Source organism: Grammomys surdaster, unplaced genomic scaffold (assembly GCF_004785775.1).
Source record: "Grammomys surdaster isolate TR1022 unplaced genomic scaffold, NIH_TR_1.0 126278, whole genome shotgun sequence".
Classification (NCBI taxonomy): domain Eukaryota; kingdom Metazoa; phylum Chordata; class Mammalia; order Rodentia; family Muridae; genus Grammomys; species Grammomys surdaster.
The window spans coordinates 8,708,527-8,777,846 of NW_021621078.1; the positions used below are offsets into that span (position 1 = coordinate 8,708,527).

Genomic DNA, 69,320 nt, shown 5'->3' on the forward strand with positions numbered 1-69,320 from the left:
TGGTTCAGTGTTTGAGAGATCTCGGGGTTCAGGTTAATTGAGACTGCTGGTCCTCCTACAGGGTCGCCCTCCTCCTCATCTTCTTTCAGCTTTTATCTAATTCAGCCACTGGGGTCAGCAGCTTCTGTCCATTGGTTGGGTGCAAATATCTGCATCTGACTCATTCAGCTGCTTTTTGAATCTTCTGAAGGACAGTCATGATAGGTCCCATTTTGTGAGCACTCCATAGCCTCAGTAATAGTGTCTGGCCTTGGGTCCTCTCCTTTAGCTGGATCCTACTTTGGGCCTGTTGCTGGACCTTCTTTTTCTCAGGCTCCTCTCCATTTTTATCCCTGTAGTTCTTTTAGACAGGGATAAATATGGGTCAGAGTTTTGACTGTGGGGCAACTGTCTACCTCACTTGATGCCCTGTCTTCCTGCTGTAGGTAGGCTCTATAAGTTCCCTCTCCCTACTGTTGGGCATTTCATCTAAGGTCCCTCCCTTTGAGTCCTGAAAGTCTCTCACGTCCCAGGTCTCTGATGCATTCTGAAGGATCCCCTCAACCTTCTGCCTCCTGAGGTTGCCTGTTTTCATTCATTCTGCTGGCTGCTTTTTTTCTTTAGGGGTTATGAGACTGTTTAGATAGTTTATCTAGTCCTGATTTAACTTTATATTTTCTTTGACTGTTGTGTCAATATTTTCTATGGTATCTTCTATGAATGAGACTCTCTCTATCTCTTATGCTGGTGATACTTGCATCTGTAACTCCTGATCTCTTTCCTAGGTTTTCCAGCTCCAGGGTTGCATCCCTTTGTGATTTCTTTATTGTTTCTATTTCCATTTTTAGACCTTAAATGATTTTGTTCAACTCCTTTACCTGTGTGATTGTGTTTTCCTGTATTTCTTTAAGGGATTTATGTGTTTCCTCTTTAAAGGCTTCTGCCTATTTACCTGTGTTCTCCTGTATTTCTTTGAGGGTGTCATTTATGTCCACCTTAAGGTCCTCTATCATCTTCATGAGATGAGATTTTAGGTCAGAGTCTTTGTTTTCATTTGTGTTAGAGTATTCAGGACTTGCTGTGGTAGAAAAGCTGGGTTCTGATGGTGCCATATAGCATTTGTGTCTGTTTCATATGTTCTTACAATTGCTTCTTGCTATCTGGTTGTCTTGGGTGGTAACTGACCTGGCTGTCTCTGACTGGATCCTGATCCTCCTGTGAGCCCGTGAGTCTGGCTGTGTCAGATTACCTGGGAGTCAAGCTGTCTCTGGGTGTGAGAGGGAGTCTGGAGTGTCAGCTTGCCCTGGGCTGAGTTGTGGGCCAGAAGGAAGATGCCCACGCCCTTTCTTTTTATTTCATTAGAAAACCAACTGGCATCTAAAAATTATATAAAATGAAATGAAATAAAAATTAGAATAGGACAAATCAAGGGAAAAAGTGCTAAGGAAAAGCACAAAAACCACATATGGACTCAGATACACATTTCCACACAGAGAAACCTCATACAACCACAAAATTGGAAACCATTATATACAAGCAAGGGACTTGTGAGGTAGAAGAAAACAAATGAAACACCTCTAAATATCCCCTTTCAGTTTGTTTTTTGCTGGTCATTTACTACTGGGACTGCAACCTGTCCTTAAGCCACATAGATATTTTAGATGTATATTTACCAAAGTGTACCTTCTGTGCTTGGACAGAAATATGATGGCATCTGGAAACACTAGAATAAGGAAGCAAATTTGAGACAAACAGCACAATGCAAAGGTAGTATTTTTAAGTATCAAAGATAGTGAAATCTGATTCGCTGGTGCTGGAGAGAAGAGAAAGAGGATAATTTACTCCTAAGCCAAATTTCTAGTGGCTCAGAAATAGAGACATAGAAACTAAGACTGCCAAATGTGAAAGTGATACTATTCAAAATTTTAATAGAAAAATCCTTTTCAAGAACTACTAGAAAAAAATGAAACAGGAAACTTTTTCTACCCCAAATTTAAAATGTTTAGCAAAGTAAAAGTAGACAAATAACCAGTGAAGGGAAATGGCACAAATCAGGTCAAGTGGCAGCATCTCTTACAGGAAAACAAAAAGAAAGCAACTTAAGACAAAGATGTTGCCCAATAGCACACGAAAGGAAAATTGGTTGACAAATATAAAAGTTGACATCACTCATACACACAGTAGTTTAGCTTAAAAACAGTAAAATCTCACATTTTAGCCATGAGGACAATAAATATTTGAGAGCAGAATTTCCAACACTGGGGACTAAAAAAAGCAGTTATATCCCATTTTCTTTGGGGTGCTTAGAGTAGAAGAAGAATGTCTTTAGTAATGTGGCAGTTTCTACCCAATGATAAAATGTTTGTATTCTCTGAGCCAATGTACTTATTTTTGAGAATGTTTTCATAAGAGAATAGGACAGTGTTATAAATTATTGGGATTAAGACATAAAATTGAGGCAGTATTCTTTAAATTAAGGATAAACTGAACACAAAAGTCCACCAAAAGTAAGTTGCTGAAATACATTATTCTAAAAGAGTCACAATTCCTGTCAGATTTGGTTTCAGTACACACAGGCACTAAAAAAAGGCCAAGGAACAAGGATCACTGTAAATTCAAGGCCAGCATGAGCAACATAGAGAGACCTTGCATCAAAACAAAACAGAAAACAAAAAAAAAGCATTACAAGTCCTTATATGAAATGCCAAGTTAACAGTACATTTTAAGTAAAAGAAATTAAACAAGTCTTCAGCTCTACTTATTTATTGTATATATAATTCTAGGCTGTGTATAGACAATATATAGAACAGCAACTTTTAACTGCTTTGACAAAGAAGGAGACAGGACCGTGGGAGGCCTTCACATGCTGCTACCTAGATACCTTCAAGCAGGTATGGACTAGTTTAGTTGTCAATGCATTTTTGAAAACGTAAATAGTATCAACATAAGCATTCCTAGGAAGATTTCCTTTCAAAGGTAGTCTTTAAGCCATATTTTAGAAAATATAAAAATCCACTCAAGAAATCATCTAGAATAAATATATAAAGTGATAAACAAGATTTTGTTCATTTTAGGAGTTAGTAATCCCACATCTTCAAGAGGTTTATACTTTTTTGAGGAAGTAAAGAGAACATCACATTATTTTAACATATAAGGGAGGAAAAACTTACTTAGGAATAACAAACAGATTCTAGACCTATCACTATTTACATTTCCTTAGACTATACCATGGGCCACTGCTTTACTATCTGTAAATTAAGTGACATGTAATGGGTCTGTATAACTTGTTCCAGATTATACAACTTTAATTCAAAAAATTGACATCCAATATGTAGATATAATCAGGAATTTACCATTAGCAGACAAACTATTGGTGCTATGAATTCCAAAAGAAATGATAGTTTTAGTATATGATCATTAAATAAGCTTTTAATCAATACATGAAAAGAATCTATGATATAATTTGATATAATTTGAAACAAGAAAAATGACTCCACAGAACGATTGCATTATTGAGGGCATGTATACATTAAGGTAGAAGTAGTCCTCATAGAATAATTATGTTTGTCAGAAGCAAAGTGCCAAAGTGACTAAGGAGTTGAAGTTACTTTCCAGGAACTGGAAAGATCTTTATATTCTATGAACACTAAACGCCAACATTAGTGTTTATTCAGACTTAGATGATAATCAAGGAACATCTAAGAGAGGTCATGTCTTAAGTTATGCCACACCTGAAGTATAGTGCAAAATTTAAGAGTCATGAGAAATTCTAACTACTGAAAGTTGAAGAAAGCTCCTGCATACCATTTGAAATTAGACCTACTATTTGAAAACATTTTAATCTTTAGAGTCACTGTCTCAGAGAAAGGTTAGCCATCTGCTTTGAAAACACTCGTTTGAAAGCTTCCTTTATATCCTGATTCCTGAAGCTGTAGATAAAGGGGTTAAGCATAGGGGTCACCACTGTGTACATCACAGCCATGACAGTCTCCTTAATGGTTGAGTTATTAGATGATGGACATAAGTAGAGACCAATGATTGTCCCATAGAAGAGCGATACCACAGAGAGGGGGGAACCACAAGTGGAGAAGGCTTTATGGATGCTTCTGGAAGAGGGGACCTTGAGGATGGAGGACACTATTCATGCATAGGATGAAAATATCAGCAGGAATGGGACAATAATGACGAGTCCTCCCAAGATAAATATCATCAACTTATTGATCTGAATGTCAGACCAGGCTAACTTCAGAAGAGCTGACATATCACAGAAAAAGTGAGGGATCACGTGGTTAGCACAGAAAGAGAGCCGAGCCATGAGCAGAGTGTGTGACAAAGAGATGACTGTGGTCAGTAGCCAAGATAGTGCCACCAGGCAGAGGCACAACTTAGGGCTCATGATGCTAGTATAGTGCAAGGGGAAGCAGATGGCCACATAGCGGTCATAGGCCATGGCCACAAGGAGGGAGCTCTCAAGATCTGCAAAAGCAGGAAAAAGTACATTTGTGCCAGGAAGCCTGCATAGGGGATGGATGGAACTTAGCTCTGCATGTTCTGCAGCAATTTGGGAATAGTCACAGAGGAAAAGCAGAAGTCAGAGAAGGACAAGTTGCTAAGAAACAAGTACATGGGTGTGTGGAGATGAGAGTCCAGGTGAATGAGTATGATGATGACGAGGTTCCCCAGGGTGGTGGTGAGGTACATGGCCAGGAACAAGACATAGAACAAGTTTTGCTGGTGTGGTTCAATAGGCAAGCCCAGGAGGAGGAACTTTGAAACAACAGTTTGATTTCCTCTTTCCATGTTGATTTCTTAACTTTTTCAAACTTAAGAATGATTTGTATGAATGTACAAACATACACAATGCCAATGCTTTAGGAAGACATTTTTAAAATCTAAATCTAACACTTGTGAGTAATAAATATTACTTCATTATTTTGTATTTTTCTAAGCATGTAATAAATAGTCACATAAAACATGGTACAAGGGCATAGATTAAACTCAGAAATACTGAATTTTTAAAGAACGTTCTTCTGAAAGTACACTTGTTATCTCAAGTGGAAAGCTGAAGCTGGAGGATCTGAAGTCCAAGGGTTGCCTGGGCCATGTAGCAAGCTTGAGGCCAGCCTGGCAATTTAATGAGACCCACCTCAATCTAAAATTAAAAAGGACTCAGGCTTAGAATTTCTAGTGCTGTGATAAAACATCATGACCAAAAGCGACTTGGTGAGAAAAGGATTTGTTTTGTTTACACTTCCACATCACAGTTCATCAATAGGGGAAGTCAGTCCAGAAATTTAAGAAGGCAGGAACTAATGCAGATGCCATGGAGGAATGTTGCATACTAGGTTTCTCCATCTGCTTTCTTGTAGTAGCTAGGACCATCACCCACAGTGAGCTGTTATCTTCTGCATCAATAATTACCTTAAAAACAAATTCCATGGGTTTGCCTAGAAACCAGTTTGGTGGAGGAATCTTCTTAATTGGGCTTTCTTCTTTCCAAAGGATTCTAGCTGGTATGAAGTTGTCATAAAAGCACAAGCTGTTGGTGTAGAATACTTGGTTGGATAGCATGTACAATACGCTATGTTTAATCTTCAGCCCTGGATTAAAAAAAGTTTTATAAGTGTGCCATGAGTGGAATTGGATGAACAAAAAGCTACAAATAACACAGAAATCACCACTCTTATCACTCTGGAATGGTGTCACAGTGAAAGTGGTGGTAAAAACGCTGACAGTGGTATTGCTACTAAGTCAACAGCAACAATTACCTGAGCTTGCTCTTTCCCTATACCAGGATATATACATGAAATGTATGGCCTTCTTTGCCTTTCATAACAACCTTATGAGATGGGTACTATACTTTTATTTTAAAGAGAAATAACCAAACATTTATATTCATCTAGTAATTCATCCAAGATCTCACACCTATTAAACAACAGTCTTGGGTGTTAAATCTAGATAGTCTCACTTCAGAGCCTTGTTTTCAGCTAGGAGAATGTCTGGAAATGATTATACATGCAGGTTGGGGTATGCTATCTGGAGAAAATCATACCAATGAAAATGGAGACAAAATGAATTGTTTTTTAATGATGTCTAACAGCTATGGGGGAAGCTTCAGGAGGACTATCCAGCAACACAACCAATCCAACTTGTTCAGGAAACACAGTGAGTGCAAACAATGTACTGGTTTGGTAGAAGAGCACAAAACAACTAGAAATCATGGAGTAGACAATACAAGTAATCCAATTTAGGGATCAAGGAACTGATCATAGTCCCTGAATTGACTGAATGCATTAACATATGGAGAATAAACATGAGATACGAACTCCTGATGGTGAGTCTTTCCTCTCTCCCTATCATTTCTCCCTTTTGAGTCATCACTGTGCTCATCATTTCAGGATGCAGACAGGGCAGAAAAACAGAAATCATAGTTTTCTTAGTTTTTGTTTTCCAAACCCTGAAACCCAGAGTAAGTAAAAAAAAAATACTGGCAGATCAAAACAGTAATGACAAAACAAAACAATAATCAACAACAACAACCTCCTGGCAAAAGTAAGAGGAGAAAAGAAGCATCTTCAGAGAAACCAAGAATGATTCCTTGACATGAGAGGCAGAGTAGGGATGGGTCAATGGTCTGTGTGTGGGTTCCCCTTAAAGGGGGAGATGGCAATGCCATTAGCAGACATGAGGACAAGACACAACTTGAATAGGAGGCTAATAAAGTCTTTCAAAACTACCAACTTAATAAGGTCGCAAATATGACACATGTAATGAATTGACTTTCATGAAGAGAAATAAGCATGATACTAATGTGTATTGAAGAAACCAGAAGGCAATCAACATTGTATGTATGTCTCCCATTGTGTCATGCCCTAAGTAGTCAACGGGAACCACTCACTTTCCTTTCCAAATAATTAGAAATAAGCTGAAGAGAAAATTATCTCTAATAAAAGTTCTTACGTTACCAGGCATAGTGGTGCATGCACTTTAATCTCAGAGGCAGACAGATCTCTGTGGGGTTCAGGGCCAGCCTAGTCTACAGAGCAAATTTTAGGACAGTCAGGACTGTTTCACAGAGAAACTTTGTCTCAAACAAAACAAAACAAAACAAAACAAAACAAAACAAAACAGAAAAAGTTCTAAGATCAACAGTAAGTGTGTGTAAATACTGTCAACATTATTATTCATCAGGGAAATGCAAATTGAAATCACTGGAAGATAGTACTTATCTCACCATGGAAGCAGAAACAAAGGTTAAAAATTGTAAATGTTAGCAAGGATGTAAAGCAAGACTTTTTATACCAGTAACATTTTATTTATATGTAGCTGGAGAGATGGCTCAGTGGTTAAGATTCATCACTGGCTACTCTTCTAGGGGAGCTGCGTTCAATTCCCAGCACCCACATTGGTGGCTCACAACCATCTGTAATTCCACTTCCAGGGGATCTTGGTTTCTGGCTTTTGTGGCCACTGTATAAATATGATATATATTTATAGATTCACATGGAGGCAAAATACCCACACACATAAGGATGAATTAAAAATTTAAATGTTCATTGCCTTATAGTTACATTATATATTATATAGTATATATTTAAATATATATTATTTACAGTGAGAAACTGAGATAGGAAATACATAAAAATTAATTAAAAATTTAAATATATTGCCTTATAATTATAAATACACATTCTATTTATTATATCATTTGTAGTGAAAATGAAAAATAGTAAAGGTACTTTGTTACTTGCAGTTCTTAAAATCCAGCATCCAACCACCTCTGCCTTTGCCTGATTGAGAACACTAATGAGATAAGCTGACAACTGAGCACTGTGTGTTAAACCAGAGGGGATTTGAACAAGGGACTTGCAGTCACAAGTTCTCTAACTCATAAATATAGAAATCATTTCTTAGAGGAGGCTCAGAGACAGTGGTGCTCTGGTAAATTCCAATCAGTTCTGGCTAATTTAGTAAGAAACAGGTTCCTTACATTGGGTATCTTGGCATCACTCACAGCAATTTATGAGACTTTTCCAAACACTTGATAGAAAAACCTATCCTATAAATAGTCAATATCATGTGCTTTAGTGAACTTTTTGTCATTCATTCATTCATTCATTCATTCATTCATTCATTCATTCATTTATTTTTTACACTCCAGATTTTATTCCCCCTTCCTAGTCCACTCTCTGACTGTTTCACATTAGTGAATTTTTTAAACTATCAAAACGGGGATGGAGCATAGTACAATGGCAGACCTTGTCCAGGATGTGAGACTTGAACTTGATGGTGTGTATGAGTTGAAGAGATTTTGGAAGATTTCAGTTAGGAGGAATGAGCTGGAGAAATCTATTATACAAAATAGTGACTATAGATACCAATATATCTTCTTTAAAATATTTTTAATGGATATAAAAATGTTCTCATTACAAAAATCGTAACTATGTGAACCAAAGTATATTGCTAATTAGCTAGAGTTGGCCATTCTGCAGTGCATATAGCCTTCAATGAATCTTATTGTCCATGATAAGCACATACAGTTATAATAATTATTTTTTAGCAGTGATATACATGCACCAAAAAAGTTGGAAATGATCACATTGGGAAGCACCAATTAAACAAGGGTGAAACTGGCCATTAGTAATATGAGAAGGCTACAAGTATGAACCATATACATAATTTCAATTTATTTTTAGATACAAACATATTTTTTCTGGACTTCATAATTATTTTTGTGAAGTTCATCCATTTTGGACACACTTTCTGTCCCTCAATGATATGTTATTTTAATGTATACTCCATAATATATTCATCTATCATACTAACTTGTATTTTATTTTAATAAGCATATTTAAATGGAAAAAACCCAATTACATTAACATTTTATTTAAGCCTGAATACCAAACCATCCATTTCATCCTGGAATCAATAATAGCATGTTTCTCCATCCTTTTCAAAATCCCGTATGCACTGTACACTTATAGGACAACTTGTCTTGAATTAGTCTCTTTTAAGTGTCAATGATAATATGTAGCTTATGGTTACCTAATTAAAATATAATCTGAGGTATAGCTTCATTATGGAAAATTTTATATATAATTAACATGATATATAAAACTTTCTTAGGGATAGCAGTTCAGAGCATTAAAAATTTGCCTTTGGCATGGTACATGCTTGAGAAACATTTGAACTCTACAGAACTCTTGAGGAGAAGTCAAGTCATAAGTCCATACAACACACAATGAAGAAGAGATCCATGATGAAAACAACTGTCCTGTTTCCCCTAAAATCACTAAAAAACTCTCAGAAAACAAAAATTGAGTCAGGGTCTTTGGAAGGTAGAAGGGACATCAAACAACTGAGTTTGGGGGCTGCAGGAGAGTCCTAGATATGGAGACTTGGAACATTAAATCACAGTCTAGACATGGACTGGGCAAATTAGAAACTTGGCTGAGTCAGGCACTCAATGAAACCAATGTGGTCAGTCTAAAAACAAAACAAAACAAAACAAAACAAACAAACAAACAAACAAACAACAACAACAACAAAATCTTTGGCAAAGGCCAGGCTACCATGGACAAATTAAAATGAAGTTTATTGATACAACCTCGCCCATAACACTTTTCTCACTTTTTCGAAAGCTACAGTTTCTTCATGCCCTCTCTGAAGGCTGAGGTGATAGTGGACCATGGAGCAGTTAAAGGTAGGCATTTAAAGGACAACACAACCTTGGCCCCTTGACAGCTCTTCTGAGTTTCTTCTCTGTCAGCTTTACCCTGGAGCAGGTAGCATGCTACCACCAGCAGCCTTCTTGTTGGTATGTATCTATCTCTCCTACCTCAAAAAGAAGATCCAATTTGTCTATATGCCCTCACTCTCCTAATTCTTCATCCACATGCTGTAGAATCTGGGAGGAAAGAAATTACTAGTCTACCTCAGTCCAAGGGCCACTTAGTACACAGGAGCTGCTTATACTGTAGAAAGACACAAGGACTCATTTGGAAGCAATTTAGGTAGGAGAATCTCTCTTGCCATCTGTAGACACTAAACTTTCCTAGTCTTTGCATCCGATTCTCTATTAAGATAAGTTTGTTTTTATTTTATGTATGTAGATGCTTTGCCTGCATGTATGTCCATGACCAGATGCATGCTAGTGCCCATGGTGGCCAAAAGGGAGCATTAGTTTTCCTGGAACCGGAGTTACAGATGGCTATGAGCTACCATGATGGTGCTGGGAATCAAACCCAGGTTTAAGCAGTTTCTTCAACTATGGACGCATCCCATCAGCTCTGAATTGAATTATTGTCAATGAAACAATTAGACAGATGGCTACTCCACTTCTTTACCTCTTATGAAGGTGTCAACAGGAAGAGATGAGGAGATGGCTCACTGGGTAAAGTACTTGTCACACAGGTATGAGGACCTGAGTTTGAATCCCAACCACAGGCATTAAAAGCCATGCATGACTATGCATCTGTAATATCAGCTCATTGGGGTAGAGACCAGGGATACCAGGGATCTCTGAGCTCAGTGCCTAGCTAGCCTAGCTGAAACAGAGAGCTTTGGTTTTAGTGAAGAGACTAGATCTGAAAATAACATGAAGAACAACCAAGGAAGACATCTGATAGCAATCTCAAGCCCCTGCATGCATATACTCCCATAAATAGGCACACCTATGCATGAGCAGGCACATATCTGTATACCACACACAAATAAATACATAAACCAAACAAATACAAAATAATTTATGTCCAGGGAACACTAGAGGCATCAGAGTTGAAGGGAATAAAATGGAGAAAGGTAGCCTAAGATATCAAGGAGCATGTTGTGATATACACAGCATTTCAGTGGTGAGTTTTTTCAATTCACTCTGCTTCTACAAACATCATTATAATGAGAAAATACAAAAACTTACCTCTTACTGCAGTGTTCTCTAGAGAAACACTGTGTTGTAACATTTGTAACATTGAAGACTCAATGCCGCATGAATGCAATACTTTTCCAAATGTATTTTGATCCTTACCCTCTGAATGAGCCCCAAATCTTGGTATTAGAGAAAAGATATGAGAACCAAACAACAGGTTTTATCTTAAATGAGAAGTTGAGTTTATTTCTAAACATATTAAAATTATGAGCACTTGATGGACAAGGATGAAAAGTAGCTTCTTATAAGGGCCCCCCAGGATGGTCTCCCACACACTATCTTCCTAGACCTCAGTGTATTCAGAGGCCCTTAGGAGTTAGGATTCATTAGCTACTGATTATGATCTTGGCAAATTGAGAGCAATTGCTGGCCTTACACTTAAATATTAAGTGACTTTTACAGATCATATTTTGGAACTGTGTTTAGAATTATTGATTTGTAAAGTAAAAAGTACTGAAAATATATCATAGATTACTTTCTATTAAGAGCTTTGGTGATCCCCAATTACAAAGAAATGACTTAGTACTGGTGACGGTAGAGAATAAGTGTGGGGCAGTGGGCTATGAGAAAAGGCCAGAAAGCTTGGTAGAAAGCTCTGGAAGCCCCAGATCTTGGTCTGAAGAAGGCCATTAGAACGGAAGGCGCTTCGAGCATCCCAAAGTTATCTGGCTCTCTTAGCTTCAGCTCCCCACAGCCCCTCCCACTGAGAGGTCCATGGCCTGTGATCACGTAGGAGTAGCACCTTCATGCAGATGAGGCATTCCCAAGCTCTCAATAGGGGTTACCTGCTGCCGCCCCAAAACCTGTATATATTGGCCAAGCTCAAAAGTAAATGTGTGTGAGATCCTTCCCGCTGTTGGAGAGCTTTGTCGTGGTTCCTCCCCGTCGCTGGCCAGCCTGCGCACTTCAAAGAGCTGTAACACTTTTCCCCTCTCTGCTGCCTTGGAGGCGCTGAAATGCGTTTTTTGGGACAGTGTAGCGGCGAACTCTCCCTGCCTGCTCACCACCCATCCGGGGTTGCCCGCAGACAGCTGCTGTGGGGCCCATCTGGAGATGGTCCCGCAAATAAGGGTGATGGCTTCTAAATTATCCTGTAGAATTCTCCTTTAGAACTATCTGTGAAAGGATTTCAGAATGGCTACCTCTTCTGAATCCCATGCCAGCTTACCTAATTGGTCTGATTCTGGCTCCATTTAGACCCTGCTTCCTGTCTCCTGCTTCCACACTGCATTTCCAGATGGAGTCCCTATAACTGTCATCTCACCCCTTTCTTCTACAGGACACGGACTCCCAGGATCCCTGAGTCCCAGAGAAGCTCATTAGTAACACACCTAGCATGTTCCCCTGTACCTCACTGCCATGCTATTCTAAATCACGTATCTAGATAAATTATGTTAACAGCGAGAATTCTGGCTTCATTCCAATTCTGACAGTCTCAGGAATGCTTCACTTACCCTCCATGGTCTTTGTTCATAATTATTTTCATTGACTTCTGCAGTAGAGGGATACACAGAAATGGAAAGCAACGATGACTTCCAACTCTTATTGTATCACATTAAAACCCACTGAAATTGTGAGCTAGGTTAATTATTTGTCAATAAAGACTTTGTTTAAAAAAAAAAACCACAGTATTAGAACCAAACACACTGAACCACTTGATACATTGCTTGACTCTCTCTCAATACATTGCCTTGTGTTATTCAGTGACAATCTCTGTCTCTGTCTCTGTCTCTGTCTCTGTCTCTGTCTCTCTCTCTCTCTCTCTCTCTCTCTCTCTCTCTCTCTCTCTCTGTGTGTGTGTGTGTGTGTGTGTGAATTCTACCTGTTTTCTTTGGTAAACTTTAAGTTCTGTGATATGGAGAAATGTGTTGGTTGATCTACATAAGACCTTTTATTCATTTGTTTGTTATATCATTCTGTGAGATAGTTACTACTTAACTATCATGTGCAATGCAGTGAGTCACATGCTATGGTGGGAAACCGCAGCCAGGACAACCTGATTTCTGGCCTTAGAAGTCTCCAATCTAGCTGTTATAGAGGACTACTTACCTACTAATAAGTTTTAGCTTCTTACTAGTAACTTACTAGTAAAAGTAATGAAATATGTGGTGCAATATTATCAAGGGGACTTAATTTTATTCACTGATTGAGAGAAGATATCCTTGTTTTCCTTATTATTTTCTTCTATTATTGAAATTATATTGTATCATTTTTCTTGTTTCTTTTACTTCTTCCAAACCCTCCCATATAAACCACCTTGGTTTCTTTCAAATTTAATGCCTCCATTAAATTTTATTAATTGTTGATACATGAATATTTGGAACAAATTTACATTCGGAAAAGCCCAGAGGTTATCAAGAACTTAAAGAAAATTTACAAAGTAAGAAAAATTCATGGTAACTGAGGTGATAAACCTGGAGAGGCTGACACTACTTATTTACATTTGTGAAGACACATATTTATTTACATTTTTACACATTCCCTATGACTTTTTATGGTAAATAGATGGAAGACATTTGAGACCACAGGAAAGGAGCCTACTGGGAACAAACCAGGGTAAAGTTGATGGTGGTGGTGGCTTAAACTTCTATACTGGCAGTGAAGACAACCTACTGTTGATATTGATAGCATACTACCTGATCAGCCTTGGTTAGAGAGAGGACTGAAAGAGCTGAAGGGAGTTTGCGGTCCCATGGGGAGAGTGACAATACCAACTAACCATAGTTCCCAGGGTCTAAACCACGAGCCTGGGAACACACATAGAGGGACCCATGGCTCCAGCTGTATATGTAGTGGAGGATGGCCTTGTTGGGCATTGGTGGGAGAGGAGGCCTTTGGTCCTGTGAAGGCTGGATGCCCCATTGTAGGGGAATTCAATGGTGTGAAGGTGGGAGTGGATGGGTTGGTTGGTGGCAGAATATCCTCATAGAAGCAGGAGGAGGGGATGGGATGGGGGTCTCTGGGAGCCAGATGTTGAAAAGGGATAACATCTGAAATGTAAATAAATAAAATATCCAATAAAGAGATAGAGAGAGAGGAGAGAGAGAGAGAGAGAGAAATATTAGTTCATTAATTTAGATATTACTCTAAGCCGTGTTACCAGGATTAGGGCCAAAGTCAGACAGATTTTCTGCTAAAACACCATGCAGTTGGCCCCTAGACCAGTTGTTAATACTGTTCCCTTCTGAAATGTATTGAGCTGTTGCTCCATAGTTTTTATTGCTCTCAACATGATTGTCTTCCAGGGTCCTACAAGAATGGTATTTTAAGGTCTATTTACAGCATCCAATCACTTTCATAGTCTAAAGTTACAAACTCTTCTACATTCCTAAAAAACTAACAAAATCAACCAACCCATCAATCAATTAATCAGTCAATCAGTCAAGAACAACATGGTCCAGTTCTTCAAAGCAACACCTCACTCTCTGATACCAAGTTATGCATTAGTTACTTTTCTGTTGTTGTGTTAATGTGCCATGTCTGAGTCAAATTTCCATAAAAATTTTATCTATATACAGATGTGCTTGCTCAGGCAATTGGTTAGAAAGTGACATTATAATCAAGACATGAGTAATAAAAGACAAAGGTCAGACTTGGGAAGCACATAAAGAGTTCAAGGTTCTTTATATTGGATTTTATTGCCACATTTGGGGTTATCGTTTGGGAAATTAAGAACAACAGCAGGGAGTCCTAAATGAAGCTCTAGGATACTAATGGATATATAGGGGCTAACAAAAGGATATAAAGTGATGAAATGGGGTAGGTTGGTTGCCATAAGGAGAGGTATCAGAAGAAATAAATCCAACATAAATTAAAGTCTGATCCATGCCATCCTGATGCTAATATTTTAGAAAGAATAGTGGATCTATTCTTTCAATAGTGGGAGAAAATGAAGAGAAATTAATAATCACATAGTCTTGCCTCAAACATAGGCTCAAATCTTTAAACTGTATGATATGGGAGGCTGTTGAGCTCCAATTTCCAGGTGCTAAAAAAATCAGGTTACCATCTCTACTTGACTTTATATGAAGAATAAAAATACATATCTATAAAGTTTTTACATTCCAATTTTGAAAATACAAATGAACACAAGAATAGCATTGTTAAAAAATAAACTACCTCTAGCTCATTGCCTCATAAGTGGAGCAAATTTACAGACATTGGGAATAAGATAATTCCCAGGAAAATACAAAATTCAATGCTGTAGTGAGAGTTTTACAAAAGTTTGTTTAGGGCAAGGCCGTCTGGGGAAAGATTATATAGACATGAACACAAATTAGGATGAGGAGAACATTTAGATACAAACTTGAATGCAGTTTTCTATAGGATGTTATTATGAGACATTATTATGTATCCTGAATGATAAGATTTCTCTTTGTTGTGAATATCAAAATCAGGTCATGAAGATTATTTTAAAAATGAAATAACAGACAAAAAACGTTCAGAACACAGTGACAAGATCCCAGGACACATATTAATGATGTACAGAATAGAGATGTCATTTAGAAAAATATAGTGTAACAGTTCTTGTGGCCAGATTTTTGGCTATTTATGAGTTCATATTTATATATTCCATCTCTGCCCTTCTCACTTCTAACCAGACAACACTAGGCAAGAGAGAAAGAAGGCTAGAGGGAAAAGAGGTCATGAATTTCCTTAAACTACTTCTTGCTGATTAGGGGCATCAAGTTCCCTTGGAACAATTTTGTTCTCTTTCCCAGAATATGTCCAACCAGCAACCAGCAAGCAACAAGCAGCAAACAACAACAGCAGGAGTGGCAGCAGCAGCAGCACCACCACCACCAGTAGGATAAGCAGCAGCAACTGCATTTGTTCTTAGGAGTATAGCATTTTTATATTACTTGATTACTCTATAAAACCATCTGAAATGTAGTTACAGTCTGAAGATAGTTTTCTTTTGAAATACTCTTTTTAGGGCTGCCTTCATGTCTCTGTTCCTCAGGCTGTAGATGAAGGGGTTCAGCATGGGAGTCACCACTGTGTACATCATAGACATGACAGTGTCCTTCAGAGTAGAGTTATTAGCTGATGGACATAAATAGAGACCAATAATTGTCCCATAGAACAGTGACACCACAGACAGGTGAGAACCACAAGTGGAGAAGACCTTGTAGATGCCTCGAGTTGAAGGGACCTTGAGGATGGAGGACACAATGCGTGCATAAGACACTATGATGAGTAGAAATGGAAGTATAACAACAAGCCCTCCTATGATCAATATCACCAACTCATTAATGTGAATATCAGAGCAGGCCAGCTTCAGGAGAGCAGACAGATCACAGAAAAAATGAGGGATCACATTGTTTTCACAGAAAGACAACCTAGTTAAGAGCAAAGTGTGCAACATGGCATGGGATGTTGTCAGCACCCAGGACAGCAGCACCAGACTCACACAGAGCTTGGTACTCATGATACTGGTGTAATGAAGAGGGAAGCAGATGGCCACATAGCGGTCATAGGCCATGGCTACAAGGAGGAAACTCTCAAGATCTCCAAAAAACAAAAAGAAGTACATTTGTGCCAGGCAGCCTGCATAGGGGATGGATGTGTCCTGGCTCTGCATGTTCTGCAGCAACTTGGGCATTGTGACAGAGGAAAAGCAGAGATCAGAGAAGGACAAGTTGCTGAGAAACAAGTACATGGGTGTGTGGAGATGGGAGTCCAGTCGAATGAGGATGATGATGATGAGGTTCCCCAGGACGGTGGTGAGGTACATGGCCAGGAACAGGGCGTAGAACAGGTGCTGGTGCTCTGCGGGGATGGGCAGGCCCAGGAGGAGGAACTGAGAGATGACAGTCTGGTTGTTTCTAGGCATAATCTTTTTGTAATATCTGTAAGGGTAATAGTAGGCTACCTGTAAATATATAATAAAAGTGAACATATATGGAAGACAAATACTTTATCATAATTTTATATTTATCATATTATCTCTGACTGTATTTCCAATAGCTGGAATTTCTATAACAACAAATTCCTTGGTTTCTTATATGTGTTTCAATATTTCATCCTTTAAATTCTACTGTGTTCTGAGATACAAAATGTATTATCTTTTCTCTTATTTCTTAGTCTGTTATGTGGCCTCATTGATTATGATTTGTCAGTTTCTTGCATCTCAATGTTCCTTAGGCCTCAGTGAAGGTTGCCTTATTTTATAATTATAAGTCTAGCCGGGCAGTGGTGGTGCACGCCTTTAATCCCAGCACTTGGGAGGCAGAGGCAGGTGGATTTCTGTGTTCGAGGCCAACCTGGTTTACAGAGTGAGTTCCAGGACATCCAGGGCTATACAGAGAAACCCTGTATTGAAAAACCAAAAAAAAAAAAAAATATTCAGCAATGAGAACTTCATGTAGTTGATTGGTTTAGATTACAATTTAAGACTCAGGTTGGATTTTTATCTCCTCTCCTCTCCTCTCCTCTCCTCTCCTCTCCTCTCCTCTCCTCTCCTCTCCTCTCCTTTCCTCTTATATTGCTAAGATAAATCTCATATCTGCCTAGAGTAGGTGAGAACTACTAGCTTTTCCCCACTGTGTCTGGAACTCACCCTCCAGCACTCAACGCTTCAGTCAGCTTCTTATAACTGACTCCCAGCAGATTGTAAACTCCGTTCTGGAAAGGCATGTCTGCCTTTGACCTGCTGCAGGGACATTCTGCTTGTTGACTGCATTTACCCAATATATCATTAATGTTATTAGCTGCATTTTGCACTAGAAAATCCAGTTACATCTTTTTCAAAGATGTCAATGCTCTATGAAATTAGAATATCTACCACTGTTAATCCTTCCCTGACAAGAATTTCTCAGGTTAGTTCTTCACTCCTAATTTTGACATTCTGTCATAATTTGTGTACATATCATGAACACATATCATACGCTTGAAACTTACTCATGTTACCAAATCAAATGATTCTCTGCATATCTTTATAATTCAATCATGTGATGTCATTGATATCAGTATCCTAAGAAAAAAATATGGTGGCAGTTTTAGCAAGTGTGGAAATACTTCTATGCTAGTCTTGTATGTGCTCCTTCTCCAACATTCGTGCCCCATGTTCTCATTAATTTTACGTGTTATCTCTGCTTGGTCTTTCTATCAGTGTTGCACACACTGTGCAATTGGGTTAACATTTACCCCAGTGCACTGAGTGAGTCAATTACCTGGCATAATGTGATGTGTTCATATACACAACTGAAAGCATTGATGAATAATCTGCAGTCTCCCAAGGAAGAAAAGACTCTGGCTGTTAGAGTGCCTTTAGTTTCAAGACCATAGCTTCCAGGTCTGTCCTGGATATCAGTCCACATACAGTTTTCAGATTGGCCAGATCATAATCCAGAGATTTGATTTATTAAAAATTGACCTTAATTTATACTTTCTCTCTCTTACAATCATTTTCTACTGAGACAACCTGATTTCAACAAAACTCACTATAGATTAAATCTGACAAAAGAAACATAAAGACTTGCAGAAAGACAGACTGCTTATATCTTTCTCTTAAAATGATTAATTCATCTTCATTAACAAGTTTTATATTTCACAGTTCTCTGCTGACATTAAGGGAAAGAAAATGTCTACTGAAAACTCAGAGACAGTTTGTCAGAAGTTTGCTTCCCATCTATCTGACAAGATAACATTTCTGGTGTTGAGCATGACTAGGAATCACACATGAGAAAGTTAATGTGCAAACGCTGCGTGAAGTACGCAGCTTCATGTTTCCTAGAGCCATGGGAATCCCAGCTCCCTGGCTGCAGTTAACCCAAGAACTACATAAGATGGTGCCTGAAAATGTAATGTGAGTGAAAACTCACCAGGATATTTATTAAAATGTTGATTTACCTTCGATTAAAATATTTAATTTTAAATTCACATCCGAAGAAAGGGCATTGCTGTTTTAAATGGGCTTAGCTACATTTTAATTGACAGAGTATCAGTTTCTTTAGAAAAATTGAAGTTCCATTTCTAATATGAAACTATAGGTCATTAGTTTCTTCAGAAAAATTGAATGATAGGACATCAATCCATTATTTTTCAAATTTCTTCAGATAACTTTATAATAAAAAATTAAGAACTACTGCATAAAAGCTGTACAGATTACAGAGCTACAATTGTTACAATTGTTACAATGAAGTGACAGAGTCTGGTAAGAATGTAATGTGTAGTGATATAGGTGAATATTATCATCAAAACATATCTGGAAAACAGTAGTCAACATGCTTGTAGAAGGTAGGAAATCTTGAAAGTCAGAGAGTTATTGAATAGAGAAATATCAAATCTAAAATTCCACACTAAAGAATATCATACAATCTGGGAAAACTCGACCATCCTTCCCAACTCACCAGGATGTATTCAAGTGACTCGGAGACCCCAGCTTGAGATCCTATTCTTGTATTAATTGCAGAACTGTGAAGTAATGTTTCTATGTCCATAATCTGTGTATTATCCCTGCTTATGTCTTCCACAGTACCCAGCCCTGGGCCTGAGGGAACTTGCTCTCCGGGGTCCAGATCCTGGAATAACTCACTAAAGACACATTAATTAGCCAGATCCATTCTGGAACAATTAAGAGTATTACAACTGTGAGTGATCCAGCCCTGATGACATGTGGCTCCATTTATGGGAAGGTGGTAATGGAATGGAACTCATAGGTGGATGTGGAGTCATTGATATCATTGGTGGTTGATAGGTATCTTTCATTCCTAGAACATATTTTGTGGAATGTTAAAGCTGCATTTGGAAGATTCCTAAAGCATTTAAGCACAATAATCTGCATGATTTAAAATATATTAAAATATGATAATTGAACCTAGAATCCTTCAGATTTTGTGGCAGCATATTATGAGAATCACATGCTTTTGAAGAGATTCCCAGATTACCCATTCTCTATCCAACCTAACTTGCTGTAAATAGGCCCTAGGAGAGATACACATGCTACTAACAAATATCAGTAATACATGAGCCAGTTTTCTATATATGTCAATAAATAAGAAAAAAATAACTCCTTCAAATCATGTTCAATTAATTTTCAGGTAAATATACTTTAAAAGTCTGTGGCTTGTTACCTTTCCAGGTGAAACTTTACAGCCCTCTGTCCCATCATCATATTTCTAACATTGTTCATGGGTCTATAGAAAATATACTAACTTCTGCTCTCAGTGCCTATGGCACTTGGCTCTCATCATCTGGTTATGATGCTGAAGAGATGCTTTATATAATGTTATGTTGAAAAATTTCATTCCAGAGAAATCTACATATTTATTGGTCTTATAATCATTGGATTATAGGCTGCACTAACATTTGCATGAAAATAATGTCTGGTAACTCTAAATTATCCAGTATTATACGTCCAAATCTCTATTCTAGTTGTGCATAAAATTCAAGACTTCTATTGATGAGTATCATTTATCCCACACAGACTGACAACCGTGCTTTTTGTGTAATATTTTATAAAGTATTATGCATTGATTGTGATATGTTTCTTCAAACTCATGTGTAAGGTTTTGCTCCAAATGTAGTGCTCAGAGGACTTTGCAGGCATGATGGTATTTTTACAACCCTGACCCAGTCAATAGATCCATCCAGTGATGAATCACAATATGATATCATTATGGAGAAATTGGAGAAACTAAGATGAAGCACATGTTTGGAGTAGGTAGATCACAAACATATTTTTGAAGAGTGTACTTGTTTCTGTTGCTGCACTGTCATCCTCTCTGTCTCTGTCTCTCTGTCTCTCTGTCTCTCTCTCTGCCTCTCTCTCTCTGTCTCTCTATCTCTCTCTCTGTCTCTCTCTGTCTCTCTCTCTGTCTCTCTCTCTCTCTCTCTCTCTCTCTCTCTCTGTGTGTGTGTGTGTGTTTTTCCTGGTTATCATGAGTTGAACAGTTGTTTCTTCCCATATCCTTCTATTGATGTATAGCTTCAATGTGAAATCAGGAATGTTAAACCAAGTGGCCCAGGACAGAAACTTCTGAAACAATGATTAGAATAGCCCTTTCTTTTCTAAAGTAGCTTATTTTAGCTCTTTAGTCACAGAAGTGAAGAACTGACAAGTGGTGTACACATTCCCCAGCAGAAGCGCACACACTTGGGAACTATGCTCATGTTGTATACTACTGTCTGTCCTCTGTCTCTAAATTATTTTAGCCACAGCAGCAGGACCAGCTGTACACTTTAGTCAGGTGAACTTGACAGCATCTTTCTGAATACTTTCCATTTTTGCACTGAGACCTATCTGGATCACAGAGAAAGATGTCATAGGAAATTTTCCTAACACTTATGCAAGTTGTAAGTTCTGTTGTCCTTCTTGAGAGAACTAATTTAGAGAGTGAGAGAGGTGGACTAGGGTGCTATTTCTGTATATGGATATTTTTTCACAATAATAGGAATACTTTATGTCTGTAGGATCAATTTGTAAAGAGCTACTAACAGCTTTGCCAGTATCCTGGGTTGTTTGCAGGTTTCCATGGTGCCCCTTCGAACAATTCCTTGATTAGATGTAACATATTCAGGGCACTGGAAGTTTCTTTACAAATTGAAGGCAGTTTTCTATTGTTGAAAACAGCACCAAGATATCTCATGGAGAGACAAATTGGTGCCAAACAAGAGCCTTTACACCTACTGAATATTTTCCTGGTACTAGAAGGTATTCTGTACAGTACTGGAACAAAAAGGTAAACACTAACCCAGCTATAAACCCTTTGGTCTACAACAATGTCTACATGGTATGCTGGTTTAGAAGTGGCACAAAAGTTGTGTGAGTAACTTACCACTATTTGATTGTTTTTTATTTATTTGCTTGACTAAATCCAATATAATATGATAAAACAAAAACCTTCACATCAGTGCTAGAATAGGGAACCCAACAGAAGGTAAAGGGCCTCGAGTACAGGCACAAGAATCAAAGACCCAGAGACTCTGGAATCCCATACAAATACTAAGCTCAAGTTAAAACATATACATGGAGGACCTGGTGCAGATCTGTAATCTCCACATGCTTGTTGCTTCAATCTCTGCGAGTTCATATAAGCATTGCTTCTTTGATTCAAAGGGCCTTGTTCTTGTGTTCTCCATCCCCTTTAGCTCTTACTCTTTTTCTGCCTTTTTTTCTTTGGAGTTCCATCATCTCTGAGGAGAGGGATTAGGTGGAAGCATTCCATTTAGAGCTTTGTGTTTAAAGGACTTTCTCTTTATTGTCTGGATGTGGGTCTCTGCATCTAATCCTGTCTGCTACAGGAAAGACCTTCTCATCATCAGTGATGATGACTGAATATGACCAGTAATATTTAGTTTTACCCTATGTATTAGTCAGGGTTCTCAGAGTCACTGAACTTATGGAATGTCTCTCTATATTGAGGAAATTTATTGTGATGACTTACAGTCTGTAGTCCAACTAGCCCAACAATGGGCTGCTGTTGATGAGAAGTTTAAGAATCCAGTATTGCTCAGTCCCATGAAACTAGTTGTTTAAGCTGATCTTCTGTAGAAGTAGGTCCCAACAGACGTGCTGGCATGTGAGTGGAAGCAGTTGAAAAAGAGTGAATCTTCCTTCTTCCAATGTCTTTATGTAGGCCTCAAGCAGAAGGTGTGGCCCAGATTAAAGGCATGTACTACCACACCTGGATCTGGGACTTGCTTTTTCCCAGGCTGATCTTGACATTAGAGATATTATGTGCCTCAAAGTTGTTTATTTACTGGCCCGGGCCTAAGTTTTTCATGGCAACTATTCCTCAAGATCTCCATGCCAAAATCCAGGTCAGAAACTTGTGTTTTTCAGCCTCAAGATCTGGATCACAGATGTGCCCTCCAATTCTGGATTGTAGTTCATTTCATATATGGTCAAGTTGACAACTAGGAATAGTCATTACAATCCACCCCTTGTCAACTTGACACAAATAATATCTCATGTCTAAATGAAACAATACCCAGGTCATAAATGTGGCTAACATGATATAACTATTGCTTGTATAATCACAAACTCATTTGTAAATTTAGAATAAGTCAATGCCCCTTTGGAGCATTCTTTTAGTATATCAACTTAAATGCCAATTGGTATTAAAGAAATTGGAAGAAAGCACAAATATCTATACAAATGTGTTTTTAAAAATAAAACATAAGCATTCATACTACTTTATAATCTTCATTTCTATAACTGGTCATATGGCTTTAGATGATATTTATAATTACCTTCCTCTACTACCCATTCTGTATTTCCTCCACCCTCTGGAAGCACCTCATCAGATCTTGGCTCTTTTCATGGAGAAGTGACCCATGCCTTCATTCCTGATATGTCTGTGCTCTTTGTCATCCTGCTTGGATTAGGATGTTATAGTTTCCCATTGACTTTAATCACAGGGTATGATAGTACTAAGAGGCACCCTAACAGATCTCTTGTACTCCAGGCAGAATCCTTCTTACTTCCATTGTGGAGAGGCAATCCTATTTCCCCATGGTAATCTGGATCTATAACCCCCCTTACACCATTATTTCTGTCTTACCCTATTGGTTTAAGGGCATTAGAAGCCTAAATGACAGGGGATGTCTGAGGTTCCAGTTCAATGGAATATTTTATGTGGCTCTTTGTAGGAGCAAGTCCCTCTCTAGAACCAAAACTAGGCTAGCAGAACCTAGGGTTGTGGGGACATGAAGCACAAATTTTCCTAGAGGGTCACTAGGAGTGATACGGAGTGGAACTATTTATTCCCTTTTCCACCCCTTGATTCCTGGACCCATGGATCCTGGCTATGGGGGAAATTGTACAATATACTGGATGCGGATTCAAAGCATATACCGCCTTCTGAAGGACTCCACCCCAGTCTTCCAGGTTGCTGCCAACTAATTGGCATTGTAACTGTGTCTTCAAAAGGCCATTCTATCTTTCTATCAGACCAAGTGATTCAGGATGGTGGGGAACACGGTAAGACTAGTGGAGTCCATGATTGTGGGCCCACTGTCACACTTCTCTGGCTGTGAAATGAGTTCCTTGATCAGAAGCAATACTATGTGGAATACCATGATGATGTATAAGGCATTCTGTAAGTTTATGGATGGTGGTTTTGGCAGAAGCATTATGTGCAGGAAAGGAAATTCATAACCAGAATAAGAATCTACTTTGGTAAGAAAAAAATTTTGTCCTTTCCACGAGGAAGTGGTTCAATGTTGTCAACCTGCCATCAGGTTGCTGGCTGGTCACATCGAGGAATGGTGCCATATCTGGGGCTCAGTGTTGGTCTCTTCTGTTGACAGATATGGCATTTAGCAGCAGCTGTAGCCAGGTCAACCTTGGTGAGTGTAAGTCTGTGTTGTTGAGCCCAAGCATAACCCCCAGCTCAGCCACCATGGTCACTTTGCTCATGTGCCCATTGAGCAATGACAGGGATGGCTAGGGAAAGAGACTGATGATCCATAGAATGAGTCATCTTATCTACTTGATTATTGAACTCCTCTTCAGCTGAAGCCACCTTTTGGAGAGTATTTACATGGAACATGAATATCTTTACATCCCTTGCCCATTTGGAGAGATCTATCCACATACTTCTTCCTCAGATGTCTTTCTCACCAATTTTCCAATCGTGTGATCTTTCCAAGTCCCTGACCATCCAGCCAATCCATTGGCTACAGCCCATGAGTCAGTGAACAGTTGTGCATCTGACCATTTCTTCTTCCAAACAAACTGTAGTACCATGTGTACTGCCCACTGTGAAGATTTTCCTTCACCTGGATCTTTCAGGGTTGTCCTGGAAAGGGATTGGAATGCTGCAGCTGTCCACTTCTGGGTGGTGCTTGCATAAAGTGCAGAGCCATTAGTAAACCAGGTCCTAGTCTCCTCTTCTTCAGTCAGCTGATAATAGGAAACACCCCATGAGGCTATAGGTACATGTTTGGCAGCAGATGGCATTGTAACAGGAGGAGAAACCAAAGGCAGTTGAGCAACTTCACATAACTTGCTTGTGCCTTCAGGACATGCTTGGGCCCCATCACGTATATACCACTTACATGGGATAATAGAATGCTGCTGTGCATGTCCTACTTTATGACTTGGAGGGTCTGATAACACTCAGATCATGATGGGAGGTTCAGGTTCCATGGTATCTTGGTGTCCTATTGTCAAATGTACAGTTTCCACTAAGGCCCAATAGCAGCCCAAGAGCTGTTTTTCAAAGGGAGAATAGTCTGCAGATGATGGTAGAGCTTTGCTCCAAAATCCCAAAGGTCTCTTCTGTGATTCACCTACAGGGGCCTGTCATAGGCTCCAAACAGCATCTCTATCTGTCACTGATACTTCAAGTATCATCAGGTCTGCAGGATCCAAGTAGTAGAGCAGCCTGCACAGCAGCCTGGACCTGTTGAAGAGCCTTCTTCTGTTCCAGGCCCCACACAAAGCTAGCAGCTTTTTGAGTCACTTGGTGAATGGGCCTGAGTAACACACCCAAGTGAGGAATGTACTGTCTCTAGAATGCAAACAGACTCACTAAACATTGTACTCCTTTCTTGGTGGTGGGAGGTGCCAGGTGCATTAATTTATCTTTCACCTAAGAAGGAAAATCTCTGCATGTCCCACATCACTGGATTCCTAAGAATTTTACTAAGGTAGATGATCCTTGAAGTTTGGTTGGATTTATTTCCCATCCTCTGATATGCATATGTGTTACCAATGAATCCAAAGTGGTTGCTATTTCCTGCTCACTTGGACCAATAAGTATAATGTCATCAATATAGTGCACCAATGTGATATTTTGTGGAAGAGACAATCAAGATCCCTTCTAACTATGTTATGGCACAGGGAAGGAAAGTTAATATATCCTTGAGGTAAAACTGTAAAGGTATACTGTTGGTCCTGCTAATTGAAAACAAATTGCTTCTGGTGGTCCTTATGGACAGGTACTGAGAAGAAGGCATTTGCTAGATCAATAGCTGCATACCAGGTACCAGGAGATTTGTTAAAATTTGCTCAAGTATGTGGGACCATGAAAGGATAGCTTGGTTCCTGGTCGAGCACAAACCTTGAACCCTGGACCCTAATGGGACAACAGCAGGTGTTCGGCCTCACTCCCAGATCCCAGGCTCCTGACACGTGGCCAAGACCTCCATTTTACCTTTCAGTCACATAGGGCAATGCCCCTACCAACCCTTCCACAGGTATAGGGCATGATTATAGGCCTCAGGGCCTCAAGGGATTTACATACTAATGAGTTACCTGAAGGCCAGAGGGCATAGCCAATTAAGTATTCCTTCTCAGACCCTCCTCCCTCCTTCCTCCCTACTTAACTCAGGTCTGCCCTGAGTTTCGGGGGGAGGGGTGCAGCCAGATTCATCTACCATTCACCATGACAATAAATCCTTTAAAACCATGGACTTCCTCGTGTCTTTGGGGCCCTGCCATGGGGAACCATGGAGAAGACCTCTAACTAATGAGCTGTTATTGCCACCACTGCAGCGGCAGCTGCCTAATCTCTGGCCAAGGACCTCTCTACATTCCCAATGCAGAGGCCACCAATTTAAGCAAGCTAGCTGACCCATCGACCCAGCCAAGTGAGTGGTTAGTCAGCGATAACCCAGCCAAGTGAGTCCCAGTAACAAAGAGTCTCAGCCCATGGGGTGCTATCAGGGCTCCCCCCACCCCGTTTCTCTCAGCTGCAGGCCAGCCCTGTATGCCCCTGAGTCTCTGTTCTTCCACGCCTCCCAGTGGGGTATGGGAACCCAAGGACAGACCATCAGTCTCCTGGGTCAGGCTGCCTCCACCAAAGGTCCATATGAGTCAGGCTATTATAAATTTCACCTCTCCTGTGTTGACCATTACTGACTAGGTCATTATAAACACTGTTTTGTCTACAATGTCCATTATAATAACTATGATCACCTTGTCTCTGAGATTCAATGCTGCCAATTTGCCCTTGTACCTTGGGGCTCAATTAAACCCATTGCATTTAATTCATCCAATTGAGCAGCAGCATCTCCAAGCCTAAGATCCTGCACAAGGAAAAGGCAAGAACAAAACACTTCAAATGTGCTGGTGCCCCTCTTACCAGTTTACATCTTATAGGATTTGTGAAGGGCATATTCTCTGGACCTTCCCATCATGGAGGATTAGGTTATACACAACATATCCATTCTAGCATTGCAATTTCCCTCAGCCCTAAAATCCCTTCATCAACACTAAGCCAAGGGATATCAGGCATCTCCAACTCCTTTTCAGTAGGCCATTGTTTTAAATGCTTCAGCCAACTATTCAAACAAACTTCTGATGCCTTTTTATTTAACTGTGCAGGCTTCCATATTAAACCTAGAATCTCCACTAAAAGGGCCCATGTCAATAAACTCAACCTGATCTAGTTTTATATTCCTTCCACCGTTATCCCACACCCTTAAAATCCATTCCCACACATATTTCCCAGACTTCTGCTTGAATTAATTAGCAAACACATTAAGCTCCTTAGTATTGTAGCACATTTCCTCATGGACTATGCTTTCTACCTTCACTTTAGGGGCCTGCTTTGCTTCAAGTCTGGTTATAGGTATAGAAGAGACTATTGATGGGCCTTAAGGAACATCAGTAATGTCTTGCCTGGCATTTTCTCCAGAGAAAGTCACTTCTGGTTTATCAAACTCATGTGAAAGAGTCATTACTTTAAGGGGTTGGGGCTGAGGTTACTTACTTTGAGAATCCAAAGATTCACAGTTCTCAGCTTCAATAGGGTCCTCTCACACATCCCCATCCCAAGTTATAGGATCACATTCTTTGCCAATTAATGCCCTTACAATTAATGCTGACATCCTCTCAGGCTGAGACTTGAATTTTCGCTGTAATGATCACCTGTTCCTAACCTAGAAGCTACCTCCAATTGAAAACCTCTCACAAAGGAAAAATTAGTTTTCTCCAATGGAGTTCACTACATATATAAACTATAATAAGTACAGTCTCTATACCTATGTTGAGCAGTAGATGGCCAACTGAAAGAAAAACTAATAGTACTTTTTGGAGAAAATAAATGTTTTTGGTCTGGGTGTTTTTTTAAACCTCATTAGTATTTTCCTTATACCTTGTGTCTTCTGATTTTATGTTGTTGTATATCTATATGTACTACTTGTACTTTTTCTTTGGTTTTCCTTTTTTTAAAAAACTTGCCTATTTGCTATCTAATGAGCAAAAGAAGGCATGGAGTTGAATGTGTTGGGAGGATCTGAGAGGAGTTAGAGGGATATAATAACTCAAATATGTTGTATGAAAAATATTTTGCCCAGCTATTAGGACTCAATCATGTACTGGTCTAGAAATCAATCCAATATGGGAAATAACAGTTTACTTTTGGAAGACTGGATCTGGACTTTGTCAGAGACATATTTGGAAGCTAACTGTAGCTCCCTATGATGTTAGGATAGCAAGAGATAATGTTGGGACAGGATCTGGATTTCAAACAATGGTTAGTGCATGTTTTAAGGCTCTTTTAATTGTCAAGCTAAAATTGGTATGGTCTCTTCTACAGCATTTATTGTAAGTTGCATTGACTGTATAACTTCCTATTATGTTAGTGTGTTGAAACCTGGCATGTCTGTTACGTGGGTCTGTCAGCCAGCTTTTGTCTCACTGCCCTGAGTATTAGAAAACCTTGATTCTCTGAAAAAAGCTTGAAAGTGCTGGAAGAAGTGAGTTTGGCTTTAAGCAGAAGCAAGAGGGTAGCAGGCTTGATTATTGCTGGCATAACAGCTTTAATTTCATTAATTGCTAGTACCACTGCTTCTGCAATAGCATTGACACAAGAAGTTAAGACAACTATTTCTGTTAACCATCTAGCAAAAAAAAATGTTGCTAATGTATTGAGTATACAAAAGGATTTATATAGGTACCTGGAACAACGAATGATGCTCTATAACCTATTCAAATTATCTGAAGGAGGTTCAGGGTTCAAGAGTTAGGAGCAATCCCAAGTGTTATGACAAATATCATTGGAGTAGTGTTACTTTTGAAATTCACAATGACTGCCATTATAATTAGAAAAAAGTTTAAAGACACCTGTAGGATATTTGGTATAATCCTAACACCTCTCTGGGTGTTTTAACTTTGCGTAGTGAGATTATGAATTTAAAGAATGCTGCTCTGTTGATCTTTGATGTTGCAGATAATGCCAATAAAATTATACATGGCCTGAGATCAGTATTTCCACTGTGGACAAACCTCAGTAATGGCATATATTGCTTGATCAGGCTAGCCCTTTTTGTCCTGGGAATACTTTTATTCCTGCCCATTGTATTAAAGCTTATCTTTAACAACATCAACTTCTTGGCCACCAAAGTACAAGGCTTAAACCTGAAAATGGACAGAGTTATTAAATTAACAGGTTGACAAGTCAAGGATGGGTAAGATTCTGCACAGAGCCTTACCAACCTAAGATAAAAGTGTATTGCCTTTGATAATGCCTATTCCATGATGGGTAAGGAAAGCATTCTTGTCAGAACGACCTAAGACAGACTCAGTCTTGTTAATGAAATAAATGAATAATGAAATGATGAATTAAAAAAAGGTGGAGAGCCTTTGGGGCTGCTTGACAAGAAACTGACATTGGCCAAGGACAAGGAAGTAGGCTTCAAGTAGGAATCTGACCTTAGACTAGAGCTTCATGTATGATACTCATGTTATCAATTCAAATGATAACCTAACCATTTTCATACTTCATTCCATGTGATTTTATTTGGTATCAGTATGCTCAGTATAAGGTGGAAATTTTATAAAGTGTAGAAATATTTCTACCTTCTCATTTTGTAAGCGTCTTTTCCAATATGCATGTCCCAAGTGCTTTTTAATTTAATGTGTCAACTTGTCTTTGCCCTATATTAGTTTTCTACACAATTTTCAATTTGGTTAACGTTTACCTCAGTCCATTCTGAGTGACTCAAATTACTTGGTGGACTTTCATACAGACATTGAGGTATTAAGAGAAAAATCTACAGTCACCCAAAAAGAGAAGTGCCTGCTGCTGAGTACCTTCAGTTTCAAGCCTGTAGTTCCAGGACCACCTTGCATATTGGCTCAATTTCCTGATTTACAGAGCCTGTATTGCTCACTCTCTCTAGTCCAGAAAGCCAATTTATGAAAATGAACCTTAATTTACTCTTTGTCTGTCTCCCTCACTAATAATCCTTTCCTCTATGCACATTTATATGTTTATATGGTATGGTTTCTTTGGATTTATGGAATATTCCGATTTCAATAAGTATCACTATGCCTTAAATCTGACAAATGAAACAAAAGACTGGCAGAAATACCAACAGTTGAGGTATCCCACCTAAAATGTTTAATTCATCTTCATTAATAATTTTTATATTTTAAAGTTATCTGGTGATATTAAGGAAAGACATATCTACTGAAAACACACATACAGAGTTTTTCAGATGTTTTCTTCCCAAAAAACAGTGAAGGCCTCATCTCATGTATTGAGTGTGAGTAGGAATCACCATTGAGAAGTTCACATACAAATGCTGCACAAAGAAGACAACAACTTCCTTTCTCCCAGGTCCATGAAACTTCAAATTCACTGGATATAGTCAACCTAAGAGTCACCTAAGACTATGCTTCTAAAACTTAATGTGAATAAAGACTCACCAGGATGTTTTATTAAAATACTGATATTATCCTTCTATTAAAATATTACATTTTCATTCATATCTGGAAAAAGCAACCATAGTTGTTTTGGTAAATGCACTGAGTTACTTTTGAATTTATAGTTCATTATGTCCTTTAGAAGAATAGAAGTGCATTCTTTTTTTTTTTGAATATCATACATATATTTATTATAAACATATCAGAAACAAAGTCAATGTAAAAATATAAGCTTATACAGACTACATTTTCTGATTATGCTTCTTTTACTAATTTCAGTATAGAAGTGCATTCTTGATGGAAGTCCCATATAATACTTTTGAACTCTCTTTTGATGGTTTTAAAATAAAACAAAGTGTAAGAACTACTGCATGAAACCTGTATGAATTACAGAGCTTCTGCTGCACTGAAGTGATAGAATCTCTTAAGAATATATCATGCAGTGATATAAGCTAATATTATCAACAAACATATGTGGAAACCATTAGTGAAAATGCTTGTAGACATATAGGAAGACTGAAAGGCAAAGAGGCATAGAACAGACAAGTTATCACATTTAAAACTCAATGCTGCAGAACATCTCTTACCCTGGGAAAACTAGGCGTTTGTGTTAGGAGGACAATAATGGCAATTAATCACCACTATTCCAAACTAACCTAGGATTTCTTCAAGTGACATTATGAAGCCATCCTGATATCTTATTCCCTTTATTAATTATAGCCTTGTGAAATAAAACCTTTATGATCATACTCTATGTACATTCTCTGCTTATATCTGCTGGTCTGCTCATCCCTGGGCCTAAGGGAACCTGCTCCCAGAGGAGTCTATCTCCTTGAATAACACAGCAAATAATTAATAAAAGTAATTAGCAACTTTCTAGGACCAATTAAGTGTCCTGTAACAGTGACTGGTTACAACTCTGATTAGACCTGGCTACAGTTAGTGGGAAGATGGAGATGACATAAAACTCATGGATGTATGTGTAGTCTTTGGTTTCCTTGGGATTAGCACTAACTTGACATGCTAAGAATCTACTTTTTGGAGAGTGAACGTGTTATTGGAAGACTCATAAAGTACTTAAGCACCAACCTGTGCATGATAAAATATATTGGAAGTATAAAAATTCACACAAGAATCCATCAATTTTGTGGTAGCATGCTACCATGGTAAGCACATGATTTGGAAAGATTTCCAGGTGAATACTCTCAATGCAATACAACTTGGTATAAACAGACCCTAGAAGAGACATACACACTACTAACAAATATGTGTGTATGAATTAATTTTGTATATATGTCAATAAATTAATAAAACTTCCTCAGATAATGTTAAATTATTTGTTAGGAAAAATATCATTTAAGAGTCTAGATCTTCATTCCCATTGTTGCTTTTGGCTCCTTACCTCTCTAGGAAAACTTCAACAGCCTATCTCACCATCAATCCATATACCATTGTGCACAGAACCATAGACAACTTTTGTAACTTCTGCTTTCAGTGTCTGTTCCTTGCAGTTGGTTCTCATGAACTGATACTTCTCTGGATCACAGAGAAATGTGTCATAGATCTTCCTAACATACATACAAATGCTAAGCTCTGTTGTCCATCTTGATAGAATAATTTTAGACAGCAAGAGAGGTGGACTGGAGTTCTTTTATTGGATTTTTGCATTGTAATTGGAAGAATTTAAGTATGTAACACCCGTTCTAAGGAGCAACCAATAGCTTTGGCAATAGCCTGGGTTGTTTGTGGATTTTAGTGGTGCCACTTTAGTCAATTACTTGCATAGATATAGCATATTCAGGACACTGGTAGTTTCTCTATAAACATATGGTAATGTCCTATTGCCAAAAATACCCAAATATCTCATTAAATATGGGAATCAAGCTGGTAACTAAGTTGAACCTTTGCCCATTGAATATGATCATGCTACTGGAAGATACTCTGCATAATAATATAGGAAAAAGGTAAATACTAATCCAACTATATACTCCTTGATTTACAATGGTGACATGCCTATGTGATATTGTATTACACTAGTGACACAACACTTGTATCGGTAACAAGCCACTATCTTATTGGATTTAAGTTCCACTCAATGAAATGCAAACCAAACCTGACACTGCTCAGATGACTAAGAAACTAGGACCACATATGCCATGGACCTAGGAGAAAATAAAGTAGTATTGTTCTACTAAAGAAATGTGGCAGTATAATGACTTGAAAATACATTCTGCTATTCCCTTATATCAATGTTTTGCTCAGCCTTTGTCAGAGATGCTTCCTCATGCAGTATATGTAAACAAATGTGGAGACCCACAACTGTACAATGCACAGTGATTGATATTCCTTAGAACATTCAGTATTAAATGAGTGTCTCCATTAAAGTTCTGTTCTTAGAACTATACTAAAGAGTAGGCAGAAAGAATGTAGGAATAGGAGACACCAAGTGCCTTCTAGGCACAACAGGATGGATGCACATATGAACCCCCAAGATCTGGGATGGCATGACTAGAGCCAGCACATGTCCAATCAGATAGGAGATGTGATTTTCCATTCCTAACTCAGAAGCTATCTGTAATTGATTATCACTCTCACTGGAAAAATTCATTTTCTTCAATGGAATCTTACTGTTTATACAAACCACACTTAAGGGCAGACTCCATGCTCAGGAGTAGATAGCCAAGTATAAATATACTCAATGATATTTTGGAGTACCTAGGCACAGGGGAAAATTTCCTGAACAGAACACTAATGGCTTATGCTCTAAGATCAAGAATTGACAAATGGGACTTCATAAAATTGGAAAGTTTCTGTAAGGCAAAGGACACTATCAATAGGACAAAATAGCAACCAACAGATTGGGAAAAGATCTTTACCAATCCCACATCTGATAGAGGACTAATATCCAATATATACAAAGAACTCAAGAATTAGACTCCATACAACCAAATAACCTTATTAAAAAATGGGCTATAGAGCTAAACAAAGAATTCACAACCGAGGAAACTCGAATGGCAGAGAAACACCTAAGTTCAGCATCCTTAGTCATCAGGGAAACGAAAATCAAAACAACCTTGAAATTCCACCTCACACCAGTCACAATGGCTAAGATAAAAAACTCAGGTGATAGTAGATGCTGGCAAGGATGTGGAAAAAGAGGAACACTCCTCCATTGTTGGTGGGATTGCATGATGGTGCAACCACTCTGGAAAACAGTCTGGCGGTTCCTTAGAAAATTGGACATAGCATTACCTGAGGACCCAGCTATACCACTCCTGGGCATATACCCAGAAGATGCTTTAACATATAACAAGGACATATGCTCCACTATGTTCATAGCAGCTTTATTTATAATAGCCAGAAGCTGGAAAGAACCCATATATCCTTCAACAGAGGAATGGATACAAAAAATGTGGTACATTTACACATGGAATATTACTCAGCTATTAAAAACAATGAATTCGAGAAATTCTTAGGTAAATGGATGGAACTAGAAAATATCATCCAGAGTGAGGTAAACAAATCAGAAAAGAACACACATGGTATTAACTCACTGATTATTGAATTTTTGCCCAGAAGCATGAAATAAATAAGATTCAACTCACAGACCACATAAAGCTCATGAAGAATGAAGACCAAGTTGGGGGTGCTTCTGTCCTTCTTAGAAGGAGTAACAAAATACTCAAGGAAGCAAATATGGAGACAAAGTGTAGGACAGAAACTGAAGGAGGGGCCATCTGCAGACCATTCCACCTGGGTATCCATACCATGTGCAGTCACCAAAGGTAGATGCTGATGAGGATGTCAGGAAGTGCATGCTGACAGGAGCATGACATAGCTGTCTCCTTAGAGGTCTGCAAGAGCCTGACATATTCAGAGGCAGATGCTCACAGCTAACCATTGAACTGATCATGGGGTCCCCAATGGAAGATTTATAGTGAAGACTGAAGGAGTTGAAAGGGTTTGCGACCCATGAGGAGAGCAACCAGAGCCCTCAGGGTGTAAACCACCAGCCTGGCAGCGCTTAGGAAGGGACCCGTGGCTCCAACTATACATGCAAGGGAGGGTGGTCCTGTCAGATATAGGTGGGAGAGGAGATCCTTGGTCCCATGAAGGCTGGACACCGTATGTGGGGGAATTTGAGGGTGGGGAGTGGGAGTGGGGGGTGTAGGTGGGGACACATCCTCATAGAAGCAGGAGGAGGGGGATGGGATAGGGGTTTCCTGGGCATGAGGGGGGGGAAATGGGGTAAGGAGAGATCATCTGAAATGTAAATAAAATAACTAATAAAAATAAATTTAAAAAAGCAAAACAAAAAAATCTCATTATTGTCTGTTCATGTTTTACCTTATGTTCTTTTGCTTATAAATTACAGTTACTGATTTTGGGTCATTTTGTTGATTTTTTGTTATCTTAAGCCTCTTTTGGATTAATTATAATGAATTTTTAATGACTTTTGTCCACTTTGTTGAATTTCTCTTTCTCTTCAATTTGAAGTTATCCTTCTTGGAGAGCTGGCTTATTGGTCACAAAAATTAGTTATGCTGCTTTCATAAGGGAAATTTTATTTCTCTTTCAATTTTCATTGATAGTTTTGATGGATATAGTAATATGAGCTGAAAGTTATGCTCCCCAGAACTTGAAACACATTTTCCCAGGACCTTATGTCTTTAGGTGTCTCTCCAATAAACAGGTGTAATTCTTATGGGAGAATTTTCCCAGATGACTCGATCTTTTATTCTGTGTTTTTAATATTTTAACTTTTTACTATGTCAGGGCATGTTTCCTTTTTTTGGTCTCGTCTCTTTGGGGCTCTGCAGGCCTCTTGTGCATGGATGAGCATATATTTCTCCATGTTTGAGAATGTTTATTTTACGATTCATTCAAAGCATATTCTATGTATTTTGCATGGCATTCTTCCCATTTTTCTTTTCCTACAATTTAAAGGGTTGCTCTTTTCTGATGTCTTAGATTTCTTCATGTTTTACTCATTTAAAATTCTCAGATGCCCTTTATTAAGCAACTCACATCCTCTGCCTTGTGTTTCAGTCTCAACAATCCATTTTCCACATTACCTACTCTACTGGTAAGGCTTTTGCTGAGGATATTATTTGGCTTACTGATTGGTTCATTTTTAGTGTTATTTGTATTTGAATTTTCTTTTGTCATTCTATATATTGAATTTTATTTTGACATTTTGTATTTCCTTATTTTATTATTATATTTTGTGCTTGTGCTGCATATTCATGTTTTCTTAAATGGCATAAATAGCTTGATCATGCTAGCCCTTTTGGTTCTGCGAATACTTTTATTCCTGACCATTGTGTTAAAGCTTTTCTTAAACATCAACATGTTGGCAGCCAAAGTACATGGCTTGAATCTGAAAATGGACCCCCAGACAGAGTTATTACATTAACAGGCTGGCAAGTCAAGGATGAGTAATATTCTGCACAGCCTTACCAACCTAAGACAGAACTGCACTGCTTTTTTATTGCATATTCCATGATGAGAAAGTAAGGCATTCTTGTCATAACGACCTAAGACAGGTTCAGACTTGTTAATGAAACAAAAAACAGGGAGAGGTGGAGAGCCTTTGGGGCTGCTTGGCAAGAAGCTGACATGGGCCAAGGTCGAGGAAATGGGCTGCTTGACATTGGCCAAGGACAAGGAAGTAGGCTTCAGGCAGTAATCTGACAGTAGTCTAGAGCAAAGAAGTAATTTCAGGTAGGAATCTAAATCTTAGGCTATAACAAAAACGTAATCTCAGGCAGGAACCTAAATATTAGGCTAGAATAAATGTAGTTGTAATAATTATTTTACATTCTTGTCAAATCTTTAAAAATTATGTAAAAATTAGCAATTAACCATTTTCATAAAATAAAAATTATAAAATGATGCATCCTTTTCAATCTCTGTGTGTATATATATGTACGTGTGTCCAATTCTTTAGCATTATTTTAAATTAAATCAAAGTTTTTCTCATTGCTCTTTCATCCACTTTCAGACATAATTTAACAGTAGGATTAATTATTCTATGATACTTCAATTAGTTTTTTAGAACATGGAAAACAAATTATCCGAAGGGATGGGTTTGTTATGACATTTCTGGACATGAATTTATATTCACTTGGTTTCCGTTGTATGCCTTACTATACTTAACCTGAAGCTATGTAGTTCCACAAATTTTGATGCAAGTTACATGCATGTTTGTGTGTGTGTTAGATATACATATACAGATTAGACATAATGGGGTCGATACACATATATAGATATAAAGAGATAAAGTTAGTGATAAACATAGAGAAAGAGAGAGATGGTAAAGAAACGCAAAGTAAGATTGTATCATTTAGAAATATATAACACATACACTAGTATGTTCAATGTAACAAATATTCATATAGACATAGATATATTTATGTCACCTATAGCAATATCATCTATATAGATATAAATGACAATATAGGTACAGGTACAGAGTCAAAGATAGAGACAGACATGTAGATAGATGTAGACATAGTTGTCGATGTAGACATAGATAAAAACATATAGATATAGATGATATAGATATGGTGTCAAAGAAATTCAAGCTGAGGTTGTACTTCTTTGACATGTATGACATGTAGACTGATCCAATACCTTGAATTTTGTTACTTGTTGTACAATGAGTAGAGAGCGTAGATATATCAGCTGTGTGTTAACTTAAATACTTTTGAACATGTTTACTCAAAAGGGATAACACTTAGGTGCAGCATATTGTAATATTGTTTTTAATTTGGAGGAACCTTCATACTTATTTTTAGTAATTGTTTTATTTGTTGAAATTAAATAAAACTACAAATTATTTCCTCTTTTTTCACTTCATTCAAATACTCCAGTGCAACCCCTTGTCCTCTCTGAAATTTGTGCCCTATTTTCTTTAACTGTTAAATATGTAATATATATTGATAAATCTATATACTTCTATGCATATAATTTCAGGGCTTAGTATTTGGTTTTGAATAACCAATTGGGGGCATATTCCCAGAAGAAGATAATTTCACCCACTTTCAATATTTCTTATCTACCTATAGTTATTTTTATAACATTGAGGCCCCATAGGATTTTCCTCTCCCATGTTAGCATGTCTGTTGTGGTTTGGCCATGTTGATGAGACTTTATAGGTGTAGCAATTCTAACAGACATAATCTCATTTCCTGTTCCTTTGGATCTTACAATTTTTCTATATTTTCTTTCCTGATTATTCTAGAGACTTAGGTACAGGAAATGTGTTGTAGATGTATCTATCAGTTGGGACTGGGCACCCCAGGATCACTTGTTCTCTGTATTTTCATTGATTTTGGTTTTCTGTATTGATGTCATGTCTTCAACAAGAAGCAGGAATCAGAGTGAGAAACTAAAAATAAGATATGGCTTTAAACTCCCCCAGCCTGACACCAGTGGTACTTCCTCTGGCAAGACTGGTTTTTTGAAACACTGTGACCAACTGAGTAACAAGTATTCAAACCCTTAGCCTTCAGAGGACATTTTTATCAAAATGACCACATTCAATTCCTCTGTCACCTTAGGCTCATGGCCATATCATAAAGTACAATGCACTTAATCCAACTTTAATGGTTCAATGGCTTTAGCAGCAACATGGTATAAAAGTTAAGAGTCTTTTCTGAGACTTGAAGGAATCTTTCATCTTTAGCTTCCTATAAGCTAAAAAAGAAAATTACATAATTCTAAAGTATAATGTAACAGAATATTCATTGACATTAAAGGGGAAGGAGTAGAGGTCATGAAGTATATTTTTAAAATGATGCCACACCCCCCAAAATGTTAATAACATAATAATAAGGTCCCAGGACATATTTTAATGATGTATGGAATAGAGATGTCATTTAGAAAAGTTTATCATAACAGTGGCCATATTTTTGGCTATTTATTAGTTTCTATTTATACATTGGATCTCCATCCTTCTCACTTCTAACCCTACAACACTAGGTAGGAGAGAAAGAAGGTTAGAGGGAAAAGGGGACGATGATTTTTCTAGACTACTTCCTGCTGATTAGGGGCATCAAGTTCCCTGAGACAATTTTGATATTCATCATAGGATATGTTCTATCAAATACCAGCAACCAGCCACCAGCTACCAGCCACCAGTAACCAGCCACCAACAACCAGCAACCAGTAACCAGCAACCAGTAAGCAACAAGCTGCAAGTAGCAACAGCAGAAAAAGGAGCAAAACCGGCACTACTACAACCAGCAGCAACAGCAGCAGCAACAGCAGCAGCAACAGCACCAGCACCACCAGCATTGGTACCAGCAGCAGGAGGAGCAGCAGCAACTACATCTGCTCTTGGGAGTCTAATATTTTTATACTACTTGATTTCTTTATAATAACATCTGAAATGTAGTTACCATAGTTAGAAGAGAGTTTTATTTTGAAGCACTCTTTTTAGTGCTCCCTTCATGTCTCTGTTCCTCAGGGTGTAGATGAAGGGGTTCAGCATGGGAGTCACTGCTGTGTACATCATAGACATGACAGTGTCCTTCACAGTAGAGTTATTAACTGATGGGCATAAGTACAGACCAATGACTGTCCCATAGAACAGTGACACCACAGACAGGTGAGAACCACAAGTGGAGAAGACCTTGTAGATGCCTCGAGTTGAAGGGACCTTGAGGATGGAGGACACAATGCGTGCATAAGACACTATGATGAGTAGAAATGGAAGTATAACAACAAGCCCTCCTATGATCAATATCACCAACTCATTAATGTGAATATCGGAGCAGGCCAGCTTCAGGAGAGCAGACAGATCACAGAAAAAATGGGGGATCACATTGTTTTCACAGAAAGACAACCTAGTTAAGAGCAAAGTGTGCAACATGGCATACAATGTTGTCAGCACCCAGGACAGCAGCACCAGACTCACACAGAGCTTGGGGCTCATGATGCTGGTGTAATGAAGAGGGAAGCAGATGGCCACATAGCGGTCATAGGCCATGGCTACAAGGAGTAAACTCTCAAGATCACCAAAAAGCACAAAGAAGTACACTTGTGCCAGGCAGCCTGCATAGGGAATGGATGGTACTTGGCTCTGCATGTTTTGCAGCAGCTTAGGCATTGTGACAGAGGAAAAGCAGAGGTCAGTGAAGGACAAGTTGCTGAGAAACAAGTACATGGGTGTGTGGAGATGGGAGTCCAGTCGAATGAGGATGATGATGATGAGGTTCCCCAGGACGGTGGTGAGGTACATGGCCAGGAACAGGGCATAGAACAGGTGCTGGTGCTCTGGGGGGATGGGCAGGCCCAGGAGGAGGAACTGAGAGATGACAGTCTGGTTGTTTCCAGGCATGGTCTATCTTCCTGTAATATCTGTAAGGGTAATAGTAGGCTACCTGTAAATATATAATAAAAAGGAACATATATGTAATACAAGTGCTCTACAATAATCTTATATTTGTCACATTATCTCTGTATTCTAAAGAGCTAGAATTTCTACAACAATAAATTCTTTTGTTTCTTATATGTGTTTCAGTATTTAATCCTTTAAGTTCTACCCTTATCTTAGATAAAGAATGTATTGTTTTTCTCTTATTTCTGAGTTTGGTATGTGGCCTCATTGATTATGATTTGGTTCACCTTTGTCAGTTTCTTCCATATCAGTGTTCCCTAGACCTCAGTGAAGATGGTCTTATTTTATGACTATGAATCTTCAGCATTGAGAACTTCATATAGTGGAATGGCTTAGATTATAACTTAAGACTCAGGTTGGATTTCTTTCTATCTTATCCTCAGAAATCTGATTTCTTAGGATGAATGAATTTTCCCAAAAATGTGCTACAGATCTTGTAAATTCAGCAGATTCAAAATTAAATTCCAACCTTCAGCCTCTTCCTTTTCCCCATCCTTATTCACTCTTACATATTCAAAGGAATCGGTGATCATACCTGAAGTCTCTGTGTTGCATTTCATTCATTCATTTCCTTCACTATCTATACCCCATTAGTAAATGTTAAAGATCCTGAAGTTCATATTTTCTTTATTTCATCTTTATTCTTATTATTACTAACATAGACAAACTGTTATCCTACTTGAGCTATTGAATCCATGTCTCAATTTGCCTCTGTGATTCTGATCCTCCATACTTTCCTAAAAAAGCTTGTTTTGTTCTTTACACGTAAAGTGAAAAATCAAATCATCTTTCCTTTCTAATGGATTATTTGTTGGATTCTAAGTGCTTGGATGATAAAATATAAGTTTCATTCAGGCACACACTTGACATTGATGTCCCTAAGTTTCCCTACCTCAACAGTCACATTTGGTTATACAAATACTCTGTATTATATTCTCCAGCTATGCTGGACTTTGGGATATATTTTAAAGTACTCTGCCTTTCACATCTGATGTTCTGTCTGCCTAGGAATTTCTTCTATTTCCTCCTACTCTCCTAGATTGCCATTTATACTTCAGGTACAATACTCTGGCTTTCTAAAATAAATCTCCCATGTCTGTCTAGAATAGGTGAGAACTACTAGCTTTTCCCCACTGTGTCTGGTACCCACCCTACAGCACTCAATGCTTCAGTCAGCTCCTTACAACTGACTCCCAGCAGATTGTAAACTCCATTCTGGTAAGGCATATCTGCCTTTGACCTGCAGCGGGGGCATCCTGCTTGTTGACTGCATTTACTCAATATATTATCAATATTATTAACTGCATTTTGCAGTAGGAAATGGTTTTTTCAAAGGCATCAAATGTTCTATGAAATTAGAATCTTTACCACTGCTAATTCTTCCCTAACAAGAATTTCTCGGGCTAGTCCATTACCCCTAGTTTTGACTTTCTGTTATAATTTGCACACAGGGACAGTATCATAGAACTTTATGTTTGAGACTTACTCATGTTACCAAATCAAATGATTCTCTGCACATCTTTGTATTTCATTTCCTTTGATGTCATTGATACCTGTATACTAAGAAAAAATATGGTGGCAATTTTAGTAAGTGTGGGAATATTTATACGCTAGTCTTGTGTGGGCTCCTTCTTCACTATGCATGCCCCAAGTTCTCATTAATTTTATGTGTCAATGCTTCTTGGCCATCCTATTAGTATTTACACACTGTGCAATTTCATTTACATTTACCCCAGTGCACTTCGAGTGAGTCAAATTACTTGGTATAATGTGATGGCCTTATATATACAACTGAAAGCATTGATTAAAAATCTGCAATTTGTCAAGAAGAAAACTCTGTGGCTGTTGAGTGCCTTTAGTTTCAATACCACAGTTTCCAGGTTGTATTCTGTGCTGGTTATCAGTCCACATACAGTTTTCAGATTGGCCAGTTTTTAGTTCAGAGATCTGATTTATTAAATATTGATCTCGATTTACATTTTCTCTTACAATCAATTTCTACCTTTATGCACACTTATATGTGGATATAGTATGGTTGCTTTGGATTTCTGAAATATTCTGACTTCAATAAAACCCATGATAGATTGAAACTGACAAAAGAAACATAAAGCCTTGCAGGAAGATTGTCTGCTTACGTGTCCCTCTTAAAATGCTTAATTCATCTTAATTAATAAATTTTGTATTTCACAGTTATCTACTGACATTAAAGGAAGGAAAATGTCTACTGAAAACTCAGACAGTTTGTCAGAAGTTTGCTTCCCACCTAACTGAGAAGATACCATTTCTGGCGTTGAGTGTGACTAGGAATCACAGATGAGAAAGTTGACGTGCAAACGCTGCATGGGGTAAACAGCTTCATGTTTTTCAATGACATGGGAATCCAAGTTCCCTGGCTACAGTTAGCCTAAGAATCATCTAAGTTGGTGCTGTGAAAATTTAATCTGAGTGGAAATTCACCAGTATATTTATTAAAATGTTTATTTTGCCCTTTAATTAAGGTATTAGATTTTTAATTCACATCCAAAGAAAGGACATTGCTGTTTTAAATGGGCTTAGCTACCTTTTAATTAACACATTATCAGTTTCTTTAGAAAAATTGTAGTTGCATTTCTGTTATGAAACTTATAGGTCATTACAGGTTTTTTCAGAAAAATTGAATTATATGAAATAAATTCATTTTTTGAAATTCCTTTAGATAAGTTTAAAATAAAAAATTAAGAATTATTACTTAAAAGCTGTGTGAATTACAGAGCTGTTGTTACACTGAAGTGACAGAGTCTGGTAAGAATATAACGTGTAGTGATATTAATAAACATTATCATCAAAACATATCTGGAAAATGGTAGTCAACGTGCTTGTAGAAGGTAGGAAATCTTGAAAAAACAGTGAGGTATTGAGTAGAGAAATATCAAATCTAAAACTCCATACTAAAAAAATCATACAATCCAGGAAAACTAGACCATCCTTCCCAACTCACCAGGATGTATTCTGTCAACTCTGAGACTCCAGCCTGAGACCCTGTTCTCATATTAATTCCAGAACTGTGAAGTAATGCTTCTATGTTTATAATCTGTGTATTATCCCTGCTCATGTCTTCTACTATACTCAGCCCTGGGCCTGAGGGAACTTGCTCTCAGGGGTCTAGACCCTGGAATAACTCTCTAAAGACACATTAATTAGCCAGAACCATTCTGGAACAACTAACAGTCTTACAACTGTGAGTGATCTAGCTCTGATGACATCTGGCTCTATTTATGGGAAGGTAGCAATGATATGAAATTCATAGATAGATGTTTAGTCATTGATTCCGTTGGGGTTTGGCAGAAATCTTTTACGTCTAGACTATGTTTTATGAAGTATTGAAAGTGCAATTGGAAGTTTCCTAAAGTACTTAAGCACAATACTCTGCATGATTTAAAATATATTAGAAGTATGATGATTCAAACTAGAAACATCAGATTCTGTGGCAGCAAATTGCAATAAGAAGCACATGCTTTAGAAAGGTTAACAGATTACCCACACTCAATACAATCTATCTTACTGTAAACAGATCCTAGGAGAGATACATATGGTACTAAAAAATTATCAGGTATGTACAAGCCCGTTTTCTATATATGCCAATAAATAGAAAAAAATCACCCCTTCAATTCATGTTCAATTAATTTTCAGGTAAATGTCTTTTGAAGTTAATGGCTCCTTGCCTGCCTAGGTGAAACTTAGCAACCTGTCCCATCATCATATTCCTATCATTGTTCACAGTTCCATAGATGACATAATAACTTTTGCTCTCAGTGCCTGTGGCACTTGGTTCTCATCATTTGGTTCAGATGCTGCACAGATGCTTTATATAAAGTTATGATGAAAATTTTCATTCCAGAGGAATCTACATATTTACTGGTCTTAGAATCATTGGATTATTATAGGCTGCACTAACATCTGCATGAAAATAATATGTGATATCTCTAAACTATCCAATATTATAAGTTCAAATCTCTATTCTAATTGTGCATAAAATTCAAGACTTCCTTTATTAATTACTGTCATTTATCACACATAGACTGACAACCATGCTTTTTGTGTACTATTTTACATAAGTATTATGTTTTGATTGTGATGTTTCCTCAAACTCATCTGTTAAGTCTTTGTTGCAAATGCAGTGTTCAGAGGACTTTGCAGACATGATGGTATCTTTACAACCCTGGCTCACTCAATGATGAGCCACAATATGATAGCATTATGGAGAGATTGGAGAACCTAAGATGAAGCACATGTTTGGAGGAGGTAGACCACAAATATATTTATGAAGAGTGCACTTGTTTCTGGTTCATCCTCCTCCTCTTCTCCTCCTTCTCTCTCTGTCTCTGTCTGTCTGTCTCTGTCTCTGACTTTCTGTCTCTCTCAGTCTCTGTCTTTCTCTGTCTCTCTGTCTGTATTTCTCTCATTCTCTGTCTCTCTCTGTCTCTCTCTGTCTGTCTCTCTGTCTCTCTGTCTCTCTCTCCCTCTCTCTCTCTCTCTGTCTCTCTGTCTCTGTCTCTCTCTGTCTCTCTCTCTCTCTGTCTCTCTCTCTCTCTTTCTCTCTCTCTCTCTCTCTCTCTCTCTCTCTCTCTCCTTCCTGGTTGCTATGAGTTGAACAGTTATTTTCTCCCATATCCTTCTATTGATGTAAAACTTCAATGTGAGATCAGGAATGTTAAACCAATAGACCCAGTACAGAAACCTCTGAAACCATGACTACAATAGTTCTTTCTTTTTTAAGTAGTTTATTTCAGATCTTCACTTTTGTGAAGAACTGACAAGAGGTGCACACATTCCCCAGCAGAAGAGCACACACTTGGAAACTATGCTCATGTTGTATACTACTGTCTGTCCTCTGTCCCTAAACTAGTTTAGCCACAGCAGCAAAGCAAGCTGTACACTTTGACAGCACCTCACCTCCATCTTTCTGAATACTTTTCAGTTTTGAACAGAGCCCTATCTGGATCACAGAGAAAGATGTCATAGGAGATTTCCCTAACAATTATGGAAGTTAAAAATTCTGTGGTTCTTCTTGAGAGAATTATTCTAGAGAGTGAGAAAGGTGGACTAGAGTGCTTTTTCTGTATATGGATATTTTTTGTACAATAATAGGAATTCTTTATGTCTGTTGGATCAATTTATAAAGAGCAACTAATAGCTTTGGTAGTAGCCTGCATTGTTTGCAGGTTTCTATGGTGCCCCTTTGAACAATTCCTTGATTAGATGTAACATATTCAGGGCACTGGAAGTTTCTTTACAAATTGAAGGTAATGTTGTATTGTTGAAAACAATACCAAGATATCTCATGGAAAGGCAAATTGTTGCCTAACTTTACACCTACTAAATATTTTCCTGGTATTAGAAGGTATTCTGTACAGTATTGGAGCAGAAAGGTAAACACTAACTCAGCTATAAACCCTTTTTTCTACAACAATGACCTATGTTTCATGATATGTAAAAGTGGCATAAAAGGTGAGAGTAACTAATAACTATCTGATTGTTTTTATTAATTTGTTTGACTAAATCAAATATAATAATATAAAATGTTCACCTCAATACTAGAATAGGGAACTCAGCAGAAGGTAAAGGGCCTCGAATACAGGTACAAGAATCAGAGACCCACAGACTCTGGAATTCCATACAAATACTAAGCTTAAAGCTAAAATATGTACACAGACGACCTGGTGCAGACCTGTGCTTTCCACGTGCTTGTTGCTTCAGTCTCTGTGAGTTCATATAAGCATTGCATCTTTGATTCAAAGGACCTTGTTCGTCTAGTATTCTCCATCCCCTCTAGCTCTTACGCTTTTTCTCTCTTCCTTTCTTTGGTCAAAGTCTTTGACCAAAGACTTTGGTTAAAGTCATGTACTACCTACCCTGGGCCTAAGTTTTTTATGACCGCTACACCTCAAGATGTCTGTGCCAAGATCCATGTCAGAAACTTGTGTCTTTCAGCCTGAAGATCTGGATCATAGGTGTACCCTCAACTTCTGGATCATAGTTCATTCCAGATATAGTCAAATTGACAACCATGAACAACAATTACACCCTAGGACTCAGGACTTTGTTGGGTATGGGTTTCATCTTTGCAGTGTACTTTAAACCAAATGAGAAGTTGATTGGTGTACTGGCTGGTTTTGTGTGTTAACTTGACACAAGCTGGAGTTATCTAAGAGAAAGGAGCCTCCCTTGAGGAAATGCCTCCATGAGATCCAGCTTTAAGGAATTTTCTCAATTAGTGATCAAGGGTGGGAGGACCCATTGTGGGTGGTGCCATCCCTGGGCTGGTAGTCTTGGGTTCTATAAGAAATCAAACTGAACAAGCCAGGGAAAGCAAGTCAGTAAGTAACATCTCTCTATGGCCTCTGCATCAGCTCCTGCTTCCTCACCTGCTTGAGTTCCAGTCCTGACTTCCTTTGGTGAGGAACAGCAATGTGGAAGTGTAAGCTGAACAAGCCCTTTCCTCCCCAACTTGCTTATTGATCATGATGTTTTGTGCAGGAGTAGAAATCCTGACTAAGACAGTTGGTGACTCTTATAAATTCTGTGTTGTATTCCAGAGAGAACAGATTGTTGATCAAAAGTTTTGTGGCCAGGTTGACATTTATTTATTTTTTTAAATTTTTTATTTATCAATCATTCCATTTGTTTACATCTCAAATTATATCCCACTTCCCAGATACCCCTCCCCCAAGTCCCCATCCCACATCCAACCTCACCCCTCCCCTTTGCCTGTATGAGGATGCTCACCCACCCACCTTCTTCTGCCCCATCCTCCAGCATCCCCAAGGCCATCTTCTGCTACATATGTATCTGGAACCATGGATCCCTCCAGGTACACTCCTTGGTTGGTGGTCTAGTTTCTGGGACCACTGGGTGGTCAGGCCAGCCTATGCTGTTCTTCCAGTGGTGTTGTAATTCCCTTCCGCTCCAGTTCTTCTGCCAGCTCCCCCACCAGGCTCCCTGAGCTCAATCTGATGGTTGGCTCCAAGCATCCACATCTACATTGGTCAATTGTTTGCCAGACTTTCCAAGGAACTACCCCACTAGGTTCCTGCCAGGAAGCGCCTCTTGACAGGCAACAGTGTCGTGTTTAGTGCCTGTACACATGATGGATTGGGTTGGCATTTATGTTTCTCATTTGGTAACCAGCAGAATATCTCCTAAACAAAAGACACTAGAGTGTAGATAGAAGTGAAGGGTCCATGGGGGTACCCGTTCAATTTCTCCATTTTCAGTGAGTCGTGTTAGTGTTGTCCTCAATAATGGAGCTCCACTCCCAGTGTGCAGAGAGTAATCCATTGTCTTGGGAAATCTCAGAATTGTTTGAGGATTTACATGCCAATTTATTGGGCAACCACTCATTTAAGTCAACTCCATGAGATGGAACTTATGTCTAACACTGTTCTGGTTACCAGGAACTTGGGACTAGATAGACCATAGAATTAGGATAAATTAAGTAATATTGTTCTACTAAAAGTGTAGCAATATAATGAGTTATAACAACATTCTGCTCTATCCAGTGGTCAGAATCTTACTCATTTAACATCAGAGAAGATTTTTTTCTGCAGTAGATGGAATCAGAGGCTCACAACTGGACAATGTGCAGAAATTGATAGACCTTGGGTTACTGAGAACTAAAAGGGATGTTTCCATCAAACTTCTTTTCTCAGAGCTCAGGGAAATTTGTAGGAAGAGGAAGAATTGATAGAACCAGTAGGGATGGAAGACACCTAGGAAACAGTGCCTTTCAGACACAGCAGGATTGATACACATATGAATTCCCAGTGACTGTTGTTGCATACCCAGGACATGCACAAGTCAAAGCCATATGGAGTCCTAGGACTGAGAGGGGACATGATCATCTGTCTCTAACCTAGGAGATACCTCCGATTGACAACCTCTCACAAAGGAAAAATTAGTTTTCTCCAATGGAGGAATCTCACTACATATATAAACCACACTAAGTGTGGTTCTTATGTCCAATAGTAGATGCACATCTCAAAGCAAACCTAATGGTATTTTTATTTTAAAATTATTTTACTTGGAGGAAATAATTTTTTGTCTGGGTTTTTTTTTTTACCTTATTAGTATTTTGCTTACATCTTGTGTCTTCTAATTTTATATTGTTATATATCTATATATACTACTTGTACTTTTCCTTTCTTTTTTTTTTTTTACTTGCCTATTTGTCATCTAACGAGCAAAAGAAGGCATAGATTTGAATGTCTTGGGAACATCTCAGAGGAGTTAGAGAGAAATAATAATTAAAATATATTGTATGGAAAATATTTTTTCAATAAGAACAATAAGTACAACATGAAAGAAAAATCACATTTTTTTCAGTTTTTAGTTGTCTTTATATATGAATTATATAAATTAAATCAATGTGTATAAAATATTTTTTGGAATTGTTTTTGTAATTTGATTGAATGCTGAAATAAGTGTGTGACAAGATGACATCTTGAAAATATTTAATCTTAAAGTCAAGGAATATTGCATTATTAAAATATTTTCTAAGCCTTTATATTTTTAATTAATAATTTTTAGTTTTGAAAATATAGAGTTTACACATACATTAGTACTAGAGTGTGGAACACCAGTATTCACCTCTATGTTTTCTATGTGTGGGTGCAGTGCAGCCAATTGCCTGGTATGCCTTCTGTCGTGCCTTCCTGCTGTGTTGGTTCCTAAATCATCAAACCACAATGCCCCCCTGCCCCCAAAAACCACTTTCCTTGGCAGCTTCATATATGTATGTAGTGCATTTTAGTGACTTCCATCCCTGATTCTTCCTTAATAAAATCTAAAGGTTTCTGCTACCTCCATGCAGTTGCAATCTGACATAATAAATGGAAAATTCCAGAGATTAACAGTTTAAAATGACAGGCTGTCCTGTGCATTCTGATGAAAACTGAGCTCTCCCAGTCTCCATCCTGCAAGCAATAATAATCACTTTATCTAGTATTTTCACATTGTATCTGCTGTCCTTCTTGTGAGGTGCTCTTCAGCCATCTTGAGAACCACTTGAACTTTATTCTCTAATGCCTCATATAGGGAAATCAGGTAAATCTTCAAATGAAGCTTACAGAGCAGCCTAAATCTATATCACATTGCTGTGTCCTGACTTTACTTTGTGATACACAGTTATTTTCTGAGACATTGAATTGTATTTACCTGTGTGAGGGAGAAGCTGATATATTTTGAAAAGTTAATAAAATATTTAGCAATTGACAATATTTTATATGTACTTTCATATTTGTATCCTATGATGTTGCTAGATGGGTAAGTATGAACCATTTTCAGATTCTCTGGGATTCTGCACAAACAATTATGTTGCTCATGAATAGCTTAATCACTATCTGAGAGGTTTTCCTGTTCTTAAGAGAAGTCATGATCAATGTAACTCTCATAAAGCACAACATTTAATTGGGGTGGCTTACCATTTCAGTGATTTAGGTCATGATCAGCATGGTGGGATATATGGCATTGTGCAGACATATTTTGTGGCAGAGGAGCCATGGGTTCTATATTTGATTTGAAGGCAGGAGGTCAAGGCAAAGATTGTTTTCTGTAGGCAGCCATGAGGAGACAGAATTCCACACTAAGTATAATATAGCTTCAGCATATATATGAGACCTTGAATCCTTCCTCCACAGCGACATATTTTTTCTAACAAGACCATACCTCCTATTAGTGCTACACTGTATAATCCAAGCATTCCAACACGTGAATCAATGGAGTGGGAGGTATACCCGTTTAAACCACCAAAATCACATAACCAAATATATAAATATTTAATATTTTCTTGTTCCTTGCTACACCATGATAAATGTATGTAATTTCCAAGACTTAAAAATACATTGAACTTGATACATAGAAAAAGACAGCTATTGAATTTGTTGGGAAAACAGCAAAAATAGAATTTAGAGTGTAATTAATGCCACAAAATAAAAATATTGGAAAAGAAACAAGATCTAAATTTAATTGTATTAGGAAACCAGAAAAAGATTAATACTTTAAAGTTAAAAGAAGTAATGAAAATAAACACACACACACACACACACACACACACACACACACACACACTAAACCAGTAGAAATTGGAAACAGATATCTGTTAATGAGTTGATGATATTTGTCATAGGTGGGCTTATCAGTATTATTCCATTTTTACTCATTGTTATATCCTGTGTAAGGATTTTTTTCTCCATTTTCAAGGTTCCATTTCTCAGAATATCTACAAGATCTTCTTCTCCACCTGTGGCTCTCAGCTGTCTGTGATCACTTTGTTTTATGGGACAATTATTGGTCTGTACCTATGTCCATCAGCTAACAACTCTACTATGAAGGAGACTGTCATGGCCCTTATGTACACAGTGGTGACTCCCATGGTGGACCCTTTCATCTACAGCCTGAGGAACAGAGACATGAAGAGGGCCCTAATAAGAGTCTTCTGCAGCAAGAAAATCTCTCTGTAATGGCAGTGCTTTGGATTTTATCTGATTTTATGTAATAAATGTATTGATATTAATATTTTATATCAGATCTTGTCCCTCATCATAGGGTCTACAAGGAAGTCCATGATAAATAACTGTTCAGTAAATAAAAAAAAGAAGAAGTTTGGTGCAGTAGTCAAAGTAGGAAATATTGTCTTTGATATCTTTCTACAACTTCTTCCTTATCTTGCATAATCAGTCCTGGAATTGCACAGTGGATGAGATACTGTCTAATATGATCTCTGTTCCCCTTATGTTACTGCAAAATTTTATCATGTTAACCTGATTTTGTGTTCATGAATATATCAGTTGAAACAGTTTAGTTAATGTAACTGCCCAAGCTGCCCCATATTGGGTGCCAGTTTGTAACAGCCCATTCTGCCCTATGTTAGGTGCCACTTTGTAACGGCCCGTTCTGCTGCTCCGGTCCACAAGTCAGGGTCTAGCAAGAGAGAGAGTGGGGATGGAGGGGTGAGAGCTGTGAAGAATGGAGACAAGACAGAGGGTCTGATCAAGTTTCTCTTTATTGGAAGGAAATGCTGAGTATTTATACTCTTTACCATGTGTCTTGCCCTTGTGGACAAGCACAGCTGAAGGCACTACGTCATGTGCCTTGCAGCATGGATATCACGTGCGCCTAGCTAGCAGCTTGAAGACCACACACGCCTAGCAGTGTGGAGACCATATACACCTAGCTGCTGGCGGCACTAAACAGCAAAACAAGATATGTGTGAAAAACAAGATGTTTATCAGAGTGTGCTCAGCTGTTGTAGGCTGTTGAAAACAAGTCTCTTGTTAGGGTATATGGCTCGAGTTGGCTGCAAAGATGATAGCCGCTTTTGGCTAGGAGTTGGCTCCCAACAAGTTAATGGATTTATGACGCTGGATAATAATGAAATAACTTCAGTAGCCTACTTTCTTCTAGTCTTTCCTACAGGTTTTCCTATGTTGATTTTGACATTATGTTTTTCTCTTAACTGTCCATATACTTTCTACCCACGTTATATTTTCTGAGTTGTCGTGATCCTGAATAAATTTGTTAGAATCAGTTTATACAATTTTCATTTGTATAATTTTGTCTTAATTTGGAATTGATTTATAACTAGGGACCATTCAGTTTACTTCTCTAAGATGAGGGAAAGAAGAACGAAAGATACAAGTTGGTAGTGCCTCATGTGTGTTCATATTTTTCTTTGTAAAACATCCATTCCTAGTGGATAGCTTTTTTTTTTTTTTTTTTTTTTTTTTTTTTTTTTTTTTTTTTTTTTTTACCAGTGTGACAATCTCAAAGATGTAGAGAAAGTTCTGTTTCATAGACTGAAGATTATGAAGTTAAATAACTTCTCATCTCACACGAAGGAGCAATGTGTGAATGTGTATGAGACCATAGAAAGCAAGTCTACTTTTTTGTCTCATTAATATAGAAAGAAGAGTTTTTATTTTTTATATATTTTGAGACTATGACATGGAATAACCTTTGTCCATTCATTTCCTCAATTGTCTTTGGTAGTTGATGACACACAAATCCAGTTGTTTATACTCTGCTGACCACTACCTGCTGCCACACCATCTTCATGTGAAGTCAGTCCTGCCTTCAAGGGACCTTTCACTACCTGGGGAACTTGAGCCTCTGTGTAATCATCAATAGAAATATGCACACATTGAGCTCTTCTGTTTCCACAAAGTCTTATCTCCATACTTTATCCTGTTTCTTGAATTATGATGTCATATCCCACCCATTGATCTACATAACCACTACACTGCGTGCACGCACACACACACACACACACACACACACACACATTTAAGAAAGTGGATAATAGCTCATAGAAGTTTGAGTTTTACCTTTTTATTGAATCTTGTTTTATAATATTTAGTATTATAGTTCTTATATAGTTAAGATTGCATCTGCTTTTGTCATAGCCAAACTCTGAAATTTCAGTCACAATATAATAGAATTATCAGGGACATGACAGAAATATGTAAATTAAATCTGTTTCCTCCTCATGTGAGAAACAAAGTTTAAAAGACAGAAATAAAGTTTATGATCAATAGTAATGACATTATATAAAATAGCTATAGAATGGAAATAAAAGATCTGCTGAACAATACAAAAAATACTACAGTGCAAAAATATAGTCTAGAATGTTTTATTTTTAAACATTTTCAAAAATTTAACTTACACATAAAACCATAAAATTGTATTAACCTAATAGAGCATGATGAATACCATATGTAATGTAGATGATTGGCTGTGTGGGAAGAGAAGAGGCGGTAAGGAACAAAAGAGGTTAACAGAAAAATTGAACAAAAATGTTAGAAATCAAGCCAGATGTGATAACACGCCTGTGGTCCCAGCTCACATGCAGCTCAGGCAGAATCATCAATGTAAATGTGAGGGCAACCCAGATGCACAGTGTGACCCTGTAAAATCAGCTTCACTGCACAATGAAACCATGTGTTGTTAGCCTTGCTTGCTGCACAGTATAACCCTGTGAGGTCAGCCTGAGTGCAAAGTAAGATCCTGTGAGGTCAGCCTGAGATGAATAGTGAGACCGTTTGTGGGATGGAACTCCCAAACATTGATTTTGGGGCCTGTGGAATATTGAGCATGAAGTTATCATATGAATGGGATCACATAGCTACAACAAGTTGTGGGATCCAAAAAATTGGTTTTGCTTTTATTATTCATGCAAATACATTATACAATTTATAATGGTCACAAATAGAATGATCAATCAAATGATGATCAGATAAATAAAATGTATTATGCTTGTACAATGAAACATTGTTCGACAACAAAAATGAATGAATTGTTGGTGCATGCAACCATGTAGGTTAATTTGCATACATGACAAATATAAAGAGCTGATATTTCATAGTGAAATTTCATTCAGATACCTTAGAAGCCATATGACAATGGTCATGCAAAAGCTCATGTACTTCTGCATATTTATGTTTTTATCATTGGTTAATCCTGAGTCACAGAAATGTTCAATGGCTGAGAATAAGTGACTATGATATGCATCCATAGTTGGGATCTTATACCGACCATCCCTTCTCCAAGTGTCAGAGAGCATCACGGAAGAAGGGGTAGAAAGGTTAGAAGAGGAAGGGGCTGGAGTGAAAAACTGTGAGATGCTGATTTCTGGTGATGACAGCTATTGCAAACATAAACTTACAGTGATGGTGGTCAATTAAACAAGACTCATACAGGTTCAAGCCAGTTAAACTGTCCAGTTTGATCAATTCCAACAGAATTTACATCCTACCCCTAAATGAAGAGCTATGGGTAATTGACTATTGCAGAGAGAGGAAGCATTCTTGTTCTGCAGTGTTGAGCCCCCAGATGGGTTATCCAATACAAAGTCCTAGAAGCATATACATTCAGGCAATGCTAAATGTGCTCAGTGAGCTGTATTTACATGTGGATTTGGTTATGTGTATGGAAACAACCAAGATTAAAGAAGAGGAAGCTGTGAATTTGGGATAGGTGTCACATATAGGAGGAATATGACAAAGGAACGGAAGAGAAGAAGTGATGTAATTGTATTTTAAATTTTAAAATAATCCAGCATGGAAGCAGGAGGGGTTCTTAATGCCCCACTTCTGTCTGAGGAACTCTTGGCAGTTGACAGCTGCTTGGGGAGGAGGAGTCTCTTTTTCTGTGGAGGGGGAAGGACATTGTCAAGTTGCCCACATACTACTTGACAACCCCACACCCATATGCATATGGGCAACACTAATTTGATTATGGGTTACAAAATAATGCTAGTTATTATTATCAATAATAATGACCTTAGTTTATAAGAGAGATGTACAGGGGAGGAGGGCAAAAGAGTTGAAGAGAAGGTATTGAGAAAGATGTGATGACGATGGATTGTATACATTATAAGAAGTTTGAAATTATTAAAAATAGATACATTGAGAGAACATTAAATTTTCCCAAAACTCAGAAGCTTTAAATTTTTGAAGTTCTACAACTGTCTTCATGTACATGTATACATAATGTACAAATAATTAATGTATATGTAATATATGTGTATCTGTAATGGTCATGTAATTTATATGTATGTGTATGTATATACTTATTCATATATGTAATTTATGTCATATCCATATTATATGTGACAGAAGGCATTTAGGAAAGGATATAGCAAGCAATTGAATTTTCCGGATAAGGCCCACCATTTAGCATGGCTGAAATGGGTGTGTCTGGAGAGGCACAGCCCTAGAGACTTTGTCCTAGGCTTCCTTTTTGCTGCTGACATGCCTTTCCTGTCACTATTACATAGCTCAATGATTCCTGGGCATCAGCCCATCCTAGTGGTCAAATTTCCTGCAGATCAACATAAAGATAAACTTTCAAGAATTAATGCTGTTTAGATGAGTGATGTTATAGAATTCCTGATTTGATTCAAATAATTTTAGGAAGAATGTTTAACGAGATGGTGTTAGTTTTTTTCCCCCAAAATGTAATAAAGTTAGAATCAAGAATAGACTATCCTCTTCCTCATAGAATAGTAAGTAAAGGCTACATAATAAGTAATGTAATGAGCTTTCATAAATTGCACTAAGAAGAGAAATAGGCTTGGGACAGATTTGTGATCAAGGAAAACCATTCATTCTAGGTCAGGTCCAAGGATGAGAACTTAGGCGTGCACTATGATAAAGCAAGGTGATATGAAACTGTTCGTTTGACCACATAATGAGATTATAGAATAAAACACTGCTTTCTTTTTTTTCTTTTTTTAAAAATAATTTATTTTTTCTCAAATCATAATTCATTCACACAGGAGTTATAAACACAGAAAGGCAGGATGTGTGGAAGGGAATGACACTGGAGTGTGGGTGTTCAGGGGGAATACAGATATAGGGAATACAGCTGTAGCAACAACAAACCCGAAGAACAAAAAAAAAAAAAAAAAAAACAGACAAAAGAAACAGTACAGAGAGTTCTTGAAAGAAGATATTCAAATGGCCAATATATAATTTTTCAAGTATTCCACATCCCTCACCACGAGGGTAATCAAAATGAAAAGTAATTTGAGAAATTATTCCATTCCAGTAAGATAGTCCATCATCAAGAAAATTTAATGTAACCAAATATTGGGGAGAGGACTTATTCATTGTTTATCAATGTATAAACAGTTACAGACTATATATATATATGAGCATTTCTTAATAAAGCCTCCCCACCCCCCAAAAAAGGCTTGTGATGCTTTGCTCAAGCAGACACTTGAGAGATCACAAGATGTTTGGAATGGTTATAAATATAACACAACAGGCAGTGGATACTGCAGTGTGGTATTGGTATGCCATATCACTCTTTTCTGGTCATCATTGAGCTTTGCTGATGCTGGTCTTCACTGAGGACACTGTTTGGTACTGGCATGTCATAATATTCTTTGCTAGCCATCGTTTGTCATGTCTTTATAGAGAGAAATGCTCCAAAGAACTTCTTGTGTTGTTCTGCTGGCTTCTTGTGGCCTACAATGAAGAGCTTATATTCAAATGAAATATCAAGAATAGGAAAAATCTGTAAGAGGATAGAGTAGAGTGCAATTGCCTGTAGATGGTTGGAGGTGACAGTATGTGTGAATGGGCACAGGAGTCCTTTGTGGGGATTACGGGTTTGAAACTGCAAAGCAAATGATTTGAAGACCATTTAAAATACTAAAGGGATTTAGTTATACTTATGAAAGTGAAGAACACAGTTCTTTGGAATGACCCAGTTGGAACTTGAGTCTACCATCCAATCACTTTTGTTTCTCATGTCAACCAAATCTCAGAGTAGATGGCTTCATTCTTTTTGGGTAATTAAAACCAATTGACAGACAAGCAAAATTTGGTTGTTCTATGCCGAAAATACTGTGTCTAAAGATCTGAACACATTCTTAGATTGCATTTTCTATTTCCATATTTACAAACAAAAGTTAGTCAACAAAAAATAATTGAAAAGAAAAGTTAATAATCTCTAAGAGCCCAAGTAAGAGTTAGAACAATAAAGAGCAATATTACTTGGGAGCTGAATATTTGTGTTTTATTATTATTTACAGAACTTCCTATAACCAATGACAACCAAGTTTAGAAAATTATAACGAAAGAAGGAATTCAAATGCCATCTATGGCCTCATGACCAATGTTGAACATATACAACATGGAATTATAAAGTAATCTCACATATATTGTGAGGAGTTTGATAATGGTGGCAGGAGGTACAATTAATATTTTCATAGAGAGGTAAGAAGCAACATGATTAAACAGCATGTGAACATGGGCTTCTTTTCTATTGGCTTGAGGAAGCCTTAAATATGTCACCTGCTTGCTGTATTCCTGCCTTTTCACACATTGACACACATAGAAAGTGGAGTGATGAAGTTTAAACTTTACAAGAAGGTTGTATATCTCCCCAAAGTCCTATTATATAGATAGTCATGTCACATTGAGATGCTGTCCTTGGAAAAGCTTCTCAGTATGTGGGGTTATCTATGGTCTCATTGTGCTTAAGAACTACTGTTGGATGGGCTGGAAAGATGTCTCAGAAGTTTAAGGTTAGGCTCACATCCCAAATATGAAAACTACTGATGTTGTCTTATGAAATGTTTTGTTTTATGGAACAGTTTGAGTCATTAATAATCAAAAAATTCCTGATAATATGGGAGGTTTTTCAGTTACTCTTCATCTCTTTCTCTGCTAACAAAATGGGCCCCAGTCAACAGAAGCCATAATGGTTACCTAAACGTGGAATGTATATGTATCTTCCCATGGCTGGCTGTACTGTTGCTATTTGTTTATTAGTATTGTTTGCTGTTGTTATTTAAATTCTACCTTCTATTAAGTGTAGCAAATTGTGATCAATGACTAGAATTGGTTTCCATGAGAGATCTCTTAGGTAAATTGGTCCCAGAAAGGTCCTGGGCAATTATTATTGTCTTTAATGAGTTACATAGGATCTGTACTCCTCTGGGATACAGGGCACCTAAGGCCCAGGGATGGCAGCAAGAGTGGGGTGTGAGTAGGCATGGTGCTGATAGGTGATGAGTACAGAGGCTGCTATTCCTGTGTCTGCAAATAAAATGAAGGTGAGCAGGATCATGAACTATAAACTAACTCATCTTCAGCAGAGCTGGATTAGTCAGGAAATTAGGCAGGTCAATTGGAATTGCTGTCAATTGGAATTCCTGTGTTATTTATGACAGTTTTGTAGGTATGATAACTTTCTTCTTTTCTCTGTCACCCAAAACTTCTACATACTGTGCTAGAATTTGTTTCATGTTCATCATGTAGCCCATTCATATTGATGCGTTTATTCCAAACACTCATTACGTCCTTTTTTCTCTATAAAGAGATAAAAGCTTACCATTTCAACACAGGAACAACCCTGTGAGGTAGATGTCACTGCTGTAGTGCTGAAGGGTTGTTTAGTATGCTTTCACCTGTGAGGTCTTAAATACTGAACTGTGTCCTCATGAAGATGATGATTATTTGTATGTGTTCATGGTCACAAATCTTTGTTTTACTACTAATGTATGTGCAGTCCATTTAGAGACTATCTGCATAGCATCCAGGATTTTTCCAAATCAACATCAGTGTTAAACCCTCATGATGTGTAAATTCACTATCATATACAGTATAGACATTGAGGAACAACTCAAGTGAAAATTCCAAAGTACCTTGTTGCTTCTTTTTTGTAATCCATAAAGTATTTCATTCTATCTGTTCTCTACACCAATATCTATGATATTCTGTGGATTAAAGCATAGGGGTATTATTTGTAGTCACCAGTATTATTGAGATTGCAAATGATTAACCCTAACAATGCAGAAGTACAACATTATATCTCTGACAAACAGTATAGAGTTTAGAATTTATTCCTAAGTATTCAAGAGTTTCTATTTAAATGGAAATGTTTCTACATTTGAGGTTAAAGCAATCTGTATTAGTTTGAGAAGCAGGTAAGAAATGTTTGCTGACCAAATTATGCATCATGACGAGGACTGACCCTAATTGGAGATTAAGGATAAGTATAAAGAACCAAACAGAATAAATGCATATATTAACTTTTCTGCATATAGTTTACAATTGATATGAGGATAGCATAAGGCAGTGACTAAAGTATTAATTGTATGGTTTATGTATAGGTTGGTAGGGTACATCACTGCATGTCATATACAGTACAGAGATACACAATAAATTTAGCTGAATGTGTAATAAGCAATAAGCCTGATATATGAGAATGGGCAGGTAAAAGGGGGTAGTTAAAGGTAGGAGAAGGATGGAGGAGTCAGTAAAAAATTGTGGGACATAAGTAGATTGACCACAACATTGAACAAGGTGAGAAAAGCATTTGGGAACATGTTGGATGTAGCACTGGTGCATGTGAGATAATAAAAGAGCATTTGTGTCCCTGATAGGAACTTTATCCTTAACCTCATACCAATACTGTTAATCTGAAAATAAATCAGAAAAGAGGTGAAAGAACTCCTCTGTTTGAATTCCACAGTGTAAATGAAGCATGATGAAGAAGAGAAAGGAGACATCAGAGTATGGATATGAACTGAGTCTGCTTCTTCAGTAATAACAAGATATGATCCTCATGTACTAATATAATCTCACAGAGAGGAATAGATGAAATAGGAGAATGGAAGAGTAACTGAATAATGCATGACAGCAGTTTAATGTGTGACAAGGAATCAATAGATCAAAGTTCACATAGCTTTGACTTAAAACCGAATTTGTTCCTTTTAACTTATCAGACTAGATAGGGGGAAGAGAGAGAAAATCTTTGGGTGACAATAAAGGGAAGACATGAATTTTACATTGGGCTTTTGAGTTTCTGATGCCTGTAATAGAGACAATAGATAGAAGATGGCTATTTAACAGTGGAGCAAAAATACACGTTCCAGGGACATGTAAGCATGAATTTGAAATGTTAATATAACACAATGGAGCATGTGAAATTTTCTTGACATTTGTATAAAATTATGATGATAAATCTTATACAAACCCTTTAAGAATATCAATATACAAAATAACACAAGACACATTGCAAATAAACAAACTAGTTATGCAGAATGAGCAGGAAATAGGAGAGAAAATCATTAGTCCATTTTGAATCTTTATAGAAATGACATAGAACTGTCAAAGGAATGATGGGAAGTAGAAACTTGTAAGAGATAAATTGAGAAAAATGATTGTAATGTTTACAGATACTAGGAGTTCTGAGACCATGGTTATTACGATTACTTTCACATCCATTGCTGTAGAACATACAGCTTAGATATATATTTAAGTTTTAAGAGATCCTGATATTTTCTCATTAGTACACTGAAGAATGATAATGATAATGAACAACAAAACTGTCATCACCCAGTTCCTCCTACTGGGCCTGCCCATCCCTCTAGAGTACCAACACCTGTTCTATGCCCTGTTTCTGGCCATGTACCTCACCACCATCTTGGGAAACCTGCTAATCATTGTCCTTATTCAACTGGACCCCCATCTCCACACACCCATGTACTTGTTTCTCAGCAACTTGTCCTTCTCTGATCTCTGCTTTTCTTCTGTCACAATGCCCAAAATGCTCCAGAACATGCAGAGCCATGACCCGTCCATCTCCTATGGAGGCTGCCTGGCTCAAATATTCTTTTTTATGGTTTTTGGAGACATGGAGAGCTTCCTTCTTGTGGCCATGGCCTATGACCGCTATGTTGCCATCTGTTTCCCTCTTCATTACACCAGCATCATGAGCCCCAAGCTCTGTACTTGTCTAGTGCTAGTCTTGTGGATACTGACAACATCACATGCCGCAATGCAAATTCTGCTCACGGTAAGACTGTCTTTTTGTGAGAACAATGTGCTTCTCAACTTTTTCTGTGACATATTTGTTCTCCTAAAGCTGGCCTGCTCAGACACTTATGTTAATGATTTGATGATACTTATCATGGGAGGGCTCATCATTATTATTCCATTCCTCATAATTGTTATGTCCTATGCAAGGATCATCTCCTCCATTCTTAAGGTTCCATCTACCCAAGGAATCTACAAGATGTTCTCCACCTGTGGTTCTCATCTGTCTGTGGTGTCTCTGTTCTATGGGACTATTATTGGTCTCTACTTATGTCCATCAGGTAATGATTTCAGTCTAAAGGGGTCTGCCATGGCTATGATGTACACAGTGGTGACTCCCATGCTGAACCCTTTCATCTACAGCCTGAGGAACAGAGACATGAAGAGGGCTCTAATAAGAGTCACCTGCAGTAAGAAAATCTCTCTGTAATGTTGGCATTTGAGGTTGTTACCTAATTTTATCTAATAAATGTATCGATATTGATATTTTATATCAGATATTATTCCTCATCATAGGACCTACAAGGTAGCCCATGCTACATAACTGTTCAGTATGTGAGAGAGAAGAAGTTTGGTGCAGTAGTCAAAGTAGGAAAGATTATTCTTGATATCTGGCTACGTCTTCCTCCTTACCTTACATAAACCATCCTGGAAATACAGAGAGGATGAGGTACTGTCTAATATAACCTCTGTTTCTCTTAAATTATGGTAACCTTTTATTATTTTACCCTGACTTTAATGTTCACTGATGTTTCAGTTAAAATCATTTAAGTAATGGATTTATTACATCCAATAACAATGAAATATTTCTACCATCCAACTTCCTTCTATAGATTTTCCTCACTGAGTTTGACATAATTTTTTTCTTAGCTCTTTTAATTCTTTTCCAATTCATGTTATCTTTTGTGACTAATCTTGACCCTGAACAAATCTGGGGTGGGGGGTATTGCTTTGAACAACAGTGATTTTTTTTTAATTTTTATCTTAATATTTGAAATTCATTAGTAACCAGGCCCCATTCAATTTAATTTACTTCTCAAAGATGAAGGAAATAAGGAATAAAGCTAGAAGCTGCTAATATATCATGTATAGCTCATATGTGACCTTGTAAATAATCTATTTATAGTATATTGCTTTCTTTACTCTTGTGAAAATCTCAGGGAGATAAAGACATATGAGGCTCACATGAAGGAGCAATGGTATGAGACCACAGAACAATTCCACTTTTTTTGTCTTATTTCTGTAGAATGAAGAATTTTTCCTTATTTTTTATATTATTCATTTTACTGTGGCATGGAATAACTTGGTCAACTTATTTCCCCAGTTGTCCATTGTAGGTAATGATACACAAACTCAGTTCTTTATGCTCTGCTGACCCCCACCCCCCAACACATACATACATCATCTCCATGTGAATCCAGTCCTGCCTCTAGGGCTTCTCACTGCCTGGGGAACATCTCCACTTGAGCCTATGTGTGATCTTCAACAGGAGCACACATACCTTGAACTTTTTCTGTTCCCACAGAGTCTTCTTTTTCTCCTTTAGTTTCTTATTCAATTATGATGTCATCTCCAATCCAATGATCTATGTAATCACTTCTACAGACACACACACGTGCACACACACACACATACATACAATTACAAGAGTAAAGAATAGCTCATAGAATTTTGAATTATACCTTTTATTGAATATTGTTTTAAGATATTTATTATTATTGTTGTTTCCATGTACTTAAGCTAGCACTGGCTGCTTTCATTACTAAACTCTTAAATCCCACAGTCATGGTATAATAGAATTAGCAGTGACAAGACAGACAATATGTAAATTAAGCTATTTTCCTCCTTCTTGCAAAACAAAGTTCAAAATACAGAAATGATTCTATATCTAAGAGTAATGACATATCCCATTATTGTAAAAGATCCCTTCCCCATAAATTTATGAGTCTGTCAGCCATATAAAGTTTTAACTTTCCTTACATAGACTGTACCAACAACCCATAGGCTAGACAGAAAACACAAAGACTGGACACAGACAACACATAAACTGGATATAAACAGACTGGGCAGCAAATGCTACAGCTAGTTTTCCCTCCTCCCAAACCCCCGCTTTGAACTAACCTTTTTTATTCTTGTGATCCAAACAGAAACGCTTTGTCACAATTCAGCATGAGGTAATTACAACAATATGGTCATTCTGATTTCTTAAGTTAGGATAAATGGTTTTAGTTGGTTAATGTATTATTGTTTTTATCATCTGAAGTGGTATGTTTAAATTATTGTATATTGTTAGAAATACAAGTTTGTTTTGTTTCAATTACTGTGTACTGATAAGAATTTAAGGTTGTTTTGTGTGAATTATTGTATATTAAAAAATTTAAACTTGTTAGACTAAATTGTACACAAGCTATTGATTTAAAATATGATGTAAAGTTTTAGTTTTATGGTTCTTTTATTGTATGTAGATTGTTAATGTTGGGGTAAAAGACAAATTTTAAACAAAAAGGAGATATGAAGTGGAAGTTTTTGTTTGTATCATGTGATGCATACTCATGTGGTGTTTTGCTGAGGCAAGAACCGTGGGAAGCCATGTGATGTTTGGAGAGAGTATAAGTGGGACTAAATGGACAGTGATAGAGTGCTTGCATAGCTAACATTTCACTGGTCTTCACTTCCTTGAGAGAGGCATGACGGAGAACTTCCAGCCTTCTGGATATTTTTTGTCATTCTCACTGACTTGTGCTGATTCAGTGGAGGCTTGGTGATTTCTACTGGACTGTGCCAAGTTGTTGATTCATGTTTGGTGAAACTTTTGAACTGGACTGTTGTATCCCAACCAACAGTGATTAGCACCACCCTAGAGAACTTCTTCTAAACAGGTCCACCTCCCCTTGTCCTATTTTCCATCTTTTCTCCCCTACCTTTGGATTGTGGGCTAGAAGGGCAGTCAAAGAGTTTGAGAACCTACTTTATGAAAGTAGGTTTTGGAAAATCTAAGCCTACAACAAGATGCAATAAGCCTAGTCATAAACCATTCCATCAAGTCTGGACAAGGGATGCAGTATAAAGAAAAGGATCCAAAGTGCAGGCAAGAGGGTCAGAAACACCCACTCCCACTATTAGGAGTCCCACAAAACTTCAAGCTAAACAACCACAGCATGTATGCAGAGGACCTAGTACAGACCAATGCAGACCCTATACGTAGCTTCAGTCTCTGTGATCTCTTATGAAAACTGCAAAGTTGATTGTGTAGGTCATGCTCTTGTGGTGTCTTTGACCCCTGCATCTCCTGTAATCCTTCCTTTCACTCTCCTGTGGTATTCCCTGAACGTGGCCTAATGTTTGGCTTTGGATTTCTGCATCAGTTGCCTTCAACTGTTGGAGGAATCCTCCTTGATGATGAACCCATGAGTACAGCAGAATTACATTAGTAATCATTACAGTTACTTTACTTTTTTTCTATCAGTTCAGCTCTACCCTAGCTCTGTGAGCCATCCAGCTTTCAGCTAATGGCCATCCACGCAGTTTCTGGCATGAGCTCCCAGTTCTGGCTTGGGCCTCAAATTAGGGCAGTCATTGTTTGGCCACTCAATTTCCTCGTATACTGGTAGAAAATATTTTGCATCTGTATTCACTATGAATACTGATTTGTCTGTGATTTTCCTGTTAGTTTGATCTTAGAATGATTCTTCCAAATCAATATTTTGTGCCTTCACAGTATTGCTTTGTATATACAGCATTTTTATTTTCATGTAATCCTTTGGGTGAGGGTGTACATTTGTACATGTTTGAAAACTCAAGAATTCATGTGTGCACTTGTGTGTGCATGCCTATGTAAGATCAGGAGAGAATCTGGAGTTCATACCTCAGGTGATGTCCAACTTTCTTCATACTGAGATAGGGGCTCACACTGGAGTGGAACCCATCAAGTAGTGAAGGCTGGCATAGCTGTGAACTCAGTATCCTATTTTCTCTACCTGCTATACGGTGTCATTACAGATGTGTACCATCATACATATTTTTCATGTGTGATCTATGGGCTGAATTCAGAACCTCATGTAATCTCTCTAGACAACTCATCTTTTATCTCTCTAGACAACTCATCTTGATTTTTTCCTTATTCTTTGAAATCAAGTCTAAAGGCTCAGTGTTTGCTCTTCTGGTTCCATAGAGTTAATATATCAGACACTTTTTCTTATTCCTGACAATTTACCAATTTTTATAAACTATGTGTAATTCTTCTGAAGATGGATTCCAGGACCTTTGGAAAGACCACTAGTATTAGCTCCTGTATCAACCAAACCCTATATGTCAACACCATTAATTGAATCTTTGATCATTAACCATTGTTTGCCAGAACACATTTTCCAGTGCTCCTAAAAGCTCTTGTTCTTTTTACTGGAGAATATTTGCTCTTGATGGAAGGGAACAACAACAGTTGAGCAATTCTATTCCCTGCATCCATTCATATCTCCTTTCTCATGGTGAATGCTTCTTCATAAATGAGGTAGATTTTTCCCTCACTCCTAAATCATATTTAAGGCTCTTAAAGCCCCAACATGACATTGATCTGATATAAAATACAATTCTCCTTATCTCCTTCCTTACTTTCTCTTTCTTCCTCCTCTTTATGTATGTGTTTTCTGTCATATTCACCAATAATTACACTTTGATGTCATATTTTGCTCTTGTTACACACATAAGAAAAAATTCCTGATGCTTGTCTTTCTGGGTCTTTGATACTGGGTCATACTTGCTACAACATGAAATTCTTCATTCCATCTCTTGGACAATATTAGGATTGTATTTTATTTTATTTTTAGTTACAAAACAATATTCCATGGCTTGTATGTACAAAAATTTCTTATTTACTCATTGCCTGTGAGCATTTAGATAAACTCATAAATTGTGAATTACCACTTGTGTGACAAGAAGCATGGATATGTGGATTTCTACATTAATTTTTGCTTTGCATTTCTTTGAACATGTACTTAAATAAAATAATCCAATCATTTTAGATCATGTATGTTTTAGATTTTTGACTATATTCTGGCCTGAATAGCCTTGTTGCCAACATAAGTCTTGAAACCAATTGACTCTTTAAAGAGAACATGAAAGAAAATCTGTACAGCAATATGGCAAACATTGTTCAATTATGCCATCATCAGATTGGACTTGTTCTTATAAGTCAGCATAATGCCCTTTACCAAGCCGTTGTTCTTAAGTAACTTTTATCCTCCTCACTATATTCTATTGTTCTATTTTTGTTGTTTTGTGCTTCCACCAATCACTTCCAATCTTGGGAGATAATCTTATGTGTATCCCAAGTATTTAACATTTCTTTAACAAATGGAGAAGGCAAGCCATACAATAACATATAATACCATATATATATATATATATATATATATATATATATATATATATATATGTATGTATGTATATATATATATATATATATGTGTGTGTGTGTGTGTGTGTGTGTGTGTATGTGTATGTGTGTGTGTGTATATTTTTCTCATATATATATTCCCATATATAGTGTGTGTGTCCAATACTTGAGTGTTCTATTTAATCAAATTTCAACTTTTCTCATTCTCCTTCATCCATTTTCAGATGCAATTTAACAGCAGATTCTATTCCTTCTGTTTCTTTAATTCTTTTTCTTAGAACAGACAAAATTAAATTTTTATTAGAATATAGTAATTATGTGAAGTGATGGGTTTGTTATGACATTTCTGGATTTGAATTCATTATATTTTGATCATAGTAACCCCTTCTATCACTTGGTTTTCTTTGTGTGCCTTATTGTACTTGACATGACGATATCCAGTTACATAAAATTTGATGCAAATATCATATATATATATATATATATATATATATATATGTTAGATATACATAATTTAGAATCAACAGGACTGATGCACATATAGAGAGATAGAGATAAGGTAGGGACAGTGATAGCAAAGCAACCCAAAGTAAGATTGTTTCTCTTAAAAAATATAACATATACATATATACATACACATGCATATATGTATATTACCTATATCTATATTATTTACATAGATATATAGATGTCAATATAGATATGAACACAGAGACAAAGATAGAGCCAGACAGAGATAAACAGTGACATAGATGTAGATATAGAGATACAGATATATAAATATATAGATGATACAGATATAGATATCAAGGAAATCCAAAATCAGGTTCTGTCTCTTAAAAATGTATAACATACATACTGATTTAATAAATTGACTTTTGTTAATTGTTGTATAATGAATGTAGAGGTATAGATATATGTGTTGTATGTTGACTTAAATTCTTTTGAATATTTAATCAAAAGGAATGACATTATTTGCAGGATAATGTAATTGTGTTTTTAATTTTGAGGAGGCTTAGTAATTTTTTAAATAATTGTTCCATTTGTTGATATTAAAATAAACTATAAAATTTTCCCTCTTTTCTTTACTTTACTCAAATGATCTCATGAACCCTCCCTTGTTCTCTCTCAAATTTATGCCATATTTTAATTCTTAAATATGTATTAAACATATATATTACTAAATACATAAATATAACTTGATAAGTTCATATAATCTTACATTTATTATTTGAGGCCTGACAATCCAATTTTGAATAATGAATTTGAGGCATCATATTCCCTGGGGAAGACTATTTCACCACTCTCAGTATTCCTTACCTACCTACAGCTCTTTATATAGCATTGAGGCTCCATGAGACTGTCCCCTTCCATGTTTACATGTTTGTTTTACTTGTTTGGCCCATGTTTGTAAGACTCTATAGGTATGGCTTCTCTGATATTTAATAAGAGACAATCTCTCTTCCTGTTCCTTTGGATCTTCCAATTTTTCTATCCTGTTTTCCATGATTACACTAAGCCTTAACTACAGGAGTGTTGTTACTGTATCAGCTTGGACTGAGAAGCAAAGGATCAGTTGTTGTGTGCACTTTCCTTGATTGTGGTTTTCTGTAATGATCTCATATCTTTAAGAAGAAGTAGGAATCAGAGAGAGGAACTAGAAATCAGATAAGTCTTTAAACTCTCCAAGCCTGAGACCAGTGATATACTTCATCTCTCAAGATTGCTCCTTCCAAACAATGCCACCAACTGGGTACCAAGTGTTCACATTTCTGAGTCATCAGGGGACATTTTTATTAAAATGACCATATTCAATTCCTCTGCCACCATTGGTTCATAGCCATACCGTAAAGCACAGCGTACTTAATCCAACTTTTTCATAGTCCTGTGGACTTTCACATTCTCAACACTGTTTAAAATCATGAGCCTTTCCTGAGACTCAAAGGAATCTCTTAGTTGTAGCCTCCTATGAACTAAAATAAAAAGAAAGTTACATAATTCTAAGATATAATATAACAGAATATTCATCAACATTCAAAGGGGAGGAGTGGGGGCATATTAAGGAAATAATAGATGTTAGATCTACAGAACACCAAAACCCAGAAGGTCATCTTCAAATTCTATGACTAAATTTCTGGTGTCTAGAATTTTATGTTCAAATGGTTTGAGAGGAGATCGGGATGATATATAGAGGGTCAGGAAATTGAACAGAGTTATGGAGCAATGGGGGATAAGGAACTAGGGTAACCACTAGAATGTCCCAGATGCCAGGAAAGCAAGAGGCACCCAGGACCCAATGGGGATGACATTAAGTGAAATACCCAACAAAGGGGAAGGAGAACCTGTAGAGACCACACCCAGAAGTTAAGCAAGGCCACTGGTTGAAGGATGGAGTCACCCACTCATCTCCAAATTTTTAACCCAGAATTGCTTCTGTCTAAAGAAAATACAGGGAAAGATATGTGGAGCAGAGACAGAAGGAAATGCTATCCAGAGACTGCCCTACCTGGGGAATCTATCCCTTATACAGATTTTCAGACACTATTCCTAATGCCAAGAAGTGCTTGCTGACAGGATCCTGATATATCTGTCTCCTGAGAGGCTCTGTCAGAGCCTGACAAATACAGATGCGGATGCTCGCAAACCAACCATTGTACTGAGCACAGGTATCCCATTGGAGGAGTTAGGGAAAGGACTGAAGGAGCCGAAGAGGTTAACAACCCCATAGAAAGAACAACAATCAACCAACCAGACCCCCAAGAGCTCCCAGGGACTACACCACCAACCAAAGAGTACATATAGAGGGACTCATTGTTCCAGCTGCATATGTAGCAGAAGATGGCTTTATCTTTCATTAATCGAAGGGAAAGCCTTTGGTCCTGTGAAGGCTTAATGCCCCAGTGTAGGGGAATGCCAGAGAGGTGAGGTAGTAGTGGGTGAGTGGGTTGGGGAGCTCCCTTATAGAAGCAGAGAGAGGGGATATGGGATAGGGGGTTTGTGGAGAGGATATCGGGAAAGGGGATAACATTTGAAATGTAAATAAATAAAATATCCAACTAAAATACCATAAAATTAGTTTAGATGGCTCTATCTCCCCAGGTTTTATGCTTGCAGTGCACAACTCTCATCTCTGCTCATTATATTATGCTATCGTTAGCCAATGTCCTATAGTTCTGGCATCTTCAACATATAGTGTCTTGGCTGAAACCCAGGATTCAGTTTCACTGCAAAGAGTCTCTAGCACTCACAGAAACTACACTTAATTTGTTGCCTATCCTTGGTGGCACTCTGAAAACATGGATGGATTATCTGTGAACCCTTCAACCTCAAATCTTCCCTGTCAGTAATGACAGTACTATATAGCTGGGACTGCCAACTTCAACTATCAGTTTGGGATAGAGCCTGGCCTCTTTAAATTACCCTTATGAACTCTTTTACAAGTTGGAAGGTTAGCTGGGCTAGGTCTTGCCATAGTATCACTCTTACACTTGTTCTGCAGAGAAGGCCTCTTCTTTTTGTTTTTGAAATTAACTTTTTATTGGATATTTTATTTACATTTAGATGTTATCCCCTTTACCCATTTCCTCTCCACCAAGAAACACCCTACCCTATCCCTACTCCTCCTGCTTCTATGAGGATGTGCCCCC

At 37.6% G+C, this 69,320-nt stretch overlaps 3 protein-coding genes and 1 pseudogene across 4 annotated transcripts; 1 reads left to right on the forward strand and 3 right to left on the reverse strand.

The window, feature by feature from the left end:
• Positions 1-3,829: 3,829 nt before the first annotated feature.
• On the reverse strand, positions 3,830-4,779 carry LOC114613913 (annotated as a pseudogene).
• Positions 4,780-15,797: 11,018 nt separating this feature from the next.
• LOC114613884 (olfactory receptor 1468-like) lies at positions 15,798-16,739 on the reverse strand. The gene has a single exon (XM_028759322.1). It carries the CDS (start codon positions 16,737-16,739, stop codon positions 15,798-15,800), a length of 942 nt encoding a protein of 313 aa, XP_028615155.1.
• A 17,216-nt stretch (positions 16,740-33,955) lies between these two features.
• On the reverse strand, positions 33,956-39,855 carry LOC114613885 (olfactory receptor 1468-like). Of its 2 annotated transcripts, XM_028759324.1 has the most exons (2): positions 38,945-39,855; positions 33,956-33,980 (listed from the first exon to the last, which is right to left on the reverse strand). In XM_028759324.1, the coding sequence occupies exons 1-2, from the start codon at positions 39,853-39,855 to the stop codon at positions 33,956-33,958; spliced, it is 936 nt and encodes a 311-aa protein (XP_028615157.1). The 2 variants fall into 2 exon arrangements, with proteins under 2 accessions (XP_028615157.1, XP_028615156.1); XM_028759323.1 differs by lacking the exon at positions 33,956-33,980 and having other exon boundaries at positions 38,889-39,855.
• A 19,917-nt stretch (positions 39,856-59,772) lies between these two features.
• LOC114613827 (olfactory receptor 1496-like) lies at positions 59,773-60,711 on the forward strand. The gene has a single exon (XM_028759220.1). It carries the CDS (start codon positions 59,773-59,775, stop codon positions 60,709-60,711), a length of 939 nt encoding a protein of 312 aa, XP_028615053.1.
• Positions 60,712-69,320: the final 8,609 nt, after the last annotated feature.

Bases quoted from the DNA above. Each gene is read 5' to 3' on its own strand.
- LOC114613885 (XM_028759324.1), bottom strand. From the start codon at position 39,855: ATGCCTGGAAACAACCAGACTGTCATCTCTCAGTTCCTCCTCCTGGGC. The intron at 33,981-38,944 runs GCTTCAAAATAA...CATTTACCTAAG, and splicing joins AAGGGAGCACTAAAAAGAGT to AATTTCTCGAATTCATTGTT.
- LOC114613827 (XM_028759220.1), top strand. From the start codon at position 59,773: ATGATAATGAACAACAAAACTGTCATCACCCAGTTCCTCCTACTGGGC.
- LOC114613884 (XM_028759322.1), bottom strand. From the start codon at position 16,739: ATGCCTAGAAACAACCAGACTGTCATCTCTCAGTTCCTCCTCCTGGGC.